Consider the following 61,472-nt stretch of genomic DNA (forward strand, 5'->3'; position numbering starts at 1 on the left):
CCAGCTCTGTGTGGAATTATTAACTTGGTGGAAAGGATGTGTGGCAGATCAGGAGGGAAGTGTGTGTGTGTGTGTGTGTGTGTGTGTGTGTGTTTGTTTGTTTGTTTGTTTGTTTTAAAATATGGTTATCCTGATTCATAACCAAACTTGCAATGAGAGTGACAGGGATGGGTCCTTGGTTCCCAGAACCATCATCCACTGCCTATACTTCCCCAGGGATGTATTGCAGAGTGCCATGGCAAGGCAGAAGAGAGATCTAAGTTGTTCACAAGGAAGTATGGGGTCTCTGGTCCTCTCTGTAATCTCAGTTTGCCCTCAGCCCCACAGATTTCATGATGCCACAAGTCCTCCTGTCCAGACCTGGTGAATCCCTCCTTCTCTTGTCTCTGTTCTGGCAAGCTGTACATAGGAATATATAATTATTTCAGAAATAACATGCAACCCAGTGTGATTTTAGTCATACTTTGACACACCTCTGTCTGCCAAGAAAAAAAAGCAGGCACTACCTTAGAGAGCTGTTGCTAAGAGCACTTCTGCAGGCTCTGGGAGTGAGAAGATGCTTTGTTGTATGGTGAGCTGCAGGAGTTAACAGCAGGGTTTCAATCTGGGACCTGCCAAGATACTCAAGCACACAAATCTGTTGCTTGAATTAAAGGCCGTGCTTCTGCCTAAGAGACATAGCACCACGTAGGATTAGCCTGGGATGTGATTTCATAGATTTAAGATGCTTTGGAAAGTGATTTTCTTGACGTTTGTAGCCTAAAAAAATCTAAAGAGAAAGCTTTGGCCAGCACCAAGAAGAAATATGTTTTGTTTGGTTTATGTTAAAGTTAAACAACCTTCTAAGAAAGCAGAGCCTTTATGTTAAGAAAAAGGAACAAAAAAAAAATGAAGAAAAAGCCATCTTGTTTGAAATGGTGATGGAAATATTTTTCCTTCTTTTTTTTTTTTTTTTCCTTCCCTCATGACTCAGCAGGAAAATCTGAAAAATACTTGGACTGTGCTTTCCTTTTCGTGAGCCACCATGGGTATTCCTGGAGTTTTTGTGAGCCTTTTGGAATACTCACCATTGTCCAGTTTCATCCAGCTGCACCTTGCAGTAAAACTGCCTGTAATCTTCATTACAACAGCAACATGGAATTTCCAACATTCTTTAAAGAGTCAGGAGAAGCAGACACTGAGAAATAACTCTGTAGCTTTTTCACTTTTGTGCAAGGAAGAAATTAACTTTTCCCCTCCCACTGTTAGATCAGCTTCATAGTTGAAGTAGTAGGATGTCAGATACGGGTGATAACAAATGGCATGTGCTCACTGCTCAAAAAGCTAAGTCTAAGTAGCTAAATAATATTATCTATATGTTTTAGACATATTATCTTATGTCTAAATAGCTAAATAATCAATATTATCTATATGTTTTAGACATATTATCTTATGTCTAAGTAGATAATCAATATTATCTATATGTTTGCAGTGCATACAGCAGAAAATGCCACATAGCACAACAGAGGGCTGTGGGATCCAGAGGAGGAGGATAGCACATGCTTTGAATTTCTGGGTTGCTTTATAAGTCAGCATGTGGAATATATTTTCTGCTTCTTTAAAAAATATATATTAAAAAAAAAAAAAAAAGTAAAAAAAGAACAAAAGCTGTTGTGTAAACTGTTATAAAAAGAGATCCAACCAGGGTCTGCTGTGTATTTTAGAAGGGGTGCATGCTTTTCCCTTCTAAAGTAATCTGACCACTGCTTCCCATGCAGGCCTGTAATGCTGCCACCTATCAGCTGTTCCCCACCTCTACAGATGGAAACAAGGATTATATTTTTTTTTCATTGGAGGCCAAACAAATCCACATGGCATTAAAATGCACACACTCAGCTACACTCCTTTCCCTTGGGGTAATTCCGTTCCCTTTTCTTCTGAGGAAATTTCCTACCTATCACCTATCTGAGAACTTCCTCGCTTCTTCACTTTTTAAGTAAAAAAAAAAAAAAAAAAAAAAAAAAAAGCCTTATGCTTACAGAAATTAAAATCCCGTATTTTTCCAGTGTGTAATTCTGGGAGGTTTGTAGGGCACTTGCACCAGCAGTCAGCTCCTTGCTTCACAGCAACTCATTTGCTGGTTTTAATTACCCCCTATAAGCAGCCCTCTTTCTTGCAGGAACATCATTCCTCACTACAAAATGGCTGCAGGAAGGGATTGTGGCTTGGTCACTGCAGAGGCACCACCAGAAGCAGCTCTCTCTCTCTCAGGGATGTGTGGAGTTATTTTTAGGAGAAACATCCTCCCTAGAAGATGTCACTTCATCTTACATACCTGGAAACTTTTTGCCAAAGCTTTTCCAGGGTAACTTCAGCTTGCTTGTCCCAGAAGAGGAGCTGTTGGCAGCCCAGTGTCTTCCACAGGTATCCAAACTATAGCATGTGGGCAGTATTTACCCAGCTCAGAAAAAGGTTTGGAGTTTTAAAGTGCTTCATCTGAGGAAATAACTAAATGAAAGCTCAGCTCCACAGAGCTGAAACTGTAGTGTCCTTCACTTGCTGTTTCCCAGATGGGGCTGAGTTAATGAGTAGCCAACCTTCCAATATTTGTTTCCTCCTTTTGAGCCTTTTCTGTATAAACCATGTGTTTGTTCAGCCCCCACCCAGCTCAGAGTCCAAATTTGTACCAGTTTTGTTTAGCTAATAAATTTAAAGATGGGTAGGATCAGACTGATCAGACTGGGTTTCATTTTAGTGGTACTTCATTCAGATAAAACTTGGTGCAGTTGGGTTGAAATTTAAGGTATGTTGCAGTTTGAGGTCTCTACTTCAGTAAATTCGCTATATCCCTGCTAAATTGCCTCTTTTCCTGACTGGTAAATACTAGACTGCTCAGCTGTTCCAGGCAGAGGAGTCATTCCAAACTTTAGAGCATCCTTTCCTGAACCTTTTCCAACTCTAATGTATTCTTTTTTAAATGAGGAGACTATACTGCCTTTTTTTCCTATAATTCATATGGGATCCGTGTCTGAATTTCTCTCCGTGTGAAAAAAAAAATCCATATATTATGCTAAAATAGAATTCTTTCTTACTTTTCAACTGGTTTTGCACTTACATTCTTTTTTTTTTCTTTTTCCTTTTTTTCACCCCCTTACAAGTACTGTGACAGCTTTGCACCTTCTGGTAATAAACAGTAAGAAATCCTCAGAGATCAGGCTGTACATCCTAAAAGCAGTTAGAATTGTCCAACCCTGCAGGCAACAGACCTTTTCTAAGCCATTAACAGGGGAGAGAGAGTGGAAAGAAGAGAAGGAATTGGTAAATTACTTTTAAAAGATCAGGTACTTGGGATCCCCAGTTGATGTGCTGGTTTAGGAAGCCATGAGATAAGGCAGAGGGAAAAAAGGTAAGAAATCTGAAGTGTAGAGGAAAAAAAGGTAAGAAATTTTAAGTGCTGCATAAACAAAGACTGTTTTTCTGCTCTTGTCACCTCCCTGTGTTGTTTTGTCTTTCCTTTTCCCACCCAGCCCTTTCAAAGGCATATCCTTCCAGTGACACATCAACTTGCTGTCTGCTTGAGGTTTAGAAATAGCTGAGCTGTTATAAATAGATCAGAATCTGCAAGAGACAAAGGGAGTGGAAATATTGTGAAAGGTTAGCTGCAAAATTCAGACGTGGACTGAGATTTCAGGTGTCTCCCAGAGTGGAAATAGCTTGACTTTCTTTATTCAATGTAGCAGAGGAACCCTCCTTGTGCAGCAGTGGGGAACAGCCAGGTGGCATCAGTGCCAAAAAGAGAGTGACATCCAACCCTGCCTCAGGAACTCAGTTCCTGGACATGAGCAGAAAGCTCCTTGCTGTGAAACTATGGCACAATTCCTCTTTTAGACGCATTAGAAACACCAAATCAGAATGTCTAACTTCTTCTGGCAGTGCTCTGAGTTGGTGGGGTTCACCAACTTTGCTTCCTTTTTCCACTTGGCCTCCAAAATGCTTTAACTGTAGTGAGGTTCTTAGCATATGGTTGAAACCCTGTCCTTATCCAACAAGGCAAGGAAAAAAAACCCAAAGTGGGAAGTGGTCTGGTATCTTTTTGTTCCTGTCTGAGTGCTCCCTTTGTAAGGTAATTTTAGATCCTACTGAGGCTTCCAAAGTTTCTACACTGCAACCTGATCCCTGCACACATACAGCTGAGGTCCATTTTCTTATCTGCCTATCTAATTCTGGCAGAGGGACTGCAGGTAAAATTAGACATTTAATGGAAGGGGCAAACTTTCTCTCCAATGTGCTCCTGTTTTGAAGAGATGCTGCTTCTGGAAACCAGGCTGGGTTTCACAGTAGCTCTGCCATAGCAAGTAGCTTGACATCAGCTACACATTTTCCATCCTTGCCAAATACAATGTTGTACCACTAATATTTGCTTGACCTGTGCCTCTAACCATCCCTGGTTTTAAAAGCAGCTTAGGCCAGTACCCACTGCAGCATCAGGCTCTTCAAACTTAACATTCTGTTGAAAACTAAACGTATGTTGTTATTTTTGCACTGTCAACAATTTAATTTCAAGGTTTGGAAAAGAAACATTGCTGGGGAAGGTTCCAATGAATTTATTAATGAGCTCGATAAGTATGGAACTATTAATATCTTCTGAGATTTTGTTTGTCTTATTTTTATCTTCAGATGCTGAAATAAACAGATGTTCCGAAGCCTCCCACTGAGAAAACTGCAGTATGGTGAGTCTTATCTTAAACACATTGTGATTATCAGGATATTACAGGAAACAAGTGAAGAGCTGTGTAAAATATTTCTGAAACAATTTGTACCATCACATGAAGCCTTTATCTCACACTGCACTGATAGGCCTAAAAAGCAAAACATCTAAAACACTTCTTATATGTTACTAAGCATTTTTATTTCCAGCCAGAAACCTGAAGACAAGAATGGAAACATCAGAGAACATTAAACCTGTTATTACTGTTCCATGGCAGGCAGGACAACACAGTTTAGGTGTCCTAAATGTATTTTCAGTAGATGACTGCTTCTGTTTGTCTAGAAAGCATCCATTTATTCTACAATAATTTTTGATCAGAGGTATTGCTTTGAATCTCAGTGTAACTGAAGTCTTTGGGAATCCTCCTACTGATGGGTTGAAATTCACCATGGGTTGGTGTATTTCAGCTACCAGTGTCACTTGGATGTTGTCATATGAGCCAGCAAATTGAAAGAGATTAACCAAGTTGTTCTGATGGAGATCCTGAGATAAAACAGAAAATAGAAAATAGAAAAGCTCAGTCTGCTGTCTGGAGAAAGAGGTGAGATGGCTTGGCTAACACCAGGACTCCCTTCTGCATGACAAATGACATTTACTGCTCCCATTTAGAAGGAGGCAAGTTCAGCCCTAAGAGACAGTGGGACCTGAGGCTGCAGAAGTCTCAGCCTGCACTTGGTACAATGAGTCCCTCAGTACAAAGGATTATTTCATTGCTTGTGTCACTCCTGTAGCTTTCATCAAAAGTCACATTTGCCTCTCCTAAGTAAAAATGCCTGCCTTGCTCCTGGTCTAGGTTTACAAAGCTACATTGCAGAAGACCCAAATTTAATCAGGGAGATAAGGTGATATGACTTGTATACAATTAAAAACAAACAAACAAAAACCCAACAATGAAAACCAAACCAGAAAAAGAACAAAAAAAACCCAACCCCAGTTCAGTTAAAAACTACTTTGAGCTATTGCCATTTTTTTTAGCCATGTAAATGGACAGAGCTAGTCCTTGGGTTAAAGGAGAAGGATAGATAATGCTGTGTAAAATCAGAAGTCATTTTCTTGAATAGTCTTTCAATATGCAGAATGCTCAATTAAAATGTCTTTTGGTCAGGGAATATTTTGCTGTGCAGCAGTATTGTGTTTCCTGTAAAAGCCATTCTCAGAAACTTAATTTAGTCAGAAGCTGAGAACTCAAATTCCCATTGCCCTCAAGTCATGACTGGTAATTAGGAAAATGGGGATATCTGACCCTATATCAATTTTTGTTTGTGGATGTAAAGAACAATGTATTTGTTCTTTACAGGAGAGTATTTCTTGCTTGAATGCCAGTATTTGCTGACCCCCCTTGCTCTCAGAAGGGATAGAAGGAACTTCCTCAGGATCAGAGAGAACTGGTTAATTTGCTGTCCCTTGGTCATATACCTGCAGTTATTAAAATGTTAATATGTCTTAAAGTCAATAGTTCTTTAGTACAGTAAAGTCAATTTTATTTAGTACATTCAGAATAAGTGTGGAAGGCACTGGAGCCAAGGGTGGAGGCAAGGACCCATCCTGCTAGGATATAGTGGGCATAGGATGTGGGTGTGTATGTGGGTGTGTATTTTAACTATTCTGTCTGCCCTAGTGTATTGAATTGTTATTTAACACTTCTAGGGTTTATTATTCTATTCTATTATTATGATTCTAAAAAAATGTGGATGCGTGAGGGGGCTGTTTATGAGTTTGGTCTTTTCTGGGGACCCCACTGTCAGAGAAGGTCCAAGCAGATCCATCTCCAAGCTCTGGACACAGAGAAGCCCATGCAGAATGCATTGCAGGTTCAGTGGCTAAAACTGCACAAATTGGCTGCAGCTCCTGGCTGGATCAAGGCTTTACACCCTCTAGTTGATAGCACTGGGATTTCTGATAGCCTCAAGATCATTTCTTTTCACACATTTTCAATGACATGAATGTTAGCAGCAGCCCAACAGAAACAATCTGCCCTCTTGGTTTTTTTGTTGGTTTTTTTTGTTTTTTTTTTTGTTTTGTTTTTTTGTTTTTTTTTTTTTTATTATTATTTATTTATTTATTTTTTAATTTTATTTTTTTTAACACAGTTTAAAAGTTCTGTGCACAGCAAAACCAGCCACAACCTGGTAGGAATTTAGGATTTCTGAGGCTGCCACCACACATCAAATCTGATACCTGCCAGTGGGTTCAGAGGTCCTTGGGGTGAGGAAACAGGGGCAAGTGTATAAGCAGGTACCATGCAAAAACAAAACTGATTTTGAGGGTGGTAAAAACCCAAAAAGGGCTATCCAATAGGAAGAGGTACATTGATATGCTCAGGGGACAGTCACAGTAAATGTGACATTCCCTGGCAATGTTCAAGGTCAGGTTGGATGGGGCCTTGAGCACCCTGGTCTGGTGGGAGGTGTCCCTGCCCATGCAGGGGACTTGGATCTGGATTGTCCCTTCCAACCCAAACCATTCCATGATTCTATGAACTGCAATTCCTGTAGCTATTTGGGTTTGTGCATGGCTTTGCCTTCTCTTTTTTAATGAATAGAAAAAATGTAAAACTTTTTAATTTATCAGAGGGAGAGAATCCTCCCGTTCCTGCCAAACCAGACTGCAATGGCAGCTTGGTGTTTTACCAGCTGTGAGCATTTTGTCCTTGGTTACCATTACCACTGCATGCAGAGCTGACTCACTGGGTGACTATTTCTCAGTTCCTCTGGGGGGAGTTTTCCTTTCCTGGTAATATGGTTGCTTTGAGTCTTTGAAAAAACAGGGAGAAGCCAGTTTGTTCCTTACAATGACTGCATTTCTTCCCAGGTTTATGCTGGGGTGTGTATAAACTGGTGTGTTAGGAAGAGCTTCCTAAAGAGGAAGAAATTAATGCACACTTGCCTCTCCTAGTAAAGGACTGACTAGAAAAGTAATTTTGTTCACGTTATGCAAACTATATTAAATGCAAACTATATTAAAAATCTGATGGAAAGCTTTTCTGTTGTCTGCATTGTAGTCTGGAGCAAGTTCTAGCAGCACAAATCTCACCTTCAATTTATCTTTCTAATCTGACTCTCACATAAAGGAGCTGGGTTTTTTTTTTTCTTGTCTTTTTTATCTCAGAATTAAAAGCTGCTAAAGGAGAGCTGAATATTTTGTGTCCTCCAGGAATTCTTGATTTCAAAGAAGAACTCTAACTTTCGAAAGAAAACAGGAGGTTTTTCTGTACATTAAAATCTAAGCTCCTAGAAACTGTTTCCATAAGGTGGGGCTCAGTTACTTTACTTCTGCCATTACTAGAAAATACCAGAAGCAGGAGGTGCTTATACTTAAACCAAATGTTTTTCCATTAAACTTTTGTGTGTTATGCATTACTTGCTTTATTTTTTCCCATAAACTCAGGAAGAAGTCACTGAATCAGCAGACACCCCTGAGTCCTCTGCAAGCAAAATCTACTAAATGTGCAGTTCCAGCAGGTATTTGCATGAAATTTTGTTTATTTAAAAAAAAAGCTTTAAATTTTGAGTTTATTTGTGGTTTTCTTCTAGACATTTAAGGTTTTGTTTGTTGTTTAAGCAGTGAAGCATTTGTAACTGTTTTGAACTGAAATCTTTATGAAATAACACATGCCCTGAACCAAAAGCCCACAGAAATCCACAGGCATTCTCTCCATTTCATGGACAAGTTTAACCCAGGTGTGGGTTTACAGTACAGAGATTATTATATGGCATGTGTATGTATGAGTGGTATTTATTTTATCAAGTATTATTTCTGCATGTTGCTCTATCCAGCAGTCAAGTGCATTTTTATTAAACGTGTCCCTCCACCTATTAGCTAAGACAAAAAGATTGTTATTTGGGAGTTTCTCCATATATTCACTGTCATTTGGAGCTTGATCCAGAAGTCTTTGAAAAAGATCTTGCAATTAATTGAAAAGCTTTTACACCCTTTTTTATTTTTTTTTTTTTTTAGCTAGCAACTGTTTTAATAGAAAACTATGAACTTTAAGTATCTTACAACCACATTGCCTCTTCTCTGAATGCTGCTTTGGCTGGAAATACATAGCCTTTTGTGATCAAAACACTGCTTGTGCAGTGCAGCAGTTTCTCCATTTGTACTCCTCCCTGTTTTCATAGCTGCAAGAACAGAGGAAGAAGCCTCTGAGCAAGTGTCATAATTTCTAACAGGCTGTAATCCAGGTCTTTTAGACAGAAAGAAATAACTGTGCAGAGCCCTGTTATGTTCAGTTCTGCTCATTCCTGGACTAACTTGTCAGGCTGGGCTGAGGCTGTTGAGAGCAAAGGCTTTGGGCAGTGCTTGCCTTGTGGTGCTTGCTGCAAGGAGGCAGCAGACCCCAAGTCTGAGCTTTGTGACCTAACTCGGAACCAAGTTGGGCTTTTACAGTAAATAATAAACTATTGATATGTTTTAGATACAGATATGCATGAAGAAAACATTGTAAATGACTTTGCATTGCTCATATACTGGTGACCAGCTGTAGCTTCTTGTTCACATCCCAAGTTACACAACACCCCCCAAAGAAGCGTTGCACGTTTTGCTGTAATTTCCTCCATTGAGGAAAAAAAAATGTTTTTTAATGAGATATCCATGGCCCTTCAGAAATCAAGCAGAAGGAAGGGGGATGATCAGGGTGTAATATGGCTTTTAACACAGTTCCAAGAAAAGATAGCACAAGCAAAGGTGCAGAAGATGGTCACATTCTTAGTGTGTGGTGGTAGTGGGGTCCCCGTGTTTGCAATGTTGAGTTACTGGGGTTTAAGAAAAGATGACTTTTGTGGCTCCAATAAATGCAGTCTGTGACAACAGCTTTTCCTTTCCAGTTCACAAGCAATGACTGGAAATTATTTGAAATCCATGTTCTTCCTAAAAGCATTTGTAGTAACTTGCCAAAAAGTCTCCATCAAGATGAAATCATTTTGGCTGGAGCCAACTTCTGGTTTATTACAGTAATGTTTTGTAATAACCTCCCCCCTCTCTGAGCTGATAGCTGTTTCTCTCAGAGTTCTGCAAGATTACAAGAGGCCTGCACTCCTCCTCTCCTTAGACATGGATTCTCCCTGTGGTTAATTAGCTGTGGGGGAGCTTCTCATAGATGAAGAGTCTTGAAAAATCCTTCTAGAGACAGATGCTAAACAAACCTTCTCCTCCCCCAGGTCATCTTCCTATGAAATTCAGCTTTTGTCTCCCACCTCCTTCATTCAGGAGAGGCCTTTCCTGTTGGAGCAGGCAAGCTTTAAATCAGATGGTGTCCTCAATGGCCTTCAGACCCAAATGAAAAGATCACACCCCATCTGAGGTTAGCATGGCAGGGGAACCACCCAGAGGCAGCACTGCTTTCCCTTGGCACTGCTGAGGACTCAAAACAGGTTGAACCCCCCTGGTGCCCCCATTCTTCTCCCTCTGCCTCAATTATTCAAACTTGTAGTTTTCTCTCAGCTTCTTCCCCTGGGCAAAAAAATGCAATTTTTTGTTTGTTTGTTTGTTTCCTTGAGGAAAGGAGGATCCTTCCTCTGAAAAAACAACCAGGAGGTACCCATAACAAGATACCAGTAGAACTGCATCAGCCCCGTGGTATCTGTTTGCACTCTGGTCCTTGTCCTGTGCCACCACGAGGGGGGTGGCAGCCAGCGGACTCTGTTCGGCTTCAGTGACTCCGTTTGGACCACGGTCCAGTCTCGGTTCTTGTGTGCAGAACAGCTTCACTGCCTCCGGTTCCGTTCAGGGCTGATCAGCACCCCGAATCTCCGGCTGGCCTTGGACTTTCCAGCCTGATGTGTCCCTTTCTTTAGCTTAACCCTGCTGACCTTTTGATGAGCTCAGCTCTTCGGGAGTTACCCTCCCTGCCTCTGCTTTTCTGCCTCCCTAATTGCTGAGAGTGTGTGTGTGTGTGTGTGTGTGTTACGTTGTTTTAAAGCATTTACCTGATTTTATGTGGGTATGATTCTAGAACTGCTGATGGGCTGATGCCCAGTGTGTGTGTTACGTTGTTTTAAGCATTCACCCCGATTTTATTTGGATATAATTCTAGAACCGCTGCTGCTGAAGGGCTGATGCCCAGTGTGTGTTTGTGTGTGTTACGTTGTTTAAAAGCATTTACCTGATTTTATGTGGGTATAATTCTAGTACTGCTAAAGGGTTGATGCCCAGTGTGTGTTACGTTGTTTTAAGCATTCACCCCGATTTTATTTGGATATAATTCTAGAACTGCTGCTGCTGAAGGGCTGATGCCCAGTGTGTGTTTCTGTGTGTGTGTTATGTTGTTTTAAAGCATTTACCTGATTTTATGTGGGTATAATTCTAGAACTGCTGAAGGGCTGATGCCCAGTGTGTGTGTTACGTTGTTTTAAAGCATTTACCCTATTTCACGTGGATATAATTCTAGAACCGCTGCTGCTGAAGGGCTGATGCCCAGTGTGGGTGTTTGTGTGTGTGTGTTGCGTTGTTTTAAAGCATTTACCCGATTTTATGTGGCTGTAATTCTAGCACCGCAGCTGCTGAAGGGCTGAAGCCCGGCGGCTGCGGCAGGCACTACAGATTAACCATTTCTTGATGCTGCGATGCCCCTTGGAAACTTCTGAGCAGCAGGAAGCACCCTGAGCGTCATTCGGCAGCTCAGGGCCCAGGAGCGCTCTCCAAACGCTGTTTTTAACGCCAGACAAGGGGTCTGACCTCCATCCCACCCTCACCCTGCCAGATACCCGAGGCGACTCCAATCCCATCCGGGCTGCGGGACCCGCGGAGGCGGTGCCGGTGCCTGCCGGGCACTCCTCCCTTCCCCCCCCTCTCCCCGGTTCTAGGGGCGGCTCCGTCCCTCCCCGCAGCGCCTCTGCGCGGCAGCGGGGCCCGGCGGGGCGAGGGTGCGCGGAGCCCGCAGGAGCAGCAGCAGGAGCAGGAACGGGAGGTGGCGGCAGGGGGGCTGCGATGCTGCCGGCTGAGCAACCCCCCCGGAGCCGCCCCCGGGCGAGGTGAGTCAGCGCGGTACGCGGAGGGGCTGGGCCGGGCCGGCAACCGGGCCCGCCCGGTTCGTTTGGGGGCTGCCGCGGGGAGCCGGGAGCGGGCAGGGCGGCGGGGACTCGAACCGGGGGAGGGGCTGCGGGGCTGCCGGCTGTGAGCACCCCGGGAAAGGCCCGGGTGAGGCCGCGATCCCCCCCCCATCTCGGACCGGCACCGGTTCCGGCTCCTTCCCAAGCGGGGCCGTGGGCCTTGTTCCCGCGGCCGGCTGGGATTCTGCTGTTGGGCCCTTGTCTCGGTGTTTCCCTTCTCAAGGGCCTCTCTGTTGTGTTTTCTCTCCTCCTCCTCGGTGTCTCCTGCCTGCGGGAGTCGGTCAGCTGCTCCTCAGCTGCTTTGGCTCTGGTCGAGGTCCCCTGACGGGACCAGGCGAAGAAGCGGTGACCCGGTTTAGAATGCGGGTGTGGTTAGGGTGGAACCACCCTGCGTGTGACCCAGCCACCCAGTGCCACCCATCCTGCCCTCCTCTGGGGACAGGGACCGCCGGACACAGTTCTCTGTGTCCCTGGAGGTGGCCACAGTCTGGGCCGTGTCCCATGGGAGCTCCTGCCCAGCCACCCCGGTGTTTGACCCTGCTGCCCCTGTCCCAGCCCGGTGTTAGGTGTAGCTGTCACTCACTGTGTGTATCCTTCAGTCCTTAAAATAGGGTAATTTTAGTAAGCAGGCGGTCAGGTGCCTCTTTATTTATTAAATAATATTTGTTACATCAGGAGGATGGAGCCAGGCTCTTCTCCAGGGATAGGACAAGGAGTAATGGGTTCAAGCTGGAGCACAGGAGGTTTTGTGTAAACATAAGAAAAAGCTTTTTCACTGTGCAGGTGGCAAAACACCGGCACAGGCTGCCCAGGGTGGTTGTGGAGTGTCCTCCTTCTCTGGAAGCATCCAAACCCCACCTGGATGTGTTCCTGTGTGTCCTACACCGGGTGGTCCTGCTCTGGCAGGGGGGTTGGATTGGGTGATCCAACTCCCTCCCAACCCTTAACATTCTGTGATCTCTGTGGCAACAAGCACAGATGCTTGTTTTATCAGTTGGTGCTGGAGGTACCACAGGTACCAGGATGCCTGTTAAGATAGAGTTTAAAAAACCTGTTAAGATAGAGTTTAAAAAACTGTGTTAAGTTGGATGGAGTTCATCCCCCGTGTTTGGTCAGCAGCTCTGAAGTTTCAACAGCAGGCTCTCTGTAAATGTCATCTTACTGAAAAATGCAGTGTTGGAGAGTGATAAATTTGGAGTTTAGCAGAGGATGTCTGAACACAACACTGAAGTATTGCAGTAAAAACTCACCAGACACATTATCACATTACTGAGATAATAGGGTCTAATTGTCCACTGTGTTAGTCCTGTCCAACAAAAAGGACTGTAAAACATTAGTTTTCTATCTTGGCTGTTTTTGGGGTTTTTTGTATTTGTTTCTCTGGATATAAATAGTGGACAAAGGCATCATTTATGTTATTGTTTGTATTCTCTGAAGACCCACTGAGTAGCAGGGGAAAAGCAAACAATCCTCTTTTTCAGGATGGTGTTTGTGTCCTGAACCTTGTATAAACCCTAAGCAGGCTGTAAAAAATATATTCATACAGGTGGAGTGAGAATATGAGAGCAAAAGCTGATGATGTGAGGAGCTAAGGTGAGGAAGCTGGGGTTGGTTATTGGGGCACAGCTTAAATGCAACCTGAAATTTATCTTTAGCTACAGCTTAATTTGCCCAAAGGAAATGGGAAGCTTGATTGGAAAGCAAGAGTCCTAGGATGTTTTTTCTTTAACAGATGAGGATCTAATAGTGTTCTTGTCTTCTTTAATGTTAATACTACCACTGTTATATCAGCTTAGTGACTTCAGACCTGTAATGAAGTGCATTAAACCTATTGTAAACCTGATTTTGACATACTGGGGTATCTCAATCTAATTGATGAAATGTGTCAAAGTGTGGGATGTTTTATGAGGATATTGAATTAAGCAGAAAAACCTACAGACCCACACATTAAAGTATGTGCATGCCAAGCACCACAAAATAAAGTCATTTTAAGAGTTAAGTTTTTTAGGAAGAGGTGGTATCACCTCATGGAAACCTGAATTCTGGTGGTTAATGTTACAACACTAATGTCTTGCTTCAGGCTTGAAACAATTACATTTCCCAACAGCCAGTTAATTCCCTAAACACCATTTATTCCTGATTTTATAAACTCTGGGTTGATCTGCATGGCTTGGCAGAGGAGAGCCCCTCCAAGGGCTCTGTCTGGAGGTTGGCACACCTGAGAGAGGTTTGGGAGCATGATGCAAGAATAAATGAAGTCTAGGCACTCCTCTGCCATGATGTAAGTTGTTTGCATAGCATTCTCCTCCTTTTTGGCATGGATGCAGGCAGCAGCACCAGGCTGTTCCTTCGGGGTGAAACTTGCTTGGAACTGGAAAGCATGGTCTATTATTGGTGTTTATTGCAGCCATGCCTTGTGGGCCTGCTGGATGTGGGGCTTCATGCTGAGAGATGCTGCACAGAAATAGCAGAGAGCCTTTGATCCAGAGGTTTTGTAGTGTAGATCAGGGGGGCCAAGGGGGCTGAGGAGGAGGTAGTGGGATGGGTGGCAGTTTTGGTGGCAGTTTGATCGGACAGGGATGAGTGAGGAGCTTTCTTGGGAAGATGCATGGTTTTGAAGCCTGTATCTCCACCACAGACTTCTTCTGAACCAAAGAGTAATTAGTGACTTAGAGGTTTATTCAAGAAACGTTTATTGGGGTTCCTTTGGTTGTGTTGTTTTGTTTGGTTTTTGGTGTTTTTTTTCTATTAGTAGATTTTAAAAATGTCCCTATGAAACTGGAGGTGGAATTTCATGTGTTTGCTACACAAGTCAGTTGGTGAGTCAGTGAAGGTCTGAAAGGGGTCAAATAAGATGTGATGCCACCTTGGCTGCCTTTGAGTTACCCACACAATGCAAACAGCAAGCCAGGCTGTTCTTACAGCTGGACATTGCTTGAGAGACCAAGTAATGATTCCTCTTTTGAAATTCTCCTCTCAGTGTATGTTTTCTGAGACTGCCTAAATCCAAATCTTCTACAGGGATTTTTCTAGGTATCGAACAGGTCAAACTACTCTTGATCATTTGCACTGTCTGCTGATGAGCTATCCCCTGGGGTTTGTTTAGTTTTTTGCATTCAGTATACACCCAAAGCCTGACTTTGGTGCTCTGCCTTGTGATTCTTAATTACACTTTAATTCTCAAAGCCCAGTGAGTGGAATATATATATATATATATATATATATATGCTCCATTAAACTTTATTTGGGAGCAGCTGTACTCCTTCACTCCAAATCTGACTTTGTTGGTCAGCAAGTGAAATTTTAATGCCTTGTGCTTGCTGTAAGTGACACTTGTATTTGCCCTGAGAGGTTTAGGGATTTGCTGCCCTAGTCTGATCTGTTGAGTGGCTTTTTTGGTTTGGTTTTTTTTCCCTCTGTGAGACAGTGCAGAGCAGGTTTGGTGAGGTGAGGTGAGGTAGGGTTTTTTCCCAAGGCTTTGGGAAGAGTGACTCCAAAGGGGCAGCTGAGTTTTTAGTATACTATTGTTATTATTGCCCTTATTCTAATTTTCCCCTTTGTTTGGAACTCCTAATGCTAGGTTGTCTTGAACAGATTAGCTTTTTATCCTTTCTGATCTTGAAATCCTCTTAATTACTAGGAGAGCAGGAGTAAATGAGGATCGATTTAAGAAATAAAAAAGGCAGGAATGCCAAGAAGATACTTAACTAAATGTAGAATATCCCTGTTTGCCAAATAGCCTCATTACAGGCCTGAAAATGACCATTGTCATCCCTGAATTCCTTGGGCCAGAGGTTTTTTCCTCTGTTCTTCAACTAGTTGCTCAGAAGCACAAATCTGGAAAAGTTTCTGTAGCTGTTTGCAGAAGATGACTGGATAAAAGATACATTCCAAGGGTTTGAAAGTGGGGTTTGACTTGCTGGAAGAATAGATGCAAACCAGGTGACAGCCATCTGTATCAGGAAACTTTGAAAAAAGTGATAGATTCTGGTTCCCTTTGCAGGGCTTCCTCAGGACCTTTGCAGAAGTTTCTTCCACTTTGGTTGTTGAGGACTTTGCTTTCTCTTTGGGCACTTACCTAAGTTTAGGGATGAAACTTAGGTTCAAAACTGTAGGTTCAAAACTGTAGGTTCAAAACTGTAGGTTCAAAACTTAGGGATGAAACTTAGGGATGAAACTTAGGGATGAAACTTAGGGATGAAACTTAGGGATGAAACTTAGGTTCAGAACTGTAGGTTCAAAACTTAGGGATGAAACTTAGGTTCAAAACTGTAGGTTCAAAACTTAGGGATGAAATTTAGGGATGAAACTTAGGGATGAAACTTAGGTTCAGAACTGTAGGTTCAAAACTTAGGGATGAAACTTAGGTTCAGAACTGTAGGTTCAAAACTTAGGGATGAAACTTAGGTTCAAAACTGTAGGTTCAAAACTTAGGGATGAAACTTAGGGATTAAAAACTGTTCCTCCTGGTTTTCTGAGTGATGTTACCACTCTGCACCCTCTCTGGTCTCACTTGCCATAGCTGGACTGAAGGGATTCAGCAATCTTCTAACAAACCCTCATGCTCACATTCTGCCCCAAGCAAGTTAAAATTGAGAATTATAGAATTGCTCAGGCTGGAAAAAACCTTCAAGACCATGGAGTCCAGCTTCATCCTGACCCTATTACCCTGTTTCTGATGTCTCACCACTAAACCATGTCCCCAAGCACCACATCCAGACAATTTTTAAGCACATTCAGAGCTGAAGACTCAATCCATTCTGTTTACCTTTATTCCCCCCTCCTGTAATCTGTTGTTCAGTTTAAACTTGCCCAGAGTGCTGTCCTCTGGCCTCCTGCTGTCTTCCAGATCAGAAAAAGTTTTTGCAAAATGAAGAGACAGTATTTGAAAGCTGTGGTTGAAATAGCCAGTAAATAACTAACCTCTTCTCACTTAAAACTGTGTTGGTTTTCCATCTGTTTGATTAGCTGCACACTCAATAGCTGACTGGCATGGCTTTTTTGTCAGTAGAAGAAAAACTATGTAGATTATTAAGTTTTTTTGTAGATTTTTCAGTAAACATACTGCTTTGTTGGCTTTCTCACTTTCAGTCATTTCCTTTTAGGATTTTAAAAATTGCTAAATAAAATAACTTTCAAAAACCTGACTCCTAAACAAACTCAAGTGATCAAAACACTAAAGAATGCCATATGGCTCCTACCAGTCTTGATGCTGTTGTATTTCTGAAGAGTATATTCTGTGTTATTAATAAGATTCGGTGAAACGCTCTCAGGGTGGGAAAATATTTACTGGCATTATTGTTAAATGTACTTTTCAGAGCATTCTTACCCAAGATGTTCTAGTCAAAATATTAAGAGTGTATCTTTTGGATGAATCCTCACAGGGGCACATAAGAGTTATGGAGGGGGGAAGAAGATGCAGCAACTCAAGTGTTTAAAGATGAACCATGGAATAATTTTCAATAGAGCCACTATTCCTACAGCACAGAGAACTGAAATCCCATTTTAATTGAAAAAAGAAACTGAATTAAAAAAGATTGAATTGCTGTAGCAGCCTTTGATATAATTTCTATGACATGAATTTTAGGAAATTATGAAATTTATACAAAAACAGAGCTTGTCTGTGGTGCTAAGGACTATGAGTACATTGTTTAAGTCACAGTCACATCCATTTATACTTCCAAAAATATTGTCCTAATACCCAGGGGCTTAAAATGTTAGTTCTGGCTTGTCATGGGGACAGGGAAGGAAATTTACTCCAAGCTCTCACAGAGCTGGTAAATATATTGCTGTAAAGAGATGAGCAAAGGACACAGGAGCAAAAGTGAAACCTCAGTTGTATCCCCTTGCCATAAGCAGGGCCCTGCACAGCTTCTGGAGTCTTGTTCTCAAAGCAAGGGGAGGCATAAAGAAAATAAAAGCACAGATGATGACTGATCTAATTTACTCATCCAAGGGACTTCTTTTCTGCATGTAGGAGCCAAAGATGAGGAGATGCATGAGGAAAAAAGCCACAGTCCTTCCAGCTGTCGGGTGGCTGACAGAACAGAAAATTGCAGGAGCTGCTGGTTTTTGGCTCATGTGGCTTTTGGTGGTGCTAGGTAAGAGCAGGAAACTGTGTTTTCATCTTTGACTCTCCTAACAACTTAATTAGGACTTTTTCTAATCTTTTGACACTTGGAGTACTTCTTAAAATTGGATTGTGTCTGGAGAAGAAAGCAGTCTGTGTGTATCTGCTGGCATTCTTTGGATTAACTTCTGACCTTGAATAAATGCAGAGTTGAGGTCCCAAGATGTTTATGCAACCAGTTCTCCCTAAATGAAACCAAAGATCCTTGTAGATAGTATCCCATAGAAATGACATTTAAGAGCAAAAAACACACACAAACCTCAGGAGTGTTTAGGATTTTAATTATGATATTTTTAGACTCAACTGTCAGTGACCTGTTTAGGTTATTTTGATGGACTGCTGTTTCTAGAGGCATCCATGGCTGTCAGCTGGTGTGTATGCTGCACCTGTAAGAAACAGTTAAGTGGAAATACTTGTGAATGTTGATTTCTCTTTTCTGTTACTAGCCTTGCACAAGTTTGCAAATCCATTGTCAGTATTTAAATAAATTCTGAATTACAATTAAATCATTTAAAAGCACTGGGACTGTCAATGCATGAATAATTTTAAGAGGGTGGCATTTCTGCTTTCAGTTGAGTTTTGGAAGGCTGTGATTTCACTGGAACTCCTCCTCTAGTGGGAATTAAAGTACAAATGGGCAAAAAAAACCCCTTCAAAATCCTAGAGGAGATATTCCTGATCATACACTGAGTGTTCTTAGAGGAATTTCAGGTTCTTCTGAAATAAAATGCTCTTTTCAAGTACTGGTCCTTCAAAAGGTTCTTGTGTGATAGTAACACTAGTCCAAAGTGATGGCAAAACCAAAATATGTTAAATGTTTCTTTAATGATCATGAACTCATCTTCCTAGGTTTAATTACAGATAATAATATAGGAAAAATTGATAAAAATATAGGAAAAATAGAATGATTTTCAGCTGATAGCCTGCTGGTAGAGCCATTTTTGTTTCCTTAAAGGCAAGCTGCTCTTAGCTAGCTTATTAGAATGGTTTCTGGGTTTTCTGGAAAGGATAAGCTTGAGCTGCAGCATTACATTTATCTCCCAATCCACCTCTCTTCAGTTTCAGAATTTGACTTGAAGAGAACAGTGTAGGGCCCCTATTTACCTTCTCTCCTTGTGTTTCTCTGCTCCCAGGTCTTTGATGCCTTTGAATTTGTTATCCCAGTTTTGAGGGTTTCTTGTTTTAATCTCAAAGCTCCATCCTAATTCCCATCTCTCTTCCTCTTCAGCCAAGGAGCTGAAGCCTCCCATCAATTTCTGCTGTGTTTGTGGAGTATTTAGAAAATCACATTTCCAAAGACTGGTGAACCTTTTGAAGGCTATCATGAGGCTTTTTATAATAATTTGTTTTGATAATTAAAAAACCCCATGTATATATATATATGTGTGTGTGTGTGTGGCTGCATTATTTAATTTCAAAATCATGGATATTCTTTGGCATAGTAGGGAATACTGGAAACAAAGCAGTTAGCTTTGGGGGAGAAGAGGCAACTTGCAAATGCTAGCACTTAATTGCCACAGTAACTATGAATATATAAATTATTCTTAATCCTAAGCAGGGAAGATATTTTATTCCACAGATCAAAAGCTGCTTGGGGGAGAACTTCACAGAATTGGTTATAAAATGCATTTTTATCCATGCTGCCATGTACCAGTAGTCTAGGCAAATGTCCTTCCCCACCCCAATACTGCATTTATTGCTCAGGAGTGGAGCTGAGGAAAGGAAGCTTTGTCCTTGCTGTTACTGCAGGTCTGTTCCCATGTGGTACCTTCACCAGGGTTTGTTTTATTTGTTTGCAGGGTAGCCCTGGTTCCTTGAGATCTCACCAGATATTGCCTGCTTGTGGTAAACCATGGCAGCTGATGATAAGGTTGCCATCCTCACTGACGATGAAGAAGAACAGAAGAGGAAGTATGTGCTTGCTGATCCTTTCAATGGCATCTCCAAGGATCAAGAGTTGCCACCCCAGAATGAATCCCCTTCAACAGAGACCACCACAGTCCCAGAGGAAGAGCTGGACTGGTTGGAGAAGCACTGCGTCAAAATAAACAACGACCTTCTCATCTCAAAGGTCTTTTATTTTTTCTTCTATTCTGCATATGGCTCTCTCTACCCCTTGCTGCCTGTGTATTACAAGCAGCTGGGTATGACCCCCAGTCAGAGTGGACTTCTGGTGGGCATCAGGTACTTTATTGAGTTTTGCAGTGCTCCCTTCTGGGGAGTGGTGGCCGATCGCTTCAAGAAAGGGAAGATCGTCCTCCTCTTCTCTCTTTTATGCTGGGTTTTATTTAACCTGGGGATTGGGTTTATTAGACCAGCCACCTTAAGATGTGTACCAAAGGGCCCTCCCCCAGCACATCCCACCAATGCAAGCAGCCTTTTAACAACAGTTTTGCAAAACTCCTCCACATCTCTTCCTCTGACCACGGCGAGCGCTGCGCCCCCGAAAGTTCGCGGGAAGAGAGATCTGCTGCCATCCAGTCCAGTCCCTTTGGAAGCAACAGGGACAGCTAATCCTGAAACAGCATTCCTGTTACCTACACAGAGCAGCCTTGTGGAGTTTGTCTTGGAAAACAGCACCCATTTGATTTTGAAGAACACCACCCCTAGCCCAGCCTCAGCAGGGAACGTGACACCAAGTACCACTCCAGCTGCCGTCACCACGAAGCCAATGCCTTCTGACCAAGCTGTCCTGGTTTATGATCAAGAAGAGGTAGAAGCCATCTTTCTACTCATTCTGCTGGTAGTCATAATAGGAGAATTTTTCAGTGCTTCCTCTGTTACTATTGTGGACACAGTGACACTGCAGTACCTTGGCAAGCATAGGGACCGGTATGGATTGCAGCGGATGTGGGGGTCTCTGGGCTGGGGGCTGGCCATGCTCTCTGTGGGGATTGGCATTGACTATACCCATACAGAAGTTGGTGTTGAAGGTCAAGGATGTAAAGCTCCTGAGTACAAGAACTACAGGATAGTTTTCATCGTTTTTGGTGTCCTGATGACAATGGCATTAATCGTGGCCACGCAGTTTCGGTTCCATTACGCGCACTTCAAGCAAGATGAAAACAAGAGAAAAGAGGCTGAAATCTCACAGGTGGACAGAGGGGCCTCCAGTGAATCCTCTGATAACACTCCTACCAGCATGAGCCAGTCACAGTCCTTCAGTTTTTGGGACCTAATAAAACTGCTGTGTAGCATCCAGTATGGCTCAGTGCTCTTCGTGGCTTGGTTCATGGGGTTTGGGTATGGCTTTGTGTTCACCTTTCTCTACTGGCACTTGGAAGACCTGAATGGCACCACCACTCTCTTTGGAGTTTGTTCTGTGCTCAGTCACGTGTCTGAGCTGACTGCCTATTTCTTCAGCCACAAATTGATTGAACTGGTTGGTCATATCAGGTAAGATGGTTGGCTCTACAAAAAATGCTGAATTTGTAACGCTGGAAGTAAAATTCAAGCTAATTCTCTTATTTTAAAATTTCAAGTCCTGCTCAGTTATGTAGCTTGCCTGTTGGGGTTTTTTTATTATTATCTTAGGAGCTGAAAATGCTCTGAAATGCTTCCTTTGCATTTTAGTTGTGTCAGTGCATGCATTATGCCTGGCACCATCACCTTCTGCAGACGGTTCCATAAGACATCCTAATTCACTGAGGCAAAGCTCTGCTAGAGATCTTTACACCTCACCACCCCCTCAAGGATTCTCTCTTTTCCCTTATAAATACCACTAATTTTAGATTTTTTCCCCTGCTGAGTAGCAGCATCCAGGAATCATAGAATCATAGAATGGGCTGGGTTGGAAGGGACCTCAGAGCTCATCAAGTCCAACCCTTGATCCACTCCCGCTGCAGTTCCCAGCCCATGGCACTCAGTGCCACATCCAGGCTCTTTGGAAAGATCTCCAGACACGGAGAATCCACTACTTCCCTGGGCAGCCCATTCCAATGCCTGATCACCCTCTCCAGAAAGAAATTCTTTCTCATCTCCAACCTAAACCTCCCCTGGCACAACTTGAGACCCTTTGTGCCCTCTTGTCTTGCTGAGAGTTGCCTGGGAAAAGAGCCCAACCCCCCCCTGGCTCCAACCTCCTTTCAGGGAGTTGTAGAGAGTGATGAGGTCTCCCCTGAGCCTCCTCTTCTCCAGCCTCAACACCCCCAGCTCCCTCAGCCCTTCCTCACAGGAATTCTGCTGGATCCCTTCACAGCCTCCTTGCTCTTCTCTGGACCTGCTCCAGCACCTCAATCTCCTTCCTGAGCTGAGGGGCCCAGAACTGGACACAGGACTCAAGCTGTGGCCTCACCAGGGCTGAGCACAGGGAAACCTGCTTTACAGCCTGCCTCTCCTTCCAGGCAGTTCTTTGCCCTCTCAGTAGCCTGGCAAGGTGTCACTTGCACACTGAGGAGGGAGGAGAAGGAGATGGAGAAGCAAGGTGAGCACCTCCTCTGCACATGTGTTTAGCAGCAGCCTCTGGGTGCTGGCAGAATGAGGTGGCAGCCTCCTGGTTGTGCTGCTTTCCAGTTCAGGTCCTTGCTCCCTTCCTTTCCTTGCCACTGTGTGTGTGTAGCTACAAGGTGAGATGGCTGTGCAGGGTGTTGTTACCTTGTGCAAGTGAAACTGATAGTTCCAGCCTGTTGGTGAATGTTGCTGTCCTCTAAATTCACAATCTACTTAATTTCTGCATATTCTAAATCCCCTCCCTCATCTTTAAAGAAAGCTCAGGGGAGGAAATATGAGTTAATTATTATGTGAAGTTGTTTGTTGATTTATTTTTTATTATTATTTACTCAGGAACTTTGTGCAACTGAGCACAGAGCTCAGTGTACTGCTAGCATCATGTCTTTTGCTAATGCCCTGTATATAATCAGTCACTGTATATAATCAGTCACTGTATAGAAACAGTCACTGAGATATTTAGGTAATTTTTAGGCTGTCTGGTCTGCATTCTGCTCTGTGGTTTTGGGTTGTTTTTGTTTTTGTTTTTTTTGTTCTTGTTGTTTATACTAGGGTGATTTTTAAAATTTGTTTGACCTCTACTAAAAAAGTTTAGAGATGCTTAGCACAGCAGTTTAAGAGATTACTTAAAATACAGGGTTTGTTTTTTTTTTTTTTTTTCTTCCTTTAAACTGAGGAAGATCTCTTTATTTTGGGTCAGGCTTTTAATCTCTTGAGTTTGACAATATTTAGCATGAGAAAATCTGCCACCTTGCATGCAACGACTGGAGGAAGGATATGATGATGGAGGAGTGGTCAGAACAGATCACAATCTTGGTAGCTAAGGGTAGCCTGGGTGTGCTCTTTCAGTGCTTATTGTTCCAGTACAAAATTCAGGCTTAACCCTCAACTAGAGGAAAAAAACCCCAAAAGAATAAAGAAAAAAAAACAAACCAAAAAGAGAAGAAAACCAAACAAGATGGTAGGCTTGTGAATAAGATGAAAGAGAGTAGGATAGGCCAGTAAAAAGAAAGATGATGTACAGGATTAACTTCTTTTTTCTTCTTCTTTATTTTTTCTTGGTACTGTTAAGTCTATGAAGCCAGGACTGAAATGAGATTAAGTTGTTAAAAGGCTAACTCCTATTTGCAATGGAACAACATTATAACTGCACCTGGGAAATGCCTATTAGTCATGCTTTAGTGTTATCTAATGCTTGCCTGTATTTAGTCATCACAGTTAATGAGATGTCTCCTGTTCGCCTTTCTTCTTGTACTGTACTTTTTATGCATGGTTTGTTCAAGAGGAGGCAAACTTTTTGGAAGAGGAATGCACAGGAGCTCAGAGCTGATGTTCCTTGATATTTCTGTACGTGTCTGCTGCCTTGCAGTAGAGAGATCCTCTCTCCCATTAATAAGAGCCGGTAGCCCCCAACTAGATATTTTTCTTGGAACTATTTTAGCCAGAAGCATTTGAGATCAGTATTTTGAGAATATATACTTATTTTTTTTAATAGCTCTAAATTCCTTGTTTCCCATTTTGGCATAAAAGCAGTTATATATTTATGGGAACTCTGCTGTAAGGTCTTCTGTGAAACAAGATAAAAACACTTCTTAATCCACAGCCAGCTGAGAATATTTCACAGGGGTATTCCACAGGCAGAGGGAAGGTGACTTGACATTTCTTTCTGGTGGCATGACTTCAGGCTGTCACACTTCCCATTGACTTCTTAAAATTAAAATTAAAAATAAAATTGGAAAAGGTATTTTCAGTCTTCTGGGTTGTCACATGCCTAGATGTAGACAGTCTTTCTGCAGTGTTTATTTGAACATTATAATTAAATCTTTCCTTCCTGTCCTGATTCTTTGAAGACAGGCAGGAGTACCAGAAATGCATCCACCTTCACAATAGCAGGAAAAAATTCTATTTGCTGTTCTTGGTAGAGCTACAAGAAAAAAGGCTTTCCACCCTTATCAGAAGCTTGTTTTTTTTCTCTTGTAGAGAAAAAAAGGTTTCTGTAAAGGTTTCTGTGTCTACCACTCTACGTGTTGGCATATAAGATCCCTACAACAAGCTGAAACCCATTCTGTTTTCACACTTTATTTAAACTAATACTCCAATTATTGTCCAAGCATTTTAAGCTGCTGATTTAAATGCCTGATTTCTGAACTTCATTAGCTTTGCTGCTCATCACACCTATGTGACATCATCTTCTGACAGCTGGCAGGAGAGATTTTCATTTAGAAGAAAACTGAAGGGTTGAAAAGATCCAAGTCGTCAGGAAGTGTGGAGAAAGGCAGAAGTTCTCTGGGAAGATACAGCAGTGGGAAAGGGTAGAAAACTGGCTGTCAAATACTTAGACATGGTGCTGGAACTGCCACTGAGTTTAGGAAGATGATGTTAATCTCTGAAAATAACCTCCCACGTGAGGATAAGCTTGGATGTGTTGTCTGACCCCAGTTCCAGCCTGGGAGTTTCCATAGGAAGCTGAGAGCATGGCTGGACTCTCCTTAAGAGAAATGGAGATTCAGTGCTTCCAGTGTTTAACCTGTAAGCTGAATATGGTGTCTCTGTGGGTACTGCGTATAGATCATCATAAAGTTCATCAGTTTACATTAACCTGGTAGTGTTAAAAAGCCTGAATGATTATTAGAGACACACTTTTGTAGAAAATTCTGAAATATAAGTTCCTGTGTGACTCGCCCCTCCAAAAGCACGAGGAGAGAAATCTCCATTAGCTGCAGTTTACCTCAAAGTCTGTGTGTATTCTAAAAGAAGGTAGAACCTGACCAAATTTCTGCTCTTGAACTCTGAATCCAAATCTTTTTGCAAGTGGAAAGTGGCAGAAAAGCAGAGGTAGCCAAGTGTGTTAGCAGCAAGGGAAAAACTAGGAAGCAGGGGGAGACCTCTTCACATCTCTGGTCTGGGTGGGATAGAGTTCTTGGTGTACAGGCAAAGTTTTTGCTTGACAAAAATGAAATTAAGCTGGCAAGAACTGATCCTGAACAGAGCACTGGGTGATGAAGAAAAACCAGTATATGGTGAGGTGAGTGCTTGGTATCTCTCTGGGTGTGCATCCCTCTGGTCCTCACTGGCAGGAGAGGGAAGGAAGAAAGGAGCCTGCAGCCCTTGTGTTTGTTCTCCTGTTGTGGCAGATGCCTTTCAGTACACATCAGAAATGTAATTGTAGATAAGAATTACTTGAAGTTGTGGCTGTGGAAGGATCTAATTTATCTGTTTGGAACAGAAGGCATTAATTAAAGGGAGAGAGGTAATTTCTGATGCGTGGCTCAGAGAACAAGTTTGTGCTGTTTATTGTGTAATACCAAACTTTTTCATGGCTTCCCTTGTTTTCTTCAATGACTGCTTCAGCTTGTGTTGCCTCAAGGCAGCTTAAACCAGCTGGTGATGGATGTTACATGTACCTAGAAGCAGCACAGCTCGGCCTGATGTGTGATTTGGAGGGGGGAGTTCCTGCAAGCTTACCAAATTTACTGAAAGTAAAAGATGTCTGTAAATCCATGCTGTTGTGAGAAGCAGAGACCTGTGTTTATAATTCTGAATTTTTTTTTTTTTTTTTGGTAGACGTGCTGAAAACTATGGTCTGATATTTTAGCCATCAGCATGGAGATCTGGAGACCTCAGATGGGCTAACAGGATGCTGCCTTTTTATGATTGCATCTCTGGCTTTTTCAGTGCTGTGTGCAATTTAAATCTCTGTGTGACGGTGTAGAATAACTAAATAAGCAGCACTGAGACTAACAAACCCTTACACACTCTCTGTGCTTACACCTTAATTGAAAATTGCATTTATTTCACTTGTGGCAGACTGGTAGCCAACCAAGAAGCCATGTTTGGACAATATTCTTTGTCCCTGAGAAAGATCTGTAAAGGTTACAGTGACATCTTTCCTCAAGCTAAAAACATGATTGAAATTAAGTCTTTGTTCACTAAGATTGTCTAAAAATAAGAGCAAGATAGCTGGATGAGCACCCTGGAGCTAAACTAAGCTCAATCAGAAATCTGGCAAGGGCACCAGGTTAAACTTGTGCTGGGAAATGCACTGCAGAAAGAGTCTTTGTGGTTCATTGTTTAAAAACTTCCTTAAGAGCTTTTCTCCCTCTTGATTCTGAGATGCAGCATCTGCTGCTTATCAACAGGATGGTGGAGTTTTATCCTGAGGCATGTTGCTGTAAACCATATTGCTTCTGTGGGATGTGTGTTTAGAGCAGTTTGCAGATACTGGGACTACAAACTTATTTTAATTGGGGTAAAAATTAATCAGTCTAATGCAGACCTGCACCAGGCTCACATTTAATGGGAAGAATGAATCTCTGAAAGATAAGGATATTGTTGGGAAGGACTGATGCTTGGAAATGGTCTCTCTGAAATACCTAGAGGGTGGCACAGAACTACAGGGTTACAGGGACAGCTGATCCACTGAGCTTTTGGGTTTCTTTTTCCACTTGTAATTTGAAAAGAATCCTGACTTTAGCCTGGGTTTGGGAATGTGTGTTTGGAATGGGCAAGAGGAGAGTTGAGGTTTGGGTGGAAGGCCTGAAGAAATAAATATATTTTGTGTTGGGCAAAGTGTGCAAATGATTTCTGAAGCAGCAAGGTCAGTTGTAACGGATGTAAAAAGGGAAGGTGCAAACTCTCCTGACTTCTCTTTTTCCTTCCTTCCTTTAGAGTGCTTTATATTGGTCTTGCCTGTAATACAGCTCGATATATTTACATCTCTTATCTGGAAAATGCCTGGACTGTTCTTCCCATGGAGGTACTGCAAGGTAAGGCAGTACAGTATCAGGTAAAGTGCTTACATTTAGCTTCTTCTCACATGAACTGTGATTAAGTATAAATCTGTTGGTTTTTTTCTTTTTTCTTTTTCTTTTTTTTTTTTTTTCCACAAAAGTCTGAGGATAGGGAGGTGCAGAAAGCATTGCTGATTATCTTGGAAAGTATTTTGACGTCAAAAGGGCGGATTTGTGTTTGGTTGTGCACAGCTCTGTTTATTCAAACAGCAAAGTACGAGACCAACGCACCCTTTAACCAAACAGGGACAGGGTACACACCTCCTGCAGATCCTGTTTGGTGGTAAATGTGAACTTCATTTTAAAAAAAAAAACAAAAAACCTGTAGTCAAGTCATCCTCTCTCTGTTAAAATATTTTGTAGTTTTTCAGTGGTATTGTTTGATCAACACCCTTAGCCTATTAATTTTTCTTACTTTTATATCTGTTTAGGGGGTTCATTTAATGGCTTGGTGTTCATACAGGTTCTTTAAGATACTTGTCCTTTATTAGAAGGACAGAGACGTGGTCTGTGAAAAATAGTTGGAACCTCATTTTCAAGTCATGCTGTCAAAGAAGTCTGTAAGATCTTCATTGCAATGTGAAAGCAGACATTGTTCTAACTTAGATTTTATTTTTTCCTTGTCTTTGCTGAAGATCCCACTTGTCAAAAGCAGGAAAAATCTAAACAATTTTACTCCTGTTTCTTATTTTTGCTTTGCAAGCTTAAAAGAGAATGGCTCATTTAAATGCAGAAAATGTTTACCCTGCCTTTAAAAGTAATTGCAGCATCTTTGTTAAAGCCAGTGTTTTGGCTTCATACAATGCTATTAGAAAGTTTTCCACATCTTGAGGAAAGCTTTATTAGAAGTTCTGTTGTTCTGTGTCCAACATAAATTAAGTTTGTGTTAACTTTTTCTGTTAGGTTTCCAGAAATCTTTGTAAGGTAGATTTTGAACTTGAGTCATGAGATGCCATTGGAGAGCACTGTGTAGGTCTCTACATATATTTAGAAAGAAATCAGTTTGTGTCCTGACTCCTCCTGCCCTCCCTGCTAACAAAAACAGTTTGTTGGGTTAAAACTGCCAAAGCAGCAAACTTCTGAATTTTGTTATTAAAAAAAATCCCAAACCACAACTATTGAATTGATACAAAACTGTTGCAAAGAACCTGTAGAATGCCTGTGTGTTACACTGCTTATACATCTAGGGGGAATAAGTGGTTGATACAAAGCTTTGAGGTATTGCATTCTAGGTGAGACCAGTAAATACCAGTAAAACCAGTTTCAAAGGCACCTCCACCCAAAATACAGGAAAAAAATTTGTCTTAACAACACAGCCATAAGCTGGTGCCCAGAAGCATCCTGCAGGCACGACTGAGAAAGAAATTTCTTATACTGTGAATCTTCCTTTTATTGTGCTGAAGTTTCAGCATGAATTGCTTAATATGTGGGTTTGCTTTCACAGCAAGGCTGTGAGGGGGCTGCTTTGGTTGGGGTTTTGTGTGGTGTCATCTTCTGTAATAGAGATTGGAAGATTCAGGATCTTCCAAATAATACTTTCTCATAAATGAATCCGCTTGGTGTTCTCTGGCACTGCTCAAGCACAAACACTTGGGTTGATCTTGCTATCTGCAGTTCTTAGTCACCAAATGAGAAAGTTGAAAACCAACCAAACACAGAGACCATCCCCTGAAGACTTCTGTGCATTGTACATGCACTTTTCAGCCTCATCTGACATGGTTTGTTGGTATTTTTTAGGCACTATGTCTGTCTAATTACTGCTACTTTTGTTATGTTCCAGTGAGCTCATTGTGTTGCTAAATAGGAAGACCAAGTTTATCTTCATGGAAGTACTGTTGGCTTTTTTCCCCCTCTTTATACTTTCCCCTTCTTGCTCTTCCCAGTTTTAATCTCTCCAAGGTTATTTCTTTTGCAGCAATCACCAAATCCTATTTTTTGGGGCTCTGCTTTCTTTGCTACTCACCCACCAAATCTGTAGCTAAGGGATCAAAGGTGACACCTTAATGAAATTTGCTGATGTGGAAGCTCCATGTTTTTTGTTAAGTGAGTTTGTTGACAGAGTTATAGCTGCTTGGCACATGTAAGGTTAGGAGTATTTAAAAAAAAAAAAACAACAACAAAAAAAGAGTAAATTATGCCATTTGGGCCATGTGACTCCATCAGCTCTTTTAAATTCCTTTAAAGTCTTTTTCCAGGAAGCTGTCAAATTCTTTGTTAATTCCATTTCCATCAGCTAGAGGGGGTGTGAAGGTCAACAGCAATTTCAGCTGACTTCTGTAAAGAATTTAGGTTTCTTTTTAATTCATTTCTTCAACACAAGAAGGGTTGTCCTCAGGTGATGTGTGAAGGGCACAGGGAGATTGCTGGCAGGTGGCTCTGCCAAGGGCACCTATTGCTTGCAGTCAGAACCATGCCCTGTCCCAGTTGCTGGCTGTGCCTGGGGTGGGGAGGACTCTTCAAGTGCATTGCACCCTCAAAGGAGTGAGATTTAAACTGATTTCTGGATTCAGAGCTTTGAATCTGCATGCTGTATTGGCTTGCACGTGTCATTGGTGAAAGTAAGAGGCTGAATCCTTAATAACTGAAAATTTCAAGACATCCTTTTAGGCAAATGCATGTAGTGTGTGTATATCTATATGTATATAGATATATGTCCTCATTTGCAAACACACAGGCAAACTTGTTGGCTTTGCACTTCGCAGATTCAAGTCTTGATATGCTAGTTAGCTGCATCTTACTCTTCCAAAGCAATGATCAATCCAAAGAAATGTTCAAGTTCTCTGCTCAGGGCTATGCTAACTCACCAATTTGTCACACTGGAGTTTTCGAAGTTGACTTTTCCATTTAGATAACATGAAAATTTCACTTGGAAGTTATCCAACAAACTCCAAACCAAGGAGTTCCTCAATAGTGAATGCCTGCTGATGCTTCAGCAGCAGAGTTATGTCTGGAGATCAAAAAGAGCTTGGACAGTTAATGGATATATATCTCTCTTAGAGTAAATCTCTCCCCAAATATTCAGTTCTTGGGTTGTAAGTAAATTATCATAATTTTGCTAAACAGGATTATTCTAAGCATAATGCTAGGGTTTTTACAACATCTTGGAACTACAGTCCAGATGGTGGTTAGTGGTTTTAGCAAATAATATCACTATATATATGTGTCTGTAGTGAACAGTTCCTTTTAAAGAGAACTGTGGTTAGCAGTAATCCAGACCAGACTTCTTGTAGAAGTGGTTGTAAAAACTTCCAGACAGTTACTGTTGTATAAATAGTTATAATAAAGATCACATTAGTAATATAAACATACTAAAAAGACATCAACAATCTGCCCTGTACTTCTAAATGCAAGTGGAATAAGCTGATTTAAAGGTATGGATTTGTTTTCAGAGGATCTGGGAACATTACGTCCTATCTGGATTGCTTAGTAAAGGTGAAAACATCCAAGAACCTGTTGGCTAAGTTGGGGCCTTTTGTTTCCAAACAAATAAAAGGGTATTGTGCTTCATGGCTCAAGTAATTCTTGATGTGTTTTTGATTTGCCTGGCTTTAAAACTTGACTTACTCTTTAATAACTGATAAAGCTGAATGTTTTACATTAATTGATATCCTCTCTAAAACAAAACCCACGTTATTTGTATGAGCTTTGCGTTAACATTGGGACAGTTCTTGGTTGCTATTTTCAATGCATACATGGGTCTGCATTTTAAAAGAGGCATTCAGTGAGCTTTTAAACTAAACTTTTTGGATGGAAAGGCTGAGTTATAAAGCTCTCAGCTGTCAGTGGTAAGGCAAAATACACTTGTCCTAATGTAAACCTTTGATTCTTCAACAAGCTGATGTGCTACTACCAACCCCAGCTCTGTGATGTACAGAGTAGCCTTTACAAACCTGGGGCTTGAAAAATTTGTGTTTATATTTGGAATGAAAATTAACTGTGCAGCTTTATGGACATGTCTCTACCTGAACACAGTGCTGTTTACCATTTTACAGCTAAGCCAACTCCAAGCTGCTCTGTATGTTACAAAATCCTGTGTTTTTTTGCTCTTGTGAGTCCTCAGCATAAATGCTGAAGTAATTACTGAGTGTCCAACTGTTCATTAATCAGTCAAGTGTACAGGACAGAAACATGTTGACTGAATCATCAGTTGTGCCAGCAGTTTTTTTTTTAAATTGAGTAGAGCTGAGGCTTTGGTAGGCTGCAATGACTATTTTTAATAACCACTGAAATAAAGGGAAAAAATATTCCCACTCAAGCTGAGGGTGGCAAAATAGTTCAGGCTTCTTTAATGTGTGGTGAGCTGCAAAACTCTTTTGTTTTCCCAACTTCTCCACGCCCCTGCCTTTTCCTGTCCTGCTCTTCCCCACTCCCCCAAAACAATCCCCAGTGTGCCTGACCCTGAGGGGCTGCCCCTTTTCTTGTTTGAAGGACATTGTGGTGTTGAATTCAGGAGTTTGTTTTTAGGTGGCTGCTCTGGGAGAGGAGTGAGAAGGGCAGGAGGGATGAGTTCTTGTCTCTCCAGTGACAGTGGATGTCTCTTGATGTCACTGGGGTGTGATGACCTTTGCTGTCCTGGTGGCAGTGAGAGGCAGCAGTGCTTTAATTGCCTGCAGCTGATGAAATCAGGACAATATCTCAAGAAGAGAAGTGAAGTCATCTCAGAGGGAGAAGGCTCTGCAGAAGGAGTCATCCTGGCTCCCCATGGCTTTGTTGCCAGCATCACCATTCCCAAATTTGCAGCCCACTGGTGCTTGAAGGGGTTTGGTTGTTGTTCTCCAAGGCATGCACCAACCCAGGAGTGCTGGGGTTGCTCTGCTGGTGTGTAGGTGTCTCTGAACCCTGTGCTCCTCACACTCTTCCCTCTCCCCAGGTGTCACACATGCAGCTATATGGGCAGCTTGCATTTCGTACCTCAGCGCTGCGGTGCCGCCGGAGCTGAGGACGTCAGCCCAGGGAATCCTCCAAGGTCTCCACTTGGGTCTGGGCAGAGGATGTGGAGCTATGGTTGGAGGGGTTTTGGTCAATTACTTTGGTAAGTAAAAATTGTATTGAGGGATTTGATTTTGTTTCTTGAAGTTTTGAAGTTACTGGGTTTAAAGTTATTTATGCTTAAGGTAAATAAAGAGGAATACACTTTGGATAAATCATGGAATCAGAGATCTGTTCAGGGGATGTATAAATCATGGAACCAGAGATCTGCTCAGGGAGTGTATAAATCATGGAACCATAGATCTGCTCAGGGAGTGTATAAATCATGGAATCACAGAACTACTCCTCTCTTGAAGGACCTCAAGAGATTTCCAGTCCAGGCCCCTAATCAAAGCAAGGTCAACACTGAATTCAGACCAGGTTGATTCTGTCTTTGTCCTGCCAGCCTTGCAGAGGGATTAAATATATTCTGCCCAGATATTTTTAGTATTGTGTGAGCAAATCTCCAACCTGATCTGTAAATAAGATGAATGAATCCTTTGTGAGAGAACAGGTCGATACTATGGAGCCTCTTGATGAGCAACTGAGAATCTAATTACTTGGTTAAAAAAACCTTTGTAAAGCCTGTTGAAGAAGTGGGGGAGGAAGATGTAATGAAATAAGTTAATAAGAGTCTGCATGGGAAAACATGTACCCGAGAAGCACATTATGCTGACTCATTTTATTAAGTAAGTAGATTCTCAATTTAGAAAAATAATATAAATCTCTTTACAGGTCCTGCTGCCACATTCAGAGGAATAGGGATGGCTTGTTTAGTGATCCTCCTTCTGTTTGCACTCATCCAGTGGCTGTTGGTTCCTGATGAAGAAGAAGGTAAATACACATGTTCCTGAGATGCTACAAAATTAGAGCTAGTGAAAAAAAAAAGGTACCCCTGAAGCTGCTCCTGGCAGCTTTAATTTTGTTCTGCACTCTTTGTACTCAGATTTTGACAAAGCAGTTTAAGTGAGGAAGTTTTTCTTCCTGAGCAATGGCAGGAATTGCAGTGTTGTGCTGCTGCTTGAAGAAGGGCAGCTGTGAGGTTTGGGTGTCAGCAGGAGGAAAGCATTAGATATTCTGCTACCTGTTTGTCTTTTCAGTCTGGGAATCCCTTGGATTAGTGTTGACAGCCACAGTGAGTCATTTCAATTGCATCAGTTCTTTAAGGTCACCTTGGCCACTGAATGTTCTCAGATTCTGCCAGGCCAATTGGACCAGCCAGGAATTGTATAGATGGCTTCAGAGGACACAAACTATTACAGCTGCTCCAGTTCTGTCCTGTTCTAGCACAGGAGAAATCTCCCCTCAGGTGGAACCTGAACTTTTTAATCTCCACCCTTATTAAGGCTAATGAGAATTCAACACTTGGTGCAAACTTAAGGGTTTAGCATAAATCTAATTCTCACAAAGAAAATAAAATTGTGGCAGATTGGGAAAAGTCATTAATTTTTTTGCTTTTTTCCCATGCTTTGAGTATGAAATGAAAGCTTTTTTTTTTTTTAGCTGGCTTATTAAATTAATTGTCCTTGACTAGTTATCAAGTTGCCTGTACTGAAGTGTTCAAATATTTATTTTGCTAGAATTCACCTCTACTGACACTGGCAAAAAATGGAAAGGTGAAAAGAATATTTACAACTTCACTTTCCCATCAGCTTTTGGTTAAGTACACATGATCCTACAGAAAAGTAGTTTGTTCTTAGTGACCTTACCCTGTTCAGTCTCTGATTTTCATTTCATACACACCACTCAACAATGTGTATCTTAATTTTAAAGCATGGCAGTAATTAGTTTGCTTTCAACCGGACCAGTTGGATGAGTAAAACAAAGCATGTGGTCAGGTGTGTGCAGGATGAATCTCTTCATTTCTTCATTACTAGAGAAGATCACTTCTTAGAATACCCAGCACTGTCTGAGAGTCTGTAAACAAAATATGATTTTATAATTTTGGAAACAAAACAAAACAAAAAAAGATAATTTTAATTGGTAAAATATTTGTACTCAGAAAAAAAAATTAAGCTTTAGTGTGTGTCCCAGCTATACTCCTAGACAATGCAGCTGTTACTTAAAATATCCAACAGTTTCTAAGTGTCTGTTTAATTACTTTTCAAGTACAAATGCTCTGTCTCTTCAAGACTGCCAGGCACATGGTGTTAGGCCATGAGAGTCATTTGATGTCTGACATTTCAAGACAGTTAAGCAAACTATTTCAGCTTATGAGAAGCCCATAGATGTAAATATCTGTGGGGAGGATTTCTTTGCTTCAAACTCTGCAGCAGATACTGTGTCTCCTCCAGCATGTCATGAACCTTTCCTTTTCTCACCAGCTGCATAACTTCATTTCAGTAACTCTGATGGGAGGGTTTGTTTATCCCATTAAAAAGTGGTGGAGACGTGGAGCAACTTCTTTCAGGCAGATCAGCAAGTTTAAAAACTTTGAGAAATGGCTGTCCTGAGGATGAAGATTTCCCTGAATGGCTCCAGTTTGAAGCCTGTGATAAGAGGAGGAGTGAATGAGTTGCATGGTGCAGGCAAGGAGTTTGCTGCACTTGAAACACTTCAGTGTGCATCTGACATCAAAATAACCTGAATTTTCCTGTAAGGTAAAAATAGACATTTCTAAAGGCTAGCTGGGATCAACTGGATTTCTTCATACTCATCAGCCCCTCCTCTTGCTGTAGCCATCTGACAAACACCCTCCTGAAATACCAGGACAGCCTTGCCTGGAGGCACAACATCCACATGGTGTTTCCCTCCCCAGGCTGTGGTGTGTTTCATTCCTGTCTGCCCATGCCAGTGCTGTGCTTTCAGCAGAGTCACAACCATAATATGAGAGCACTTTGCCTTCATTACCAGCCTCACAGCTGTGTGAGCTTGCTGGGCTGTGCCACTGATGTATTAAACTTTTTAAACTTCTGTTTTAAACTTCAGAGAAGACGATGCTGGCAGAAAGGATCCCAGTGCCTTCCAGTCCTGTTCCCATAGCAACCATTGACCTTGTGCAGCAGCAATCAGAGGATGTCATGCCTCGGACTGAGCCCAGGCTCCCTCTGAAGAAAACTAAACACCAAGAAGAGCAAGAGGATGTCAACAAGCCTGCCTGGGGCATCAGCTCTTCTCCTTGGGTCACCTTAGCATATGCTGTCTACCAGATAAAAGAGATGGTTAAACTATCCAAAACCCATCCAATTCCTGAGAATCAGCCTTTGCAGGTAATCTTTTAATGCACAAGAAGTTCTTATGGATTTGTTGGATGCTTGGAAACCTTCATAGCTGTGTAAATCTGTTAGTACCTAGCAGGGATTCTCCATCAGCTTGTAATAAATGTAGAGCTGTGAAACAGTAGTTGAAATACTGCGTGAAATAGTTGCTTTCTATGTATAGTACAGGAGGATTAACTACTTTTTCAAGTGTTACCTTCCTGAAGATGGGAGAAGGAGACAGAGGCTCTGTTTGTTAGGCTTGTTAATACTCAAATTCCCTTTAAGTTTACATTTGTTTTCATACTAACTGGAATACAGGGGCTGTCCATTTTGCAAGCTGATAATTGAGTGTGAAGATTCACAGCTGCTTAACAGAATGTAAAATGGTTCTTGCTGAGTTTAGCTCCCTTGAATGATGCTGTCAGATGTCTACTTTGTTACAGCAATAGGTGTTCCAGACAACTAACTACTGGTAGGACACAGAACCTTATCTCTTTATTTAGACTTATACCAGATGAGAGCTATTTCCTGACTTAAAATCTCTGATTGCTGCTGGCTGCTTTACACCATTTTCCCTCTGACCAGCTTCAGAATGGAGCTGAAGCAGAGGGCTGAAGCCAAGTAGGGAAATGCTGTCAGTGCAAGCCTTAGAACAGCATGGTTCATGTTAAAACCTCTGTGTTTACCTGGCTGGAAGGCGTGGGTGAGGTTCCCAGTTATGCACCCAGGAGGTGTAAACACAGAAATGCTTTTTCCACAGCTGCTGTCTTTAGAAATGGGTAATTTGGGATACGAGTGTGAATCAGCACAGCAGAGTGTGCAGGAATTTCATCTGGTCTGTGATCTCTTGCCTTATTTGTCTTCTTTGAAGTATATTTACAGGCATGTCTGATTTGGCTTGGTTAGGTTTTTTGGCTTCTTTTTTAACTTCCCTGAGTCTAAGAACCTGTTATTTTTTTTATAGTGACACCAAAGATGTCACTGGGTCCCTGCCATCAAAGTAATTTGTCCAGACAAACTGCTGACTTTCCCATTGGTAAATGTCCTCAAAGCCTTGGTTCATATAAGCTCTCCCCTTTTAAAAAGAGAAATCGGAGGAAAAGCACAGAATTTATGCAGTGAACATGGCAAGGAAAGAATATTTAGCAGTTGTGTAGCATCTGAGAGAGACTTGTCCATCACTGCTGGACACAGCCCAGATGCTTCACTGAGAACTGTGAGGTGGCCAGAAAGGCTTCATGCCTGGTGGCATCTCTATAGCAAATTATTCTTCCCTTCCTGCTAAAATGCAGTGCTGCTATAAAAGGTACTTCTTGTAGATGTGCCAAAATTCCATTCACCCCACTGTGTTATTTTTGTCATCATCTCTGTTCTCCAAAATCTCTTAACCCTGTGTTACTGTCCCAGAAGGATGAACAACTACTGGTAGAACACAGAACCTTATCTCTTTTTTCCAAAACATTTTAGGTTTTGTGCTCAGTCAGTTATTTTAGGGTACTGAAACTGGAAAAGGCTTCCCAGCTCTCTTACTAAATTTGTGAAATAGCCTCCTTAAATGAAAATGGATGACTTGAAAGGGTCAGTGCACCCTCCTAATGGAATTAGTGACAAAATGATTCCTTATTTCATTAAGATTTTGGTTTGGTTTTGCTACTGCTTATAACTCCTTCAAGAAAAGGGACATTTTCCCTAGTTGTGCCACTCATATCTTGAGGAGGGAGGGAACTTTAGGAGAGGTATATTTAAGCTGCATGAAAAAAAAAAAGAACTTTAGAGAATTGTTTTGTCAACAAGTGGTCTGATCTGAACACTCTGAAGTCCAGTTAATTGTTTATTCTTACCCCTTGAAACACAACGAGTTTGTTTTTTGCATGCTTCTTGGGAAAGTGCAGTTAGGAAAAGAGATGGAAGGTAAGCTCCTGTCTGCCTGCTCTTGGTGTCATCTGAATTTCCATGTACTCTTTTTTGCTTGGCTTCTTTACGTTTGGTTTGTTATGTTGGGGGCATTCAAAGCAAGTGCTTTGTGAATATCCAGAGGTGCCTGAATGCATCCGGGGGGTTGTGCCAGTGGGGAGAGAGCCTCAGGAGCCTTTCTATTTACTGCTTGCACTCAATCCTTTTCCCCTCTCTTTAGAAAACCAGTGAGAACTGCAGTGCTTCATCAGCCAGCTCAGCAAGTCCTCCCCAAAATCTGACAGACTGTGGGCAGCCCAGGAGTTGTTCAGCACCACCACCTCCAGCAACACCAGATTCCCAAGTAGACGGCGAGCGCGTTGTGTCGGATCACGATGCTCAGCCTGCTGCAGCCAGGCCCTGAGATGCCTTCATCTTAACAAATCCAGTGCATGGAATTCTGCTTCTCACCTGGGAAATGCTGGAGTAGGAGCTCAAAAGTAGGACTTTCTTCATCCTAATGATCATAATGCGATGCAGTGCAAGCTTTTAACTATATAAAGAATATTCGTATGACTTCGCGGAACAGCATGAGCAGGGAAGCCAAAAGTCTGGAATTCTTGAAGAAAATTATGAGGCCGGATCTAAGGGTAGGAGAAGTTCTTGGCTGCTCTGCTAAAGCTGAGTCAAGTGCTATGAGATTTCTTTGCAATCTGTAGGAGAAGGGAGTTTGCTCTTCACTTGTTGAGGCACAGAGCGTCTGACTCAATAGGGGAATTTTCTGCTTTGAGTTTGTTCCTTAGGCAAAAGGAAAAGACTTTTTAGGAGAAAAGCTGAGTTTCCCTGCATAGTCTATTAGAAAATACCAGATCCAGTAAATATAGGAACAGCATGAAACTGTCTCTGTAAAGATTTCTCAGAAACAGATTCACTTTAGCAAGCCTACCTTCATGTTATGACGATGGATTAAGTAAAGTACATATTCAAAGAATATGTTTTTGAAGCTAATGTTATCTTGTTTGAGATAAAGGTTTAGTTCTGAACAGAAAAGGTTTTGAGCTGGTGTTTTAGTCAAACAAAACAAAACAAGAGCTGGAGGAAGGCTTCTGAAGAAGTTAACCTCTGTGCTTGCAGCCCTTCATTTGGGCGCAGGTTGTGTGCGTTTGGGTAATTTTAGGTTTGATGCTGTATTGAGACAAGTGTCTGATCAAGATTGCACAACCTGAGAGTGATCAGGAGTTTTCAGTGGACACACTGTCTTTTTGGGTTTTTATTTCCTCATCTATACAATGGTTTATTTAATGCAGTGTAGTTAATGTAGTTATTTATTGAGAAAACGGTAAGCTTTAAGTGCCTAGGGAAGGTGGGGGGATAGGGAAGAATCACAGAAAATCTTTAAGGATTAGGATTCTAGGGGCAAAGCTGCTGATGCAGAAATCAAGAAGAGTGAGAGATTCTCAGGAGGAAGCTGTATTTAAATTGCAGGATGCTTAGGAAATGGCTTTGCCCATTGTGCAGACACTGGAGGATTTGGTGTTCGTTTTGTTACGCTTCCCAGTATCGGCTGCAGCCAACTCGCCTGCTGGTGCTGCTGCTGGAGGGATATCCTCGGGCTCCAGGAGGAGCCTGGGGGGTTCAGGCAGGAGAGTGTTTTGGCCCATTTGCTCCTGTTAACAGCTTGTTCCTGGGAGACTGACTGCTCAGCTCCTACAGGGCTGAGGTCTGCTCAGCTCTCCCTGAAATTAGATGTGTGTGGGGTGTCCGGCCTCCCGTGGGAGGGGGTGAGCTCTGGGACTTGTGCAGCCGCCCTGAGGCAAGATGAAGAAGAGCACAGGGGTAGAGGAGAGGAAGGTGGCAGCAGCTAAGCAGGAAATGCAGTTTTTTTGACTGAAGAGGTGTCCCATAGCTGTGCTTTAGCTGTGCTTCTAGAACAACCCATGCTCCGGTGGTGCCTGGGACCAACACCATAGACAGTAACAAGAAACATCAACGACGAGCCACTAGTTACTTTTTTTGCACTTGAACTTAAATGTACTGTACTCACATAAATCCTCATGACTTGTCTAAGTGTCCTTTTAAATCAGAAATGTATTTATTGTATGTTTGTATAACTCGGGGGGGGAGGTAAAGACTGAACAGGTGACAGGACAGAAGGATGCTAAAAATCATCTTGAGGCAAACCAACCATTTGTTGAGTTCCTGCTGTATGGTGTTACCTCAGCTGCTACTGCATAGCACCTGGATTGTGAGGTGAAGAGCTTGCACACTGTGTTTACACTTCAGAATCGTGTATTTGAGATGCCTGCTCTTTTTGGAATTGTATAGTCAGTCTGTGTTGCAAAATGGACATGTACACCTGGGTTTTGATATTTGTGAAACTGTAAAAACTGTGGTAAGAAATATAAAATATCCATAATGTACTTAATAGCATCCATCTCAGCTTCTGTTACATTTGCTCCTTAGTCCAGTGCCAGCACTAAACATAATCACTTGAACTGAGAAGAATTCAGCCTTTTGCTGGGTTCCCTGCCTGGAGGACAGTGAACCCAGAGCCTGGGAACCACTCTGGTGTGATGTTAAAATCTGTTTCCTGGTAAAAGCTTGTGTGGGGCAAGGAGGATGTCAGGGATGCGGAGGGTAACAGGGGAGTGTGCAGGACACCAGGAGGGAAAGAACTGGATTATATTTGTCATGTGGCAGTGTTGAGAGAGGCTGCCAAGTGCAGGTCTTGTCAGCTGGTGTGGAAATATTTGTAAATTCCTATTTCTGAACGTATTTGCACTGTTGCATCTGCCCTACCCAGTGGCACAACTGCCTGGGATTCATTTTTATCTTAGGTGTGGGACAGCTCAGTTTTTATTTTCCCAACTGCCTTTTATCCATACAAAAGGATATCCATACAAACTTTTATGTATACAGGGATATCCATACAAACTTTTATCCATACAAAAGGATATCCATACAAACTTTTATCCATACAAAAGCAGTGACAGGGAGAGAAGTTTTGCTGTTTGCATGTGTGTACCTGCCAGACCTCAGCTGTCATTCACAAGGTTGCTTTGTGGTGAGTGGAGACTGGGAATGACAAGTTCCTTCAGGGAGAAGCATTCCAGGCAGAAGGGAAACTCTTCTGGAGCAATCCCAGATAATGCTCAGTTACTGTGCCTTGAATCTGCAACAAGGGAGGAAACATGGGGACATAAACAGACCCAGTTTTCCTACCTCCTCCTTGTCCTGTGTCCTGCTGTTCTGGAGAGAGTAAATACAAAAGGAAGAAGAACCACGTTCTTGAAAAATACATTTATTTAAAAAAATCTTGAAAGTACAAGACAGTAGCATGAATACCAGGAATACAAAATAAATAGGAAATTCTAACTTTTTTTAAGTGCCATGACACAGGAGATAGCTGTAACTCATCACTAAGGAAGAAAGGCTTTTGCAGTGGTGAAGGTGTTGTTCTAACACCTAGATTCTGTTCTGAGATTTCTGGCTGAACACTGGGCAGTACCTAACAACTGTGTCTCAGTAAACCCAAGAAATCTGGAGAGACTGCAGGAGCCCTGTGTGGGTAAAGTCCCTGCTGGCAAAGGGCTCAAAGAACAGCAATTGGTTTGGGTAAGTTTTGCTTATCAGATGCTTCCAGTGTTGGAAGGAGCTTATGAGGAATTTTAAGGTAATTATCAGCCATCCACTGGAGTGGTCTTGATCCTTCTCACATCTTGCTGCACTTCTGGTTTGGATGCACTTGGTTTTCTGCCCTGCTTTGCTATTTATCCATCCTTGGACTTCACCCCTACAATGTGGGTTGATTTTTTAAAGTTTTTTTTTCCCCTTGTTGGCATAGGTATGCTTGGTATCATTCTAAATAATTTAGAAAAAGGGTCAGTGCCTGAAAATGGTAATTGCCTATTTTGGGGGGGCTTTTTCATTTAACATATTGCTTAGGTAAATTATCATGTTCAGGTGTTACCTGGGCTATTGTATATAAATATAAATACATACTGTATATATATATATACTGTATGCTGTATATAAATACAGTATGCACTTAAGGAAGGATGCTCACCAGTAAAAATAGAAAATCAGAAACCAAGTGGGTTTAAGCTCAGTTCTCCCCTTGGCCTCAAACCACATGGATGGGAGTTCTTAGCTACCTACAAAGGACACTGAAGAAAACCTGTGTACTCTAAAACAAGCTAAAAACCATTTAACCATCTTTTTAAGTATCCATTTTTGATTAATATGGAATAACTTAGTACTTCATTTTCACAACACAGGCAAAGGCAAAATCTCTAGTCTACTAAGATCATTATTTGGGGGAAAGTTTCCATCCTTCTCCCAAACCATCAGAGGTCATCAGGCTGTCCTCAGCCTTCTCTAATGTTTTAATTTCTTGCTGGTGAGAGAACTCCCCAACCCAGGGCTGGCTTTGGAGTGTGGCTAGCAATTTAACTGGATTTGGTAGCAGCAGCCTCTTTTTTTAGAGGTGACTCTTGCTGCCTGTGGCTTTCCTGAACAGAAATCTCCTGGTCTGATTTTTCACGTTCTGGACTTCTCAGTGAGTGTATTTTGGATCACCTGCCTGACAGGACTGCCAAACATGCAGATTCTGAATATGTATTTATAAATTTATGGCACAAAAAGGTGATAAGTGTCTTCTGACTCTGAAATGGAAGAATTTGTTTTAAAATGAAGCAATGTTTGCCCCTGTGCTCAGCCCTGGTGAGGCCACAGCTTGAGTCCTGTGTCCAGTTCTGGGCCCCTCAGCCCCTCAGGAAGGAGATTGAGGTGCTGGAGTGGGTCCAGAGAAGAGCAAGGAGGCTGTGAAGGGATCCAGCAGAATTCCTGTGAGGAAGGGCTGAGGGAGCTGGGGGTGTTGAGGCTGGAGAAGAGGAGGCTCAGGGGAGACCTCATCACTCTCTCCAACTCCCTGAAAGGAGGTTGGAGCCAGGGGGGGGTTGGGCTCTTTTCCCAGGCAACTCTCAGCAAGACAAGAGGGCAGGGTCTCAAGTTGTGCCAGGGGAGGTTTAGGTTGGAGATGAGAAAGAATTTCTTTCTGGAGAGGGTGATCAGGCATTGGAATGGGCTGCCCAGGGAAGTAGTGGATTCTCCGTGTCTGGAGATCTTTCCAAAGAGCCTGGATGTGGCACTGAGTGCCATGGGCTGGGAACTGCAGCGGGAGTGGATCAAGGGTTGGACTTGATGAGCTCTGAGGTCCCTTCCAACCCAGCCCATTCTAGGATTCTGTGATTCTATGAATGTTGAAGCCACCTGAAGGAGCAGGAGTCCTCTTTTCTTCAGAAGACTCTTGAAATCTGCTACAGAAACAGTTCTTAGCACTGGCAGAGGTAACAAATTTTCTCCTTTGTTCACTGCTAGACAATGAGGAACCCTGACAGTGCAGGCACTGCTGAAGTCGAGCTGCATCACTGAGTGTGATACAAAGAAAATAAATCCCATCTAAAACAAAGATATTCTGGTCTGAAATGCTCTTCTGGCAGAGCTGTCTTCTTCCTACCACCCACGCTGCTGAGTCTGTAAGATCAGATGTGACAGAATTAATGGTCTCTTGTTTTTTGCAGTCTGGAGACAGTAAAGGAAAACAGGAAGGTGAGGATAGAAGAATTGAGGCATATTCTAAAGAACACAGTAAAAGAAATGACCTCTGCAGGTGGATAAACTGAGGGGACAGCATCTACTCCCTAATTAGTATAATACCTGAGCTGAAAGACATTCCACTGTCTAAATTTCCCTCCCTGATACTTTCTGCCCTGTGTACTTGCTGTGGTAAGACTCAAAGATGGCAAAAGGGGAAGAAGGAGCCAGGCAGCCCCCCCCCTCCTTGTTTTGCCAGGGTTTACTTTTCACCTCTTACTGAATGGGAGAACTCTTGAGTCCTCTGAGGACAGTGGAGCTGTATGTGGGTTGTCTGTGTTCCCAGTTACATGGTTACAGCATCACTCCAGCTCTGCTGAAAACCAGTTCGTTCCTCCAAGCAGCTTGAACTAGCCTCAGCCTTTCTCACCTTTTCTGGGCTGCTGAGGCCTGGAATGGAGGGCAGCACCAATCTGAAATGAGGTGACAGTAAAATTTAAAAAAAAAAGATTCAAAATTGGGGATTTAAATCCTCTCCCAGATCATCTGCAGTTGTCAGAGATGGGGAAGCAGAGGACTGAAGGAAAAAGGTTCAGCAGCAAGGGACCTGTAGAAGAGGGAGAGAGTATGTGAAGAACCAAAGACATGGAAAGAGCAAAGTGCAGTTTAACTTGAGTGCAGAACAAGAACAGCACAAACAGAGGGTGGAAAGTCAGGCAAGGTTCTGAAGAGTTAAGAGGAGCTTAAAACAAACCTGGAGAGGCAAAATGAAGCCAACAGACAGCAACCCTAAGCAGAAGAGCAAACAAACCTCATTCAACTGTGTTAACTCTCTAGGAATCTTTAGCACTGAAAAGTCTCACAAACACTACAAATGCTTCATCACCACGCTAATAGCACTACTAAAACACACGTTAATTAGTAAAAGCAGAGTTTTAATAATGGCTTCTCTTCCCTCTAGTGCTCAGCACAGAGGACTTGGCTATCAAAAGAGCCAAATGAGGCCAAAAGGGCCTCTGTTCTCTAGAGGTAGCACCCTTGGAAAAACAAGGCACCCTGGTGGGATGAGCTGCTGCCAGAACTCTCTTTGGAAATAAGCAACATTTACTTCCCTAGTTAAAGTACCAACAGCATCTGAATCCTCTTCACCTGAACAGCACCTATGGTTTCCATCCGTTGCTTCAATCAGGTAACATCAGTGATGCAGTAAACGGTTTTGTGTTTGTTTTTTTTTTTCCAAAATCCCTTTTTGTCCACCAGCAGGCAGAAGAAATCCCCAAGCCTGAGTTTGCAGTCTGCACCTTTCCTTCCCAGGACAAATGCGTTGTTTTCCCTCTCTGTTTTTTTTTTTTTTTTTGTTATTTCCCAAAGCTCAGAGCAACTCTGTAGCATATGGAAAAGGAATTTGTTCATGCATTTCATCTTCCTCCTCCTTATCTCCTTCATGGATGGAATTGGTGGGATCATCTTGCTCAGCTCCTGCCCTTGTCTCAAAGAGCTGCTCCTCCAGGAAGGAGCTCCCGATGCCGTACTCCTCCTCGTGTGCCTTTATTTCTGCAGCTGAGATGTGGGGAGATCCCAGGACAAAGTCTGCAAACCTGCCAGATTTTTAAAGGGAGAAAAGCTATCAGCTGAGGAATGAAAAAAACATTCTGTAAATGCAGGGATGCTGCCAGGAGTGTTGGAAGGACATGCCCACGAGCAGTGGGGAAGTTGCAGCGTGAGCTAGGGAGACCTGAACAACAGGGAGCAAATGGCAATAACCCTGAACAGTTTTATTTTTTTCCTGCCTCATTTTTCTTTTCAGTCTTCAGCCTTTCCTATTTAGGTAACTTTGGCTGCTCTGGAGGCCATCTGCAAGGTCTTGTGACTAAGCAAGATGATCTAACTTCATTTTCACATCTTGTCAGCACTCAAGGGGTAATCCAGAGTAAGCGTTTGTAGACTTGGATAGATGGTACTTTTGCTTCTAAAAATAAATCAGAGCTGCAGCATGCCTGAGAACAAAGGTTGCAAGAATTCAGGTAAGTTGTCACTCCTAATTAAAGGAAAAATAGAGAGAACTTCACCTTCCTACACTGCTGTGCTATCACCTTGCTTCTGGTGCTGCATGCACACACTGGGCGAGCAGAGCTTAAGTCTTGGCAAAGAATTCCTGCTTCTGGTGAACTTGGAGCTGCAGACTGGGAATTCTGGAACTCCTTCAAGTAAATTCCAAAGTGAAGGAACAAAGCATGAACTCAGCACTCTCCTCAGCTTTCAAGTGGCCACAAACCTGGCTTTCAGTGGACAAATATGTTGGAAGAGCTGGAGGTTTCTGGCAAGCGTGTGGAAACAGACGGCAGTTCTGACACCTGGGTAAGTGTCGACAGCATCACAGAAATGTAAGAAAAAGGAAATGCAGCCACATTCTGCAGTTCTGGTAAGCTGATCAATAATTTACATTTGACACTTAACGTTTCTGTGAGGTGAATGTCGTCACCTTGCTCTTAGAAGCACTTTTTAGTTTAAATGGGGAACAGAGTTGGGCTGGCTGCCTTTTACAGGTTTGCCTTGTGTGGAACTATCTGCCCTCTAATCATAGAATCATGGAATGGGTTGGGTTGGAAGGGACCTCAGAGATCATCAAGTCCAACCCTTGATCCACTCCCACTGCAGTTCCCAGCCCATGGCACTCAGTGCCACATCCAGGCTCTTTGGAAAGATCTCCAGACACAGAGAATCCACTACTTCCCTGGGCAGCCCATTCCAATGGCTGATCACCCTCTCCAGAAAGAAATTCTTTCTCATCTCCAACCTAAACCTCCCCTGGCACAACTTGAGACCCTTTGTGCCCTCTTGTCTTGCTGAGAGTTGCCTGGGAAAAGAGCCCAACCCCCCCCTGGCTCCAACCTCCTTTCAGGGAGTTGCAGAGAGTGATGAGGTCTCCCCTGAGCCTCCTCTTCTCCAGCCTCAACACCCCCAGCTCCCTCAGCCCTTCCTTCCTCACAGGAATTCTGCTGGATCCCTTCACAGCCTCCTTGCTCTTCTCTGGACCTGCTCCAGCACCTCAATCTCCTTCCTGAGCTGAGGGGCTTAATGGAAGCTTGGAGGGGAACCTAACTTCACGTCAGAGTTCTGTTGCTTCTTTTTATTTCTGTGGTTTTCTAGTAAATAATTTATAAGAACTCAGTGGTATCTAGAAAATGCAACTGTCTCATTTGTTTTGTGCATTTGGCAGTAATTTGGCAACACTGCTGGGAGTTTTCACTTTTTGTATCTTTCAATCATGCTACAGAATGCAAGTATCTTAGAAAAAAAAGATTAAAAATTCAGGTTAGCAGTAGACCTCTAACACATGGCAGAGGGGCTGTCTGCATGCTCATCCAAGGAGGATGAAGGTTCCTGAAACTAGTTTTAACTTTTTATTGATTAAATTTGAGCTGACTGGGGCTCCTTGGAAATTGTGATACTTGGTTCTGAGGCAAGGGCCAAGTCTTTGTTGCTGGGTATTATGAAAAACTCTGCTCCTGATACCTTGAAGTTTCAGTTTTGATGGAAACAGACTGCTATTATGAATAATTTTATATTCTGCAATATTTTCTGGCTGCATTTATCTGACCCTTCCCTTCCTAACCCATATGTGTCTTAAGTTTGTCTCTTAATCTAAATCTGGAATAGCTCTTTTATCTGTTATACTTCCCAGGTGCAGCCATTGACTTTTCTTCCTATATATTCTTAGTCTTAGCTAATGATTGATTCCAAGTAACAAGATTTCTGGAGAGCTTAATACTGGTTTAATACATTTATATCATTATTTATCTCATTATTTATGTCATTTGTCATTTATATTTATTGCCAGGAAGCTGAAGAGGAGCCAGCAGTGTGCCCAGGTAGCCAAGAAGGCCAATGGCATCCTGGGCTGGCTCAGGAACAGCGTGGCCAGCAGGTCCAGGGAAGGGATTCTGCCCCTGTGCTCAGCTCTGGGGAGGCCACAGCTTGAGTCCTGTGTCCAGTTCTGGGCCCCTCAGCTCAGGAAGGAGATTGAGGTGCTGGAGCAGGTCCAGAGAAGAGCAAGGAGGCTGTGAAGGGATCCAGCAGAATTCCTGTGAGGAAGGGCTGAGGGAGCTGGGGGTGTTGAGGCTGGAGAAGAGGAGGCTCAGGGGAGACCTCATCACTCTCTCCAACTCCCTGAAAGGAGGTTGGAGCCAGGGGGGGGTTGGGCTCTTTTCCCAGGCAACTCTCAGCAAGACAAGAGGGCACAAAGGGTCTCAAGTTGTGCCAGGGGAGGTTTAGGTTGGAGATGAGAAAGAATTTCTTTCTGGAGAGGGTGATCAGGCATTGGAATGGGCTGCCCAGGGAAGTAGTGGATTCTCCGTGTCTGGAGATCTTTCCAGAGAGCCTGGATGTGGCACTGAGTGCCATGGGCTGGGAACCACGGGGGGAGTGGATCAAGGGTTGGACTTGATGATCTCTGAGGTCCCTTCCAACCCAGCCCATTCCATGATTCTGTGATCTTCAGAGTGCCCCAGTTTTATGCAATTGACCAAGTGCACTGCTCTAAAACCAGGAGGGATGGGCATTTCCCTGGTTAGATGGCCACCTGAGTCACTGTGTAGGAGGCTGCAGAGGCACTGCAGGAAGCCTGCAGGCTTTAGGGAAAGCTGCCATTACCATCTGTGCAGCTGTGAACATCTGCAAACTCTCAAGAGTAATTTGTGGTTGGAGAAGAGCAAGAGAAATGCACCAGGAACAGAGCCTGAAGTAGCTTTGGGCTCTGCAACAGTGCCTGTACAATGTGTCTCCTGTTCTAGAGGAGCCAGGTTTTCCTACCTGTGTGGGGACTGGAGCCTGGAGACAGCTAACCATGATGGGAAGTCAGGGTTCCTGCAGGCTGCACGTAACTCCTCCAGAGCTCTGGCAGTTTCTGCTTCCCCTTGTTCTCCATACTCCTCTTCAGTAAGGCATTTAAACACCATCTTCTGGGACCTGAAGTGGTTCTTCAGTTTTCTAGAATGAAATGAAACCAGTCTTTTTACAAGTCGTGATTACTGTCATGCTTCTTCTCTACTTCCTGCTATTGGCACACATTAACCATTTCTAAGGGGACAAGCTACATTCTTGCATTAAAATTTTAGGACAAGGTGTCTGATGTTTCTGTTTGCCCTAGGTCTTAGCTGAAGCTGTAGAATTCACCAGGATGGTACCTAAGGAGCTTCAAATGAGCTTTGGCTCATGTCCTCTCTGTGTGTGCATGGGCTAAGAGCTCAGGGAATTAAATCAATGGCTGCTTTGCTCAGCCATGTTTAGGTGCAATATGCAAAATGTGTCTGTGCAGAGACACAGCCTGAATCAAAACCCAGTCTGCATGTGTAACTTTGCAGACAAGCAGTGCTCTAAGCCTGTGATGAGTTGTTCATGTTGTTTACTAGATCACTTCCCTTAAATCTTGCTTTAAATTACAAAACTGAGTAGTCTTGAGGCCAAAATGTTTACAATCTGATGTTTTTTTAGCTGCTGCACAGCAATGTATAATATAATTAGCTATCAATTAGAAAGTGTGCCATGTTCTGTTCCCTTCTGTCAACTGCTTTTGATTTAAATGTTGTGATGAGTTAAGATAAGCAAGGGCTGGATGCCCATACAACTTTCAGCACTGTATAAAAACACCTGCTCCAACCAGCAGCATTCACCCTCCTCCTTATTTCCCTGGAAAGCAAGAATGAACTGCAGCTCTTATTCAGAGGTCAAACGGTAAAGGCCTTTCTGGCTCAGTGGGATCTGCACTGATCTTAACAACAAGTAAAGGAAGATTCTTAGTTATTCTGATACATCTGATGCACTGAGCTGTGTATCAGGGCCTCACAGTTTGGTGCTATTGCTTAGTGCTCTGAAAGCAGAAAAAAAACCCCTCATATTCTCCCAAGAGAAATCTGTAGAGCTGTATTAAAGTGCTTTTTTTGGTTCATGAACAGAACATAAAGAAGTCCTCATGGAGAACAAACTACAGGGTTTGAGGGTAAAACAGCTATGTTCTGACTTCTGTGAATTTGTAGCCAAATCCTCCTGATTGCAGAGTGAACCTGCTTACATCAGTTAAGTGCTGATCCTAGAATGTTGCTTCTGAAACAGTGCTTCTCAGCTGCAGGAAAAAAAATCTTCCAGGTGATAAATTCTACCTAGAAACAGCTACAACCCAGTCCAAACCTTTAAAAAGATCAGAAGGGCAAAGCAGTAATGTTCTTAAAAGCTAAACTTGTGTAAAAGGCTAAAAAAAATGAAATTATTTGCTTTTTATTCTTTATTCTTTTGCTTGTGCCAGTTCTAGCCTTTGCCTCTTCCTGGTTCTCTGCAGTTCATCAGAAGTCCACAGCTACAGAACAGCCTGCACTAAAGTTTCTTATTTGGATGCCACCATTAAAGGTAAAAAACAGATGTAAATTGGAAGGACTTCTTAAAATCTTCATTTGGGTGCTGTATTTGTGATAAAACATGCTACAAATTGAGGGACTGGCAAACACAGTCCCATATTGCTAATAAAAGTGCTTAGCAAACTAAGCTCTATATACTGCAAGCAGTTCCCATTCTGAATATAAATGGGATATATCTAAATGTATTCCAGTCCTACAATATAATATTCCTCTGGGAATCCAGGGGGAAGTCTCCACAGTGGTAGCAGATTGTTTCCATGAATTAAAGACAGAGATGTACATCTAGGGTCTGCACAACCCTGGAAAACTAAAATTAATGTAAACCATTCTTTTTGTGGGTTTGAAGGCTCTCAACTCAACACTATCTAACCTGCAAGGACTGCCACTTTTTAACATCTGCTTCCTAGTACTGTTTTGTCCCTAAGATTCAGTAAAAGTTACCTGCAGATTCTCTCACTACCCAGGAAACCCAGGCAGTGTTGATGCAGTCAGATCATTAAACCAGAAATGTTTTCACATGCTGCACACCCACAAGGTGCTACATTAAGTTTCCTTTCTCCACTCTCCATAGAACTAAATTCATGCTTAAAACTGTGAAATAATTAAATTCCTGTGTCTTGGGGATTTAAACCTTCTCTACAAGAGTTTTACCTCTGATTAAAAATATAAAACCAGCATTAGAAATTCATCAATCAGCACTGAGGGGTTGTTTGTTTTGTTTTTTTTTTTCCCATAATCAGCCTCCCAATATTTCCTGGTGATCCCAGGGACTTGGATGTTCACAACTGCCATACAAACCTGCCCAGGTGACAAGCAGCACCCAGGGGGTACCAGAGGCCTTTGGAACCAAGGCAGAGAGCTATGACTGCATATGCCACTTGAGGTATGGTGACACCACAATAAATCAAGACAAAGGCTGTTAATTGCAGTGTCCAGGTGAACAAGGTTATGCTCAGGTCTGTGGTAAGTGGGCCATGCTGGTAGCAAGTGGCAAAGCTGGTTGTTCCAACAGCCAGAAAATATCCTGCAGAAACACAAAAGGAGGACATGGAGGACACTTGCAGCCCAGAAAGCCAACCTTATCCTGGGCTGCTTCAAGAGAAATGTGGCCAGGAGTTCAAGGGAGGGGATGTCCCCCTCTGCTCTGCTCTGATGAGACCCCACCTGGAGAACTGTGTCCAGTTCTGGAGCCCCTATTACAAGAAAGACATGGATGTGCTGGAGTGTGTCCAGAGAAGGGCCAGGAGGATGCTCAGAGGGCTGGAGCAGCTCTGCTGTGAGGACAGACTGAGAGAGTTGGGGTTGTTCAGTCTGGAGAGGAGAAGGCTCTGAGGAGACCTTGTTGTGGCCTTCCAGTGTCTGCAGGGGCTACAAGGAAGCTGGGGAGGGACTTTTTAGGATGGCAGGAAGTGAGAGGAGCAGGGGGAATGGATTCAAACCAGAGGAGGGGAGATTTAGGTTGGAAGTTAAGAAGTTCCTCACCATGAGGGTGGTGAGACGCTGGCACAGGTTGCTCAGAGAGGGGGTGGAAGCCCCATCCATCCCTGGAAGTTTTTAAGGCCAGGCTGGAGAGGGCTCTGAGCAACCTGAGCTGGGGGGAGGTTCTGATCCATGGCAGGGGGCTTGGAACTGGATGAGCTTTAAGGTCCCTTCCAACCCTGAAAATGCTATGATTCTCTGAAACAGATGCACATCATCCCTGTAAACTGCCTCAGTTTGGTTCACAGTGTTCAACAGCTGCAAAGTACAGCAGCCTTGGGAATACTGCATTGTCTATGGCTTAGGAGAAAAAGCACTCCATAAATGAGTCACTTGATTTGGCTTGTTTTTTAGGCAGTTATTCACCTAACCACTAATTAAAACCAAAATCTGCAGTACATTTCTTGATAATTTTCTTACCCAATAAGTAGTATCTGTGCTCAGACCACAACCACTGCATGTTCTCTTTGAAGCAGTAAATAAAATAGAGAGAGGACATCCAGCAGCCACTCATTAAGATCCAGAAGGTACTGTGCTGGAAATTAAAAATAAATAAATAAATTTTAAAACAAAACAAAACTTAAAAAATAAAATAATCCGAGTCAGAATCAGCACCACTGTGTGCAAGGGAACTCACAGGCAAAACCAGGTGTGAGATCTGGTAGAGTTAAAGGGTTTAGGATCTGTGTAAGGATCTTCAGCTAAACCATGTCAGTTCTAAGGGGTAGCAACTGCATCTCTGTGTTTGTGCACCATGTCCCAGTGTCATGGTGTGAGCCTGCTGCAGTGTATTTCCAATGAACACACCTCAGCAGTACTGTGGGAATGCACAGACTTTGTAAAACTGAAGGAAAAATTCACATCTGCTTTGCAATGAGTTGTGTTTGGTGAATGGGGGAGAATCTGTCCCAGCTGCCACTAAAACTATATTCTGATATAGGTTGATTCATAAATTCAAAAGCAAGCTTAGCTCCAGTCCAATAAAAATAATCTATGCTTCAGAATAGCCTCTTGTTGTACATCAGCAACCTCCTGTTTACTTCAAACTTAGGAGCAAGCTAATTAGAACTTTTCTCTGACCCAACTGTACTTGACACAAGGAATCCTGCAGTCATTTCAGTGGAGTTGCTCGGCCACAAAACCAGAGATTCACTTCCTATACTGTGATTGATTATACTATGATTAACTTCCTGTGATGATGATTTTGTTTTATAAATGCAGATTTACCCTTGGAATAAATCTTTTACATGTCAACAGGACAAAGACTAGCAGAGCAAGAACCCCCAGCATTACTCCAGAAAGGTAAAAGAACTTGGTACTCCTGCAAGAGAACAACAGAGAACATGGTGAGAAGTATAATTTGTAACTGGTTAAGATGCCAGTATTTATAAAAACAGCAGTGGTCTTCAATAAGGAATTAACAAAGCTGTAAGTTAGAATCAGTGGTTAACAGGCCCTGTTTAGGTATTAAATCCATGTATGGAAAAATTCCTAACAGATACTCAAGGTCACCAAAGTTGTTAAAGGTTAGGAGATTACACTGGTTTTTTTTTAAAGCTCCCACTTTTTCTGATTTCATTGGGCCTTCTAGTTTCTAGTAATCTTATTTTCTTCTATGTACTGATACAGTTCTGTACTGTTCAAAAAAAAACCCACAAACACACAAGGTGGGTTGTTGGTTTTTTTTTTTCAGCAGCTTAAGCATTTATTAATTCTGGCTTTTAAATGCAGAGTTAACTCTATAAAACCTGTGGCTGCTCTGCTTGTTCCAGAGGTGCCTCCTGAAAAGTAATTTGTGACTCACTTTGAAGTCACAGGATGCACTTTTTGCTCCAACTGTCCTACCTTACATGCTATGCAAAATATGCATTAAAAAAATTATGGACAAAGGTTGGCATCAAGGTGGAGATGAGGCCCCAGATGACCTCATCTTAAGTGTTTCCTGCTGCAGAAAGGTATCATTTATATATTTAAATATATATATATTTTAAGTGTATATATTTAAATAATGCATGCAGCATTATTTATTATTCAGCAAATCTCTCTGGGAGAGAGAATTTCCTCTGAATCCCCTCTCCTGCTTGCTGAGGATTTTCTTGGAGTTAGCCAGTGCTGGAGGCTTGGATACAAGATCCCTAACTCAGCTAAGTGACTCAGGAAGAGTCAATCTGTCCAAACACAAACAGTATGAAAAAGTTTTAATTATGTGTTTTGCTATTTCACTTTCCCAAAAAAAAGCCTCTTCAGCTTAGAAAACAGACCAAAAATGCACAGGGTTTGGGAAAAAAGGTCAAGAACCAGCAGCTAGTACTCACCTGCTCAGGCTGTTTGCAAAATGGAACAGAAAAATTCCAGCTACAAACAAAAACAAGAGCTTTCCATCTAGCACTAAAAAAAGGGGGAGAAAAATAGAAATGGACTTTTAATTCAATCTGACATGTTGAATATATAAAAAATATCAGCAGAAAAGTCCCAGGCTTCTTACAGAAGAGTTGGTCCCTTCGGTACCACTGGCAAAGCTCTCTGGAAGCTTTTTTACTCACTTTCTTGTTTCACACTCAGGGTGTAGGGTTGGGTTTTGAAGGGCTGTATCTTGAAACAAGTATCATCTCCATATGCTTTGATGCTGATGGAGGTTTCTGTAGTTGTCTCTGGTTTCCAGAAGATTCTAACAGCACATGCAGCAAACTCAAAGACAGTTTCTGCATTACGACAGTTGCTTTTTTCTGGTATGGGCTCAAACCTGAACATGTCTCTGCTGGTAATTTTTACCTAAAGACACACAAGAGAAGACACAGAGAAGGAGCTCACAGTCAGGGTTGCTTTCCTGCACTCTACAGCCTGTCAGCCTCCATGTGAGAATGAATATCAGTACTGAGAGCTTGAGAATAAAAGAACAATTCTGAATTAATGCTGGCTATTAATATGAGGCAAAGTTTGCTTGCTTAGTGATTCAGAGAACTCAACGTGAGCAAAGTTCTATGGAGGGGCCATCCAAAAACTTGATGGGTTTGGTTTTACCCTGACACTTGTCCACACACAGATTTCTAACAAAAACCTGTAATATGTGACTGACAGGTCACAGATGGGCTTTTTTTTTATATCCATACATTTCTCCATTCCTCTACTGAACCGTATGAAGTTGGACTTGATGTTCTTGTAGTTCAGAATACAATGTTCATGTTAGGGACAGAAGAGGAATAAGGGCAATTAAAGTTCTCACAACCAGAAATTTAAATATAAGCTAATTCCCATGGGGTATTTCAGGGTTTCTTGCTAGTTCCCAGCACCCTCTCCTGCCAAACTGGTAAGAGATCTTGTCCATCTTCTGAGATGGAATGATCTTCCTGAAGATTGTGATTCAATGTGAGCTCCTGACCAGGGCCTATGAGACAACAAAGACCCATCTACAAAAAAAGTGATGCAACAGGTAATAGAACAGGCTTCTCCCAGGTCAAAAAGCAATTCCTCGAAATTCAGAAAAATCTGAATTTCCTGGTTTAAAACATTTACTTCAGGAAGGCTCATGTCACAGCTGGAGGGTTTCACCACCTGAGGTCTTCTACCATTCACAGAAACATCTGCAGCATGTTCCTGAGGAAAACAGTCCTGGGAAGAAAGAGGTTTTCCCCTTCCTTTACATATGAGAGTGAATTCCCTCCAACAGTGATGAAGTGAAACTGTTTCCTTCCCTTGGTTAGGGACATGCTTCCCAGGATAAAAAAAAAAAAAAAAAAAAAAAGGAACCATGCAGATATTTTTATAGTGTTTTGAGCTAATCTTTAAATGTCTTTCTTGTAAGCTGACCCTCTTACTCAGAAAAAAAACCCAGAAAAACACTGCTACTGCTGCTTTCATTGGTCACAGTTTAATGCACCTTTGGTTCCCATACTGTGGCCTGGCATGCTGCAGTGAGTGAGTCACAGAACTGCATTTTATCCTCAAAATTTTAAGTTTTTATAAAGGTTTAGGTGGTAAACAAGAGCATTTGTTGCAGAGGTTAACAGTGGTTGGTCTGTCAGGAGAAAAAGTGTGCAACAAAATAATATGCAAGCCTAGGTTCATGTCTGTGTGGCACCACAACATGAGCCTGCCTGATAGTTCTCCTTTTAATGAAGAGAAGCCAAACTTCCCTGCAGCTGACCTGGAGGATCACAGTGCTGCATTTTCATCATGGTCCTACCCCTGTTCAAGGTGCAAGTCACACAGAGATACAGTTCTGATTGTGCTAACTGATCACAGAGTCTGCTGGCAGGAGTTCACATGAGATGTATCCCCTATCTGAATGATCCCCAAAACAGCCTCTTACCTGAAGAGTGGACCAAAGGTACTTCAGGTGAATGGTTCTGTTGTGGACATAGCAGAAACAGTTCTCACCCTGATTCTGGATGACATCCATTTCCTGCAAAAGGATACAGTTTCTACCTGGGGGAGGAGCAGAGAAGTTCATCTTAAGTTTGTTTCAAATGCAAATGTACAATTTTCCTCCATTTCCTTGTTACAGGTGCTTGAGGGAGTCACAAGCAATTTGTAGATAATCAAAAACCATGCTGCAGGGCAGCACGTTCAGTATGATTCAGACAAAAATTCAAATTAAGACTTCAAGTCAAGTCATTTAGGCTCCACAATAAACTGCAAACACTGATGGAAAAATAAAATAATAAAAAAATGAAGGTGGCATTTTAAAAAAAAATGTAATCCATAAAAGCTTAGCTTTGGCATCAGTTGTTTTGATGGTGCTGGAAGGGGGCTTCTGGGCCAAATTCACTGCTGGCACGAGTGGGTGTAACTCCACCAGAGTGGCTGCTTACACCAGTGGTGATGGCAACTGTGGGAGTCTGAGCAGGTAAACAACCTTGCATATTAAAATAGTCATTCAGCACATGACATGGCTGCTGATGGCAGAAAGTGTAAGACAATGTAGACACTGTCAGACACTCAGAACAGCAAAATGAGTATGTGCAAAATAGTCTCAATCTGGACAAGGAGATACTGGTAGCAGGTAAAAACCTGCCCTGTCCCTGTAAGGAAGCTGAACTTAGGCTAAATAATTTTTAACCCATGTAATTAAGCCAATGAAAAATACCAGTCTGGAATACCTAAGTTTATTAAGTCATTCCAGAATTAAAGCATCCACAGATGATCCAGGGAAAGTAAACTGATGTAAACTTAACATCTGAGCATTTTTGTTGTGGAAAGTTAACCACCTGATTAATTTTCATCCATGGCAAACTGAAGAGGAGGGAGCACAACCCTTGCCTGTACCTCTTGACAGGCATTTCTATAAAAGTCATCAGGTGAAGTTGTGAAAGGATTAATTTGTCTCTGAGCAGAGCAGGTGAAGCTGGGCACGACCCGGGGCTAAAACAGAGATAATCCAGTGATAGGAAATGGCAACGTGTCATGAGGACCAAAACACAGCCCAGCAGCCACACCTCCCCTCCAAGGTGTTCCAGGATATTCAGGCACTAAATGATGGATCCCCATGAATGTCCTCCATACCTAACATTAGCAAGTAGTTTGTTTTTTTGGTTTTTTTTTTTTTTCCAAAGGCACTTTCAAGGCACTTTCTCTAGAAAAATACGTGTGCTTCAATCATAACATCAGCTCCAGAGTCCAAAACACATTCCAAAAGGAAAGATGCTTCCGAATGTGTGAGATGGAGGAAGATTTTACCTACTGTGAGGACACACAGAGTGCCAGCTCCCGAGTTTTGAGCCTATGAGCAGTGGACAGCATAAAAGAATCGCTCAGGCTGGAAAAAGTCTTAAAAGATCATCAAATCCAACCTCATCCTAACCCTAATTCTGACGACCCGGCACCTGCTGCAGGATCTAGAGGACGCCCGGGCCTGGGGAACACCAAGGCAAGGAGTGTGTGTGGGGGGGGGGGGTGGAGTTTAGTGAGTTAAGATCGTTCCTAAGAATACCCTTTAGGGTTATTTTCTGCCTTCATCGACAGAAGATCCGTTCTGCACCCAATTTTCCCGAACCAACCTCCCGAAGCATCCGGGAGGGCGCGGCACAGGCTCCGGTCCGCCTTCCCCCTCCAATGGTTCCCGCAGGTTTTCCCAGTGCCCGCTCCCCCCCCGCCCCGAGGTACCCCCCACATTATTCCTGTGGGAACTGGACTCAGGTGGGATCGATCAGCAGGAGATAAAACCCAAGGGTCAGACCCCCTCTCAGGCTCGGCCGCGGCGGGGGAGGATGCGGCGGCCTCGGCCCTTCCGCCCGGGCAGCGCCATTTTGGGCAGCACGGAGGTCGCGCTGTCCCGGGGGCGATGGAGGCTGAGGGGAGACCGGAGGGAGGACAGCGTGGTGACCCCCGCTCCCTGCTCGCAAGGGAGAGAACACCCCCGATACCATCCTGCGAGCACCGGGGCAGGGGAAAGAGACCCCCGCCCGTCCTGCCCCGCGCAGCTCCCCGGGAACCGGGATGGGGATGGGGAGGAGGGGTATCCCGGTACCTGCTGCCAGCGCCTGCCCGCTGCCCCCGTCCACCCCGCATAGCGCCAGGAGGAGCAGCCCCAGCCCGGTTCCCAGCCCTGTTCGGGCCCCGGGGCGCTGCCAGCACCGGGACGGCCCCTCCGGACTCATGTGGCGGCCGCCGGGTTCGGCCTCGCCCCTGACGGCCGCGGGGAAGGCGGGGAAGAAGGGGAGGTGCGGCCCAGCGATCCCCGCCGCTCGCTTCCTGACCCCGCGGCGGGATGGGTAGGGCGGACATGGGAAGGGGGGGATTCACCCCGGTTTATCCCCGTGGATTTGCGGGGAGCAGGCGAGAGCCCCGAAAAGGGAGAGATCCGGGTCCTGGGCGCGGCGGAGGGTGGGATGCACCGCGAAGGGTGTGTGACAGCCCATGCCGTGTGTTCCTCCGGCTGGTTGGGTTCCAGGGTTTCCCTGGAAGCTCAAGAGTGTGCGCTTGGAAAGGAAAAATGGGAAAAAGAGAAAGGAAAAATGATGGGAAAGGTCAGGCGGGGCGTGCCCATGGATGGTCGGTGCATGGCTGAGCGGGAATCTCGGCTGCCTCTATCAACCCTGGTATAAATGGTGACAGAAACGAAGGAGGCTGTGGGCAGCTTGGGACACTTGACAAGCCGAGGCAGAGCTCCCCTGGGCAGAAGGAGTCCATATTTCCCACCCTGTGCCTGAGACCTCTTCCCCTCCCAGCCCGAGGGAAATCCCGACTCAAGGCCACCATCACCCCGCTGTGGCTGTGTCACCCATCCAACCCCACGGGTTCTTCAGACCATCTGCCCGACCGGAGGAGCTCCCTGAGTCACCCTTCAGTCAGTGCTTGGATGAGAGAGAGGAGCATCCACAGCTTTTTTGGTGTTTCCTCAGCCTCCACAAGAAGGGTCTGGAGCCGGATGCGGCATTCCCCCCTTGGCACCGCAAAGACGCAAGCGGGGTCCAGCCAGGCCCATTCCCTCTTGCTCGCTGTGGTGGTTTTAGGTTGCTTGTCAGTCACTTGTCAAGGGTGGAAGGGCTGGAGCTTTTCCCCTGCTCTCTGAAAATCAATGAACGCCATTTTACCAAGGCATTCTGGCATCACCCATGTCTATTTTTACCCAACTCGGCCTTCCCAACCTCCTTGCTTCGCTGCCACGCGTTCCCTTCGTCGCTCTTAAAACTCCGCCGTTTCTCTGCCTGAAGATGCCTTTTCCTTGGGGTTTTATTTCTGAGCGTTTAGGGCTGGATCCAATTCCCCCCCGGGGGTGTCAGGAGGGGCTTTTTTTCTTTTTTTTTTTTTAACACCTGAAGGGGGCTGCCCACTGCCTTGCACCTTGTCTCAGCGCTTACATCTGCGGGGAGTGGGTGGTGTAGGGCTGAGCCTCTCCTCGCCTCCTACACCCGCTCGGCACTGGCTGGGCTGGCACATAACTGTGGAGTGTTCCTTGCCAGTACTGAGGAAGTGGAGAGCCAGGGCAAAAAATAGTTGGGATTTGAAAGCAACATCTGACAAAGTTTGGTCTTCCAAGGGAAGCAGCCACTGATTTCTGTCTTTTTATTTGCCTTGTGGCGAGCTAGGTATTGCCTGCATAAATGTCTTCCTCCAGCACATGAGGTGGAAAAATAAGTGCTGGGTTTTGTGTTTACCAGCTTCCCCGTAGCAAACCTTTAAAAATATGTTGCCCCTTGGTTGTGTGTCTGAACAGCAAAGGACAACCATAGCCAAGTTGTTAGAGGAATCGCTTCCATGTTTTCAATTTGTCATATTTTTGCTGTTATGTTAACCTTCTTGACACTGTTTTTTTCTGGGAAAGGAGACACTCCACGTTCGGTTCTCGCTCGTATTTTCATTCCTAGAGCTCTTTGCATTTCACTGCTAATTAACTTTCAATAACTGTCATAGGGTTGCAGTCAGTCAGCATGAATCAGACAAAATGTAGCTTTAGGGGACCACACTCTGTCAAAAACTATTAGAAACCTTTGCTTGATTTCTAAGGAGAACGTACTCGCTCAAGCAGGATAGAGCAGCTATTAGCAGGCATTCTACCCCAGTAAGAAGTCCTTAATAACAGAGACTCGGTGCTTTCTTTACAGCCCTCCTTCCAGAGCAGCTCTGATTCATTATGTTGCATTTTCCTTGCTTCCTGATTGTTTGTCTGGCTTCCTAAGTGGTGGTGTTGCTTAGGCCAAAGCTTGAGTTCTGAGTTTAAAGGTGGAATTTTTAACTCTTTGCTCACAAATGGGATTGGAAATGGGGGGAGCAGGGGAAGGTCACTCACAGGTACAGCTCAGCACATGGAAGCTCTGCCCTTCCCAGGTCTTAAGAGCTGGGGGGAGATGAGTGAGAGCAGCTTTGGGGTGGGAGAGCTTAGGGGAAGACCTGTAGCAGGCAGCAGTGCTGGTGGTACTGGGAATGGGTCACATTCCCAAGGTGCAGGGCTCTCCAGTTCCATGCTTTGCACAAATTGACTCAAGTAATTGGGAAGGCAGCAGGTGATCAGTGCAGAACATGTCCTGGCACATCCTTTCCTCTCAGGTTTTTGGAGCTCTGAGTTATGCCACCACTGGTGCTCCCTGAAACACTCCTTAATATCATCCAAAATCCCTTTGTCTAGCTGCTTCGAAGCCAAACGTGATGTCAGATGTCACACCAAACCCTCCTTGTGCCACAAAGACCTCAGCTACTCCCTGATGAGGATTTCTTTGGCCTGGAAATAGGTTACAGCTGTGTGAGGAGGTGGTGGGGATGTCCTCTGCTCCACAAAACCTTACCTGCTATGGCCCTCCTGCAGCATCTGCAAGCCCAAGCTGGGGACAAGGCACCTGGGGTCCCAGCTCCCACCTGCCAGGTGATTGATGCTCATCACCCACTTGCAGCCTCCTGTTTGATTTTTTTAATTAGAGCTAATGGAGGCTTTTAATTTCCATGTGTGCCATTACAATCTCCATGCATGCTCCTGAGGATGCTTCCTCTGCTCTTTTTTTTTTTTTTCCCCCTTCTTTTATCTCCTTTGCCCTCCTTATGTCAGCAACAAGTGTAATGTGTTTTGTGGAGTTACAGAGTTTTATCTTTCTTTGGCCAGCCCTGGGGAGGGGGGGGAGTTAGCTGAAGCCCCAGAATTCTTGCTTTCTTAGAGCTGGCAGGTGGGTGTTGGATTGTGTCATTTGTAGGAGGTGAACGTCAAAGGAAGTGGGATCAAATGCTGGAGGAGGTTTGCAAGCCAGGTACTTAATATTTGGTTTCTTGGAAAAGCAAGGAAAAAAAATGAGCAAAACAGGCAGCTTTTGTGACTTTCATTTTCCCATTTAATCAGGATAACACAATACTATAGGTGCTTAAGCACAGGTTTGGGTTTGGTTTTTGCTTGGTGGTTTGGAGTTTTTTTTTTTGTTGTTGGTTTTTGGCTTTTTTTTTTTCATGGTTTGTTTGATTGTTCTTTTTTTAACTTGGTTTGCTCAGGATGGAGAACTAATGTGTTTCCCTTTAAATAGTTTCACATGTTTTGGTGGATTCTGTGGAATGTTTATTCCAGCAATACAAACAATTCCTGTTCTGTAAGTGCCTTCACAAATAACATGATTTGTTATCAGGTACATTATGTTATCTTTTTATTTGATGTAAAATGGTCTCTTAAAGTTAAAATTAGACAGAAGAGCCATTTGAGACTATCTTGTTCATCTCCAAGTGCTTTTTTTTTCAAGAGTGCATTAGTCTGAATTATTTCACAGGCAAAATACTGAGTTATTTTGGGGGGAGAAAAACTGATCTACAAAGGAAAAGAATAGCTACTTATTTTACAGTAGTTTTATGGTAATTGCTGTTTTATTTTACCTTTGTAGATATTGAGCTAGAGACTGCTCTACTAGGAATATTTCTTTCTCCTAACCTGCTCTAGGTAATAGAGATCTTCTGCAGTGCTTATTCAGGCTAAGCTTAGGAATTAACAACAGAAATTATTTCTTTAGGGGCTACCTGGGGATTAAGCAAAAGGACTGTGTTTTTTCTTTATGCTGTTTTTTTTCCTTAAACCTTTGCCTACATAATCTAAGTGCAGGAAGTTTATTCCAGCTGTCTCTTGAAAAATCTATGTGCCCCAGCATGTTTTCCCATAATCTCACTGCTGTTAGATAAAACCCTCTGAGTAAAACAGCTTTTTTTGTGTTTTGTTTTTTTTTTTTCCTTCTTTTTTGGCTTCCTATTTAGGCAGCTTCCTTGGCATTGGACCCCACACTTGTTTTCCCACTGCTGTCCAAGGGACCTGCAGGTCAGGAGGAAGGAAAGCTCAGGCAGCTGCTGGTGAGGGGTTCCCAGGAGG

General features: G+C 43.0%; 2 protein-coding genes across 7 annotated transcripts; one reads left to right on the forward strand and one right to left on the reverse strand.

Moving 5' to 3' along the window:
- Positions 1–2,727: 2,727 nt before the first annotated feature.
- On the forward strand, positions 2,728–39,651 carry MFSD6 (major facilitator superfamily domain containing 6). Of its 3 annotated transcripts, XM_030454080.1 has the most exons (11): positions 2,728–2,782; positions 4,657–4,709; positions 7,856–7,997; positions 8,135–8,208; positions 17,774–17,897; positions 19,726–21,322; positions 27,041–27,138; positions 32,033–32,194; positions 32,866–32,964; positions 35,059–35,339; positions 37,465–39,651. In XM_030454080.1, the coding sequence occupies exons 6-11, from the start codon at positions 19,779–19,781 to the stop codon at positions 37,645–37,647; spliced, it is 2,367 nt and encodes a 788-aa protein (XP_030309940.1). In that variant the 5' UTR covers positions 2,728–2,782; positions 4,657–4,709; positions 7,856–7,997; positions 8,135–8,208; positions 17,774–17,897; positions 19,726–19,778; the 3' UTR covers positions 37,648–39,651. The 3 variants fall into 3 exon arrangements, with proteins under 3 accessions (XP_030309940.1, XP_030309938.1, XP_030309939.1); XM_030454079.1 differs by lacking the exons at positions 2,728–2,782; positions 4,657–4,709; positions 7,856–7,997; positions 8,135–8,208 and adding an exon at positions 11,590–11,718; XM_030454078.1 differs by lacking the exons at positions 2,728–2,782; positions 4,657–4,709; positions 7,856–7,997; positions 8,135–8,208; positions 17,774–17,897 and adding an exon at positions 11,246–11,718.
- Positions 39,652–43,721: 4,070 nt separating this feature from the next.
- Positions 43,722–57,306, reverse strand: NEMP2 (nuclear envelope integral membrane protein 2). 4 transcript variants are annotated; one of them, XM_030454739.1, is made up of 9 exons: positions 57,174–57,306; positions 55,017–55,132; positions 53,251–53,479; positions 53,023–53,095; positions 51,935–52,028; positions 51,128–51,242; positions 50,027–50,252; positions 47,631–47,807; positions 43,722–44,416 (listed from the first exon to the last, which is right to left on the reverse strand). In XM_030454739.1, the coding sequence occupies exons 1-9, from the start codon at positions 57,301–57,303 to the stop codon at positions 44,191–44,193; spliced, it is 1,386 nt and encodes a 461-aa protein (XP_030310599.1). In that variant the 5' UTR covers positions 57,304–57,306; the 3' UTR covers positions 43,722–44,190. The 4 variants fall into 4 exon arrangements, with proteins under 4 accessions (XP_030310599.1, XP_030310600.1, XP_030310601.1 ...); XM_030454740.1 differs by lacking the exon at positions 57,174–57,306 and adding an exon at positions 56,817–56,894; XM_030454741.1 differs by lacking the exon at positions 57,174–57,306 and adding an exon at positions 55,915–55,953.
- Between the last annotated feature and the right edge of the window lie 4,166 nt (positions 57,307–61,472).

The sequence above is a fragment of the Calypte anna genome, chromosome 7 (genome assembly GCF_003957555.1).
Source record: "Calypte anna isolate BGI_N300 chromosome 7, bCalAnn1_v1.p, whole genome shotgun sequence".
NCBI lineage: Eukaryota > Metazoa > Chordata > Aves > Apodiformes > Trochilidae > Calypte > Calypte anna.

Coding starts and splice junctions, on each gene's coding strand:
- MFSD6 (XM_030454080.1), top strand. CDS start 19,779: ATGGCAGCTGATGATAAGGTTGCCATCCTCACTGACGATGAAGAAGAA. Junction 21,323..27,040: donor GAACTGGTTGGTCATATCAG/GTAAGATGGTTG, acceptor TCCTTCCTTTAG/AGTGCTTTATATTGGTCTTG. Junction 35,340..37,464: donor CTGAGAATCAGCCTTTGCAG/GTAATCTTTTAA, acceptor CCCTCTCTTTAG/AAAACCAGTGAGAACTGCAG.
- NEMP2 (XM_030454739.1), bottom strand. CDS start 57,303: ATGAGTCCGGAGGGGCCGTCCCGGTGCTGGCAGCGCCCCGGGGCCCGA. Junction 50,253..51,127: donor GCACAGATACTACTTATTGG/GTAAGAAAATTA, acceptor GTGTTTCTGCAG/GATATTTTCTGGCTGTTGGA. Junction 44,417..47,630: donor AGGCTCCAGTCCCCACACAG/GTAGGAAAACCT, acceptor AAAATCTGGCAG/GTTTGCAGACTTTGTCCTGG.